The following is a 72,089-nucleotide window of genomic DNA, read 5'->3' on the forward strand; positions in this document are numbered from 1 at the left end:
AGACGCGTGTTTTGTCTTTAGAAGACAATCAGACACGTCACACAGTCTCGAGGGGAACATCCGTTGTGGCACCTGTGGACAGCATTTGTATTTTATATGATCCGTGGCAGCTAGTGCGCTAGTTATGCCCTTTCACCTCTCGTACTCAAGTGAACCTGAAATGAGATCACTTACAGCCAACGAAGACATCACCCGCAAGCACATGTATAAACATCAGTATTCTGATACTTCTCTTGCCACACAACGCTGTCTACAGCAAGCTGTCTGGAATACACAGATTTGACATCAGTGTCATACTTATTACAAGACCGACAGTAACATCGTTATAAACATTGTCATTACAAAACCACTTGCAATAACACGCACCATCATGATACGTTTTATATGACAATCCTTGCGCATCGTCGAACAGCGCATGGTAACTACTGTCTTGAATTCTAGATATGATTCTACGAATTTCCTAGTGCATGTAATTCCTGTAGCTTTTATAAGAGAATCGGCTGTGTATCGAATGAGACCCACATTCTTTTATAGGGAAAGATACGATCAGTCATCATATTTGTGGCACAAGGAAAAGTCTACAAAAGGAAACGGGTGAAAGGAAACGTGAGAAATAGAATTTAGTTCTATGAACACTGTGGATCAGTATCCACAGTGAAGCGAGTTATCAAGGTACGAATGAAGATTCTGAAGAAATCTACTCTTCATATATAGTATATATAGTATAGCAAGCAAGAGCGGTCAAATGACTGTTGAAGGGAACAGCAGCCCACATTGTTCCGCGTCAGGATGTGGCGGTACGCCGTACAACGTGATAAAAATCATACTGAATAACGTCGCAAATATACCATAACTGAATTCGTAACGAAACATAGGTAAATATTATCTCAGAAAAATAACAAAGACACTTTAATAATAAAAAAGACTCTGTAATCAATTAATATGATCTGCGAATGTAATTGCAGTCTCGTTTCTTTTTTTTCGGAAAGATCGCACGCTCGTCCCTTTTGTTTCTTCGTAGTGTAAGAAGCCATTTTGTGAGGTGGCATGAAACCGTGTAAGTTTCATGTAATACACTACTGACCATTAAAATTGCTACACCACGAAGATGACGTGCTACAGACGCGAAATTTAACCGACAGGAAGAAGATGCTGTGATATGCAAATGATTAGCTTTTCAGAGCATTCACACAAGGTTGGGCGCCATTGGCGACACCTACAACTTGCTGACATGAGGAAAGTTTCCAACCGATTTCTCATACACAAACAGCAGTTGACCGGCGATGCCTGGGGATAAAGTGTTGTGATGCCTCGTGTAAGGAAGACAAATGCGTACCACCACGTTTCCGACTTTGATAAAGGTCGGATTGTAGCCTATCGCGATTGCGTTTTATCGTATCGCGACATTGCTGCTCGCGTTGGTCGAGATCCAATGACTGTTAGCAGAATATAGAATCGGTGGGTTCAGGAGGATAAGAATGAAAAAACCTTATTTTTTCGGATGTATCCAGCATCATGATGGACGCATCCGTGTTTGGCGACATCGCGGCGAACGCACACTGGAAGCGTGTGTTCGTCATCGCCATACTGGCGTATCACCGGGCGTGATGGTATAGGGTGCCTTGGTTACACGTCTCGGTCACCTCTTGTTCGCATTGACGGCAGTACCCAGAACAGTGGACGTTACATTTCAGATGTGTTACGACCCGTGGTTCTACCCTTCATTCGATCCCTGGGAAAACCAACATTTCAGCATGATAATGCACGGCCGCATGTTGCAGGTCCTGTACGGGCCTTTCTGGATACAGAAAATGTTCGACTGCTGCCCTGGTCAGCACATTCTTCAGATCTTTCACCAATTGAGAGCGTCTGGTCAATGGTGGCCGAGCAACTGGCTCGTCACAATACGCCAATCACTACTCTTGATGAACTGTGGTATCGTGTTGAATCTGCATGGGCAGCTGTACCTATACACGCCATCCAAGCTCTGTTTGACTCAATGCCCAGGCGTATCAAGGCCATTATTATGGCCAGAGGTGGTTGTTATGGGTACTGATTTCTCAGGATCTATGCACGCAAAATGCGTGAAAATGTAATCACATATCAGTTCTAGTGTAATATGTGTCCAATGAATAACCGTTTATCATCTGCATTTCTTCTTGGTATAGCAATTTTAATGGCCAGTAGTGTATTTAGCATAAATATAATAAAATATTACTTAGAAGTATTGCTAATGTTTGTCTGTACCAGCTCGTATATTCATGAAGTGATAGATTTACATTCTTTATGCATATTTTCTAAGGGAACACTGATGCAGACGTCAGCGCCATTGTTCTCAATGATAACGGCCAGGAGTTGTAATAAATGTCATAGTATTCCCTAATATTGACAAATAAAAATGTAAATGTAGGAGATTTTTCTTGATTAGCGGTTCTTCCTTTGAAGCAATAAAACTATTCAATATTTCCAATATTGAATCATATTTGAATAAGCTCCATCTCCGGCTAACAAATCACGAGATAATCACCTTAAACTTGCATCTTCACCTAAGAAAATTCACTAACAAAAATCTGTTATAACAAGAACAAATGGAGATGTAGGGAACGTCGTTTGTTGGTGGTGTCTCTTACTATAAAAACACCATGTTGTGCAAACTAACTGCGAGAAGTACCACAAGTGAGTCGCTGACGTAAGTCATTTAGCAGTTGTTTTGCAGGCACAATAACATTCACTCCAACTTTTCATAATATATAAATACTATTGCGTAAAGAACTACCATAATGGCGTTAAAAACGTGGCGCACGAACCACCAATTTACATAACTATAGTAGTTGTGGAGGTAGATAGAGCACCAGCTAACAAGGGCTCAAAGCGTGCCGCTCGAACCTCTAACATAAATATATCCGAACAGATGTGCAAACAGATATATAGCTGTATTTAGGTTTTGGTTAAACTCGGTATCTCAAACTAAAACTTAGATGTAAATGTATACTTTGTGTATGTAGGAATTCCTGATTGTACATATTTCAACGTTGTAAAAATTAACTGTTTCATGTACCACTTCCATCAATATCCTACAAGCAACCTATCCATGTGTGAGAAGTGACTGTAGGAACTGCTCCTTGGGGTGCAGCTTTGAGAAGAATACAAATAACCGGAACAATCAGACAAAATCTACAAAAGGTAATAGTACAGATACAAGTGCTGCTCGCTGGTGGACGACAATACATAAACGAGCAGCAGGCCAGGCACTCTTCACAGTGAAAAATTTTAAATTGCCTACATATTTTAATGCATTTACGTTTGCATATTTTTGCAGTGAAATAAAAACGATTTTTTTGCTAAAAGCAATGAATGACAGTGTTCAATTTGAGTGTCTGACATAGATAATTTAGTGCTGTGCATCTTTCATACGAATTTGCTTGCCAGATTTAGTGTAAAGTAATTTAAAGTAAAGGGTGCACAGAGGTAACTTCAGAGCATAGTTCACAAGATAACTTTGCAGTGTTTTTGATAATTAACAAATTATTCACTGCAGGTAAAATCTGCACATCAGTTGCAAAAAGTTCTGTGTAGGTGTACTATCTCAATTCATGTAGAGTGTCACGTTTTGTGCCCATTTGAAAGAATTTTAGTTAATGGTAGGCTTACATAACAAAAAGAAGGTGAGTTTTAGTAGAAATTTCTAATTTTTGTGTTCTTTTTATTATATACTGACTCAGTTTCACTTAAGGTCTGTGTTATATTTCTTGCGTGTGTGTCTTGTGTATATTGTCGTTAATAAGCATGGGTAGGCCACGTAGAGAGAAACGCACAGAGAGAGAGAGGCTCTATCTGAGTCGAAAGTGGACGATAATGTCCACGAGCTCCAAATAACTGACCCATCGGAGAATACCCGTTCGCTCACTATTTTACTGAAAATACTGAACAAGTTCAAGTAAGCACAGATGTTCATGAGATAAGGCCAGAAACGAAGACTGATGTCACAGCATCAGCTGATGGTTCATCACGTGCTAGTCCTGATTTTCTTGTGACGTTGTTAGCACAATTAGATATCCGGGACAGACTTCGCAAACAAGTACTTTTACGTCAGGTAAGACACGTGTTTCAATCAGAATGTAACGAACGTGAGGAAGGGGAAAGGGTACGAAGCCAAAGCTCTTGAAGAAAGAGGCAAGGCTGAATCCCTGGCTGGGTAGAAGAGAGAGTAAGACCGTGATGCCCTTGTTGTACAGAAATTAAACGACCTTTTAGAGGAACGATATAAGGCTATCATCTCACATCTGTCGCAAAAGATGAATGTGATAAAAAACAAGTATCGGGACTTGTAGAACAAAACAAAGAACTTGATAGAATAAATAAAGTACACAATTCCCATGCCGTCCTCGAGAGTCAGGTAACGGTTATCAGCCGGACAGTTATCAATCAGACGAGCGTGTCTCTTAAGCTGTGGACCAGATGCAGATCACTCGCCCATTTATCAGCCGGACAGTTATCAATCAGACGAGCGTGTCTCTTAAGCTGTGGACCAGATGCAGATCACTCGCTCATTGTACTGCAGTTGTTCGTAGGCAACATGTAAGGCAAGTTTCCAGTAAATATACCCTTGACAAGAAATTTGTCTGCGAGAATCAGCCAAGCCAGACCCCACGGACTTTTATGGGCATTTTTGGTGTCGCAGTTTCAGACGTTTTACCAATCCTTGCCCAAGTAAAACTTGAGGAATCGTTGATAAAACATAGACAGTTTCAGATATACAGTGATGAGAAAAACGTTGTGCGTCCTGTCATCTTCATAAAAAGTTTTAAAAACGTTTTGTCTCTCTCATGGACAGAGATGTAAAAGATTCAGTTGGCAGTAGAAACGGCCGAACTGTGCCCATAGTTTTCTGATTGTGAAAACAAATGCCTTGCAAGGTTCTGGTCCCGATCTGTACGAGAACGTTTGAGAAAACAGGTCTACAACCCAGAACTGTTCAATCCGCTCCAGGGGAGTTTAAGAAAGTATTTTGAGACATATTTTTATAAGGCGAGCTATTGGGATGAACCGATGTTGGCAAGAGTTGTACTGTGAAATCTTGAGGGGAAAACTACCTATTGCCATCTGAGAAAAATTCTTGCATGTCCCAGACACGGACTTAGAACAATTTGTGCCAACACTAGATTATTAGGCTTTAAGCCAAGAATATGCACGTCAAAACGAATATGCCAATGCGGGGAGCAATCAAAACAACAGTAAATCACGACAGTCGAATATCACCAGCTCAACAAAGAAGAATAATGACATTTCAAATGGTGAAGTGTTCAATAGAAAGCTGGCGGGGCATACCCAACAACCGAATAATAGTAATTGTAATCCTAACCATGTGGAAGGAAACCAATAATCACGATCTACTTCCTCACCAACTAAAAACAGTAGTAAACAATACAATCATAGAAGGAGAGGAGAAGGAGGGGGTAACACAAAGTTCTCACAGAAAAACATGCGCACGGCCATCGACCACTGGCAACGTCCAGGGTTCGAAAACTGGCAGGCACAAAGTCAAATAATAATGTACCAGGCCATCATATAAACGTTGTACCCACGCCACCGCCACCGCTGCATCCATCTAATCCTAATGCCCAGATGTATGTACTACAGAATCAGTCTTGCGCTCAAAACGAGAGCAAGAGGAGACAGCTGTATTGCTAATGTTTGTCTGTACCAGCTCGTATATTCATGAAGTGATAGATTTACATTCTTTATGCATATTTTCTAAGGGAACACTGATGCAGACGTCAGCGCCATTGTTCTCAATGATAACGGCCAGAAGTTGTAATAAATGTCATAGTATTCCCTAATATTGACAAATAAAAATAAAAATGTAAATGTAGGAGATTTTTCTTGATTAGCGGTTCTTCCTTTGAAGCAATAAAACTATTCAATATTTCCAATATTGAATCATATTTGAATAAGCTCCATCTCCGGCTAACAAATCACGAGATAATCACCATAAACTTGCATTTTCAGCTATGAAAATTCAATAACAAAAATCTGTTATAACAACAAGAACAAATGGAGAAGTAGGGAACGTCGTTGGTTGGTGGTGTCTTTTACTATAAAAACACCATGTTGTGCAAACTAACTGCGAGAAGTACCACAAGTGAGTCGCTGACGTAAGTCATTTAGCAGTTGTTTTGCAGGCACAATAACATTCACTCCAACTTTTCATAATATATAAATACTATTGCGTAAAGAACTACCATAATGGCGTTAAAAACGTGGCGCACGAACCACCAATTTACATAACTATAGTAGTTGTGGAAGTAGATAGAGCACCAGATAACAAGGGCTCAAAGCGTGCCGCTCGAACCTCTAACATAAATATATCCGAACAGATGTGCAAACAGATATATAGCTGTATTTAGGTTTTGGTTAAACTCGGTATCTCAAACTAAAACTTAGATGTAAATGTATACTTTGTGTATGTAGGAATTCCTGATTGTACATATTTCAACGTTGTAAAAATTAACTGTTTCATGTACCACTTCCATCAATATCCTACAAGCAACCTATCCATGTGTGAGAAGTGACTGTAGGAACTGCTCCTTGGGGTGCAGCTTTGAGAAGAATACAAATAACCGGAACAATCAGACAAAATCTACAAAAGGTAATAGTACAGATACAAGTGCTGCTCGCTGGTGGACGACAATACATAAACGAGCAGCAGGCCAGGCACTCTTCACAGTGAAAAATTTTAAATTGCCTACATATTTTAATGCATTTACGTTTGCATATTTTTGCAGTGAAATAAAAACGATTTTTTTGCTAAAAGCAATGAATGACAGTGTTCAATTTGAGTGTCTGACATAGATAATTTAGTGCTGTGCATCTTTCATACGAATTTGCTTGCCAGATTTAGTGTAAAGTAATTTAAAGTAAAGGGTGCACAGAGGTAACTTCAGAGCATAGTTCACAAGATAACTTTGCAGTGTTTTTGATAATTAACAAATTATTCACTGCAGGTAAAATCTGCACATCAGTTGCAAAAAGTTCTGTGTAGGTGTACTATCTCAATTCATGTAGAGTGTCACGTTTTGTGCCCATTTGAAAGAATTTTAGTTAATGGTAGGCTTACATAACAAAAAGAAGGTGAGTTTTAGTAGAAATTTCTAATTTTTGTGTTCTTTTTATTATATACTGACTCAGTTTCACTTAAGGTCTGTGTTATATTTCTTGCGTGTGTGTCTTGTGTATATTGTCGTTAATAAGCATGGGTAGGCCACGTAGAGAGAAACGCACAGAGAGAGAGAGGCTCTATCTGAGTCGAAAGTGGACGATAATGTCCACGAGCTCCAAATAACTGACCCATCGGAGAATACCCGTTCGCTCACTATTTTACTGAAAATACTGAACAAGTTCAAGTAAGCACAGATGTTCATGAGATAAGGCCAGAAACGAAGACTGATGTCACAGCATCAGCTGATGGTTCATCACGTGCTAGTCCTGATTTTCTTGTGACGTTGTTAGCACAATTAGATATCCGGGACAGACTTCGCAAACAAGTACTTTTACGTCAGGTAAGACACGTGTTTCAATCAGAATGTAACGAACGTGAGGAAGGGGAAAGGGTACGAAGCCAAAGCTCTTGAAGAAAGAGGCAAGGCTGAATCCCTGGCTGGGTAGAAGAGAGAGTAAGACCGTGATGCCCTTGTTGTACAGAAATTAAACGACCTTTTAGAGGAACGATATAAGGCTATCATCTCACATCTGTCGCAAAAGATGAATGTGATAAAAAACAAGTATCGGGACTTGTAGAACAAAACAAAGAACTTGATAGAATAAATAAAGTACACAATTCCCATGCCGTCCTCGAGAGTCAGGTAACGGTTATCAGCCGGACAGTTATCAATCAGACGAGCGTGTCTCTTAAGCTGTGGACCAGATGCAGATCACTCGCCCATTTATCAGCCGGACAGTTATCAATCAGACGAGCGTGTCTCTTAAGCTGTGGACCAGATGCAGATCACTCGCTCATTGTACTGCAGTTGTTCGTAGGCAACATGTAAGGCAAGTTTCCAGTAAATATACCCTTGACAAGAAATTTGTCTGCGAGAATCAGCCAAGCCAGACCCCACGGACTTTTATGGGCATTTTTGGTGTCGCAGTTTCAGACGTTTTACCAATCCTTGCCCAAGTAAAACTTGAGGAATCGTTGATAAAACATAGACAGTTTCAGATATACAGTGATGAGAAAAACGTTGTGCGTCCTGTCATCTTCATAAAAAGTTTTAAAAACGTTTTGTCTCTCTCATGGACAGAGATGCAAAAGATTCAGTTGGCAGTAGAAACGGCCGAACAGTGCCCATCGTTTTCTGATTGTGAAAACAAATGTCTTGCAAGGTTCTGGTCCCGATCTGTACGAGAACGTTTGAGAAAAAAGGGCTACAACCCAGAACTGTTCAATCCGCTCCAGGGGAGTTTAAGGAAGTATTTTGAGACATATCTTTATAAGACGAGCTATTGGGATGAACCGATGTTGGCAAGAGTTGTACTGTGAAATCTTGAGGGAAAACTACCTATTGCCATCTGAGAAAAGTTCTTGCATGTCCCAGACACAGACTTAGAACAATTTGTGTCAACACTAGATTATTAGGCTTTAAGCCAAGAATATGCACGTCAAAACGAATATGCCAATGCGGGGAGCAATCAAAACAACAATAAATCACGACAGTCGAATATCAGCAGCTCAACAAAGAAGAATAATGACATTTCAAATGGTGAAGTGTTCAAAAGAAAGCTGGCGGGGCATACCCAGCAACCGAATAACAGTAATTGTAATCCTAACCATGTGGAAGGAAACCAATAATCACGATCTACTTCCTCACCAACTAAAAACAGTAGTAAACAATACAATCATAGAAAGAGAGGAGAAGGAGGGGGTAACACAAAGTTCTCACAGAAAAACATGCGCACGGCCATCGACCACTGGCAACGTCCAGGGCTCGACAACTGGCAGGCACAAAGCCAAATGTCAAATAATAATAATGTGCCAGGCCATCATATAAACGTTGTACCCACGCCACCGCCACCGCTGCATCCATCTAATCCTAATGCCCAGATGTATGTACTACAGAATCAGTCTTGCGCTCAAAACGAGAGCAAGAGGAGATAGGCCGTCAAACACAGGCCGACCGCTGTAGGCCCCTTCCAGTGGGCGGCAGTGGAGGAGTGGAGGGAGCGTGGAACGTGTGTACTGAGATACAATGATAGCCAGCATTTAAAGAACGAACTAATATCTCACCAACAACAGCGGAGTACGGATGATATAGAATTAATTCAGGCCGCCTTTCAGCCTAAAATTAATGATATTTTAATGACAGTGGTTCTGGACACCGGCCCCAGCACATCCTTAATAGATGAACGATTGTTCCGTTATGTGGACAAGATCAGAAAGCTGCCGATTTTACCAATGGAAAATTGTAGAGTGGTAGGAGCCCTACGGGGGAAGAGGCAGTTAATAAAAAAAAAGTGTAGGTGGAGCTAACACTGGAAAAAGAAGCATTTACAAGCTCATTCCTGGTGGTTAGAAATCTCGCCGTACAGTGTACCCTGGGATTAGACGCTATTCGTGAAATGAAGGCGAAAACTGACCTGGCGCGGGGCATCTGCACCTTAATATACCATGATAAGCAGATCGAATTGGTGTTAATCAGGACGCCTGATGCGAGCGCGAACTGTTGTCGGCACGTTAGAGTAGTGCTCCCTAACACTCCCACACTAATAGAGGTGAACAGTTTCTCAATAGAGCTGAAAATGATACGGAGGATGCCTAAGTGTGGGAGTCACGAAACATTAGGCAAAATATTCTCAACAGGTAGTCGAGACCCGTGGTCTAGGGGTAGCGTCTTTGATTCATAATCAAAACGTCTTCGGTCCCGGGTTCGATCCCCGCCATTGCCTAAATTTTGATAAATAATCAGCATTGGCGGCCGAAGACTTCCGGCATAAGAAGTCAGCCTCATTCTGCCTACGGCCTTGTCAAAGAGGGCGGAGGAGCGGATAGAGGTTGAGGGCACTCTCTTGTCCTAGGGGTGGGAAATTGCCCCTAAATGCGGAAGAATCAGCAATGATCAACGACATGAGGATGCAGAAGGCAATGGAAACCACTGCATTAAAGACACGTAACGTGTGTCCACAGGACATGTGGCCTGTAATTGAACAAGTGTCGTGATGATCTCTCCATTGGCAAAAGATTCCGGAATAGTCCCCCATTCGGATCTCCGGGAGGGTACTGCCTAGGGGGAGGTTACCATGAGAAAAAGATTGAATAATCAAAGAAAGGACAACGTTCTACGAGGCGGGCGTGGAATGTCAGAAGCTTGAACGTGGTAGGGAAATTAGAAAATCTGAAAAGGGAAATGCAAAGGCTCAATCTAGATATAGTAGAGGTCAGTGAAGTGAAGTGGAAGGGAGACAAGGATTTCTGGTCAGATGAGTATCGGGTAATATCAACAGCAGCAGAAAATGGTATGACAGGTGTAGGATTCGTTATGAACAGGAAGGTAGGGCAGAGGGTGTGTTACTGTGAACTGTTCAGTGACCGGGTTGTTCTAATCAGAATCGACGGCAGACTAACACCCACAACGATAGTTCAGGTATACATGCCGACGTCGCAAGCTGAAGATGAACAGATAGAGAAAGTGTATGAGGATATTGAAAATGTAATGCAGTATGTAAATGGGGACGAAAATCTAATAGTCATGGGCGAATGGAATGCAGTTGTAGAGAGGAAGTAGAAGAAAAGGTTACAGGAGAATATGGGCTTGGGACGAGGAATGAAAGAGGAGAAAGACTAATCGGATTCTGTAACAAGTTTCAGCTAGTAATAGCGAATACCCTGTTCAAGAATCACAAGAGGAGGAGGTATACTTGGAAAAGGCCGGGAGATACGGGAAGATTTCAATTGGATTACATCATGGTCAGATAGAGATTCCGAAATCAGATACTGGATTGTAAGGCGTACCCAGGAGCAGATATAGACTCAGATCACAATATAGTAGTGATGAAGAGTAGGCTGAAGTTCAAGATATTAGTCAGGAAGAATCAATACGCAAAGAAGTGGGATACGGAAGTACTAAGGAATGACGAGATACGTTTGAAGTTCTCTAACGCTATAGATACAGCAATAAGGAATAGCGCAGTAGGCAGTACAGTTGAAGAGGAATGGACATCTCTATAAAGGGCCATCACAGAAGTTGGAAAGGGAAACATAGGTACAAAGAAGGTAGCTGCGAAGAAACCATGGGTAACAGAAGAAATACTTCAGTTGATTGATGAAAGGAGGAAGTACAAACATGTTCCGGGAAAATCAGGAATACAGAAATACAAGTCGCTGAGGAACGAAATAAATAGGAAGTGCAGGGAAGCTAAGACGAAATGGCTGCAGCAAAAATGTGAAGACATTGAAAAAGATATGATTGTCGAAAGGACAGAGCATACAGGAAAGTCAAAACAACCTTTGGTGACATTAAAAGCAACGGTGGTAACATTAAGAGTGCAACGGGAATTCCATTGTTAAATGCAGAGGAGAAAGCAGATAGGTGGAAAGAATACATTGAAAGCCTCTATGAGGGTGAATATTTGTCTGATGTGAAAGAAGAAGAAACAGGACTCGATTTAGAAGAGATAGGGTATCCAGTATTAGAATCGGAATTTAAAAGAGCTTTGGAGGACTTACGGTCAAATAAGGCAGAAGGGATACATAACATTCCATCAGAATTTCTAAAGTCATTGGGGGAAATGGCAACAAAACGAGTATTCAAGTTGGTGTGTAGAATATATGAGTCTGGCGACATACCATCTGACTTTCGGAAAAGCATCATCCACACAATTCCGAAGAGCTGACAAGTGCGAGAATTATCGCACAATCAGCTTAACAGCTCATGCATCCAAGCTGCTTACAAGAATAATATACAGAAGAATGGAAAAGAAAATTGAGAATGAACTAGGTGACTATCAGTTTGGCTTTAGGAAAAGTAAAGGGACGAGAGAGGCAATTCTGAAGTTACGGCTAATAATGGAAGCAAAGCTAAAGAAAAATCAAGACACTTTCATAGGATTTGTCGACCTGGAAAAAGCGTTCGACAATATAAAATAGTGCAAGCTGTTCGAGATTCTGAAAAAAGTAGGGGTAAGCTATAGGGAGAGACGGGTCATATACAATATGTACAACAACCAAGAGGGAATAATAAGACTGGACGATCAAGAACGAAGTGCTCGTATTAAGAAGGGTGTAAGACAAGGCTGTAGCCTTTCGCCCCTACTCTACAGTCTGTACATCAAGGAAGCAATGATGGAAATAAAAGAAAGGTTCAGGAACGGAATTAAAATACAATGTGAAAGGATATCAATGATACGAATCGCTGATGACATTGCTATCCTGAGTGGAAGTGAAGAAGAATAAATGATCTGCTGAACGGAATGAACAGTCTAATGAGTACACAGTATGGTTTGAGAGTAAATCGGAGAAAGACGAAGGTAATGAGAAGTAGTAGAAATGAGAACAGCGAGAAACTTAACATCAGGATTGATGGTCACGAAGTCAATGAAGTTAAGGAATTCTGCTACCTAGGCAGTAAAATAACCAATGACGGACGGAGCAAGGAGGACATCAAAAGCAGACTCGCTATGGCAAAAAAGGAATTTCTGGCCAAGAGAAGTCTACTAATATCAAATACCGGCCTTAATTTGAGGAAGAAATTTCTGATGATGTACCTCTGGAGTACAGCATTGTATTGTAGTGAAACATGGACTGTGGGAAAACCGGAACAGAAGAGAATCGAAACATTTGAGATGTGGTGCTATAGACGAATGTTGAAAATTAGGTGGACTGATAAGGTAAGGAATGAGGAGGTTCTACGCAGAATCGGAGAGGAAAGGAATATGTGGAAAACACTGATGAGGAGAAGGGACAGGATGATAGGACATCTGATAAGACATGAGGGAATGACTTCCATTGTACTAGAGGGAGCTGTAGAGGGCAAAAACTGTAGAAGCAAATAACTGAGGACGTAGGTTGCAAGTGCTGCTCTGAGATGAAGAGGTTAGCACAGGAAAGGAATTCGTGGCGGGCCGCATCAAACCAGTCAGTAGACTGATGACCAAAAAAAAGTCGAATCCACAAGTTTGAATGAGAGGGAAAAAGTGAACTGACACAGTTGCTTAACCAATCTGCCGATGTGTTTACTAAAAAACCCGGTATAATCACAGGGTATGAGTGCAATATGCAAGTCCGAGCACACGATACATTCTGCAGCGCACCCTATTCTATCCCCTTGTCAGTGAAAATTGTAAATAGACCCGTACTTGACAAGCTAGCATGCTTTGAACAAATTTAGGTTAGTTAACACACGTATTTTTGTTATTCATGTGTGCTTTGTTCATTTTTGTGGATAAATTTTCTTGTCTTGTTTAGTGTGTAGGTATGTGTATTCTTAAACAAGTTGAATTGAATGTGTGCATCATTTATGTACACGAACTAACATATTAGAAAATGAATCGGACGTACGTGTCCATAAAGGACCTACTGAAACTGAGCACAGTGGGTGTACCCGAAAATTTGTCCCATTAAAATTTTGATAATGACCATTCTCTGGACGGGATCGTTCGTATTTCTCATTTCAACGACAGTAAAAATTAATAGATTTAGCGCGACTACCAGCCAGAAGTACTTCTGGCTGAATTCTCACGAGCAAGGCAGCTGCAAGAGTGCAATCTATGTTAAGCGAACGATTCTGTGTTGCATGATAATATTATGTACAAAATTTATTTAACTCCCGATATCAGAGTAGATAAGTAAACGGATTTGGCAAAGAACTTCATAATTTTGTAGTAAACAAAGCTTATTACTGATCAAAAAACTATCGGTAAAGACGACGATAAATGTAGTATCGATTCTAAATGTATTTATGTTCATACTTTTAATGAAAAGGAGAAAAATGTGCTCAATTAGCCTTTGATGTAAAAAACTTTTCCGGACACTCAGATAGTTACACGAGGAAAGAAGCTACTCACATGGTACACACTTTGAACAAAGTAAGATTGAAACAGACTGTACGTGTTATAGCTATTCAAAACATTGATAAACTGTATCAAAGTGCATCAGTAATAAAATAAACGTAAATGCCCGTCACATACGGCTGTACTGTTATAAGTTAAGTGCCATATGATTCTTATAGTTTCACTGAATTATGCATAGCAAGAAACAGTGGTGTTTATTGCAAGACAGTGAACCTATACATCTCAGTCACATCTGAGTGGTTAAGAAACAGCCAACCGCGAGCTAAAATGGCAAGTGAACATTTTCAATGGCACAAGTATTAGCGGACAGTGTGAAGTGTCACAACGTTAAACATTGTACAGACGTCCACCTGAGTCACGTACAGGAAAATCATAGTGAACACGTGTGTTACGAATTACTACTTTATGGAAAACTATAAGAGTTATCTGAAAAAGACGGAATCCCAAGCGAAATACTGTTATTGTCTATACTTGGCCAACATACTACAGACGCTTACAAATGCACAAGTGGGTGTCGAGCGTATGGCCTAATGACGTTTCCGTTACAGCTAGTTTATTTTGTAGTACTACTGTTGAGAAATCTAATGCGAAGTGGGTTACTTTTCATGTTGCACGAGTGGCGAGCGGGCGCGTAGCAGTTGTGGACCGCTCAGCTCATCGGCGCCGGGCGACGCTCACTTGTCCGCTGATGTCATCTAGTCATCGTTCCTGCTTTCGGCGCGCCTTGATCCCTCTTCTGCCGTTGCCCTGCCCTGAATATTCGCCGGCACCATCGTCAATTGCCGTCGCGTTGATCGACGAATTTTCTTCAACTAAAATTAGTGTGTAAAAAAAAAAAAAAAAAAAAAAACTGGCAACAGTAATGTGAACGCTGACATCTATTTTCTCAATACCAAACTATATGAACACTTCACGAAAATAATTGAGAAAACATGGAACATTTTCCTCATGATTGTAAAGTGAAATGAACTTGATTTGCTAAAATATCATAAACGTCAATCCTTCCGCCAATATTTATTAACTGACAAAGACCTTTGCCTTATATGTGAAACTAGTATAACTTGTTACAGACTTGAACCTTAAGTGACAAAACTATGTGCATCTGCTACATGAACTATTTTTCTTTTGTGTTAATGTAAGTACTGTTTTGTCACAATTATTGTATACACGTATGTTTAAATGTCTATCATTCGAAAAAGTCATTAAATATCACATTAAAGTAAAAAGTTCGAAGACTTTGGGCGGCGTTATTTTCGACCAGTTTTTTCCCATACGCCCGTAACCCGAATGGGAGACTATAAGCCTTTTGTTATCGAGCCATAGGTTATTCCTAACTTTTCGCCTTTACGTGCAGGCACAGGGCAAATGGTAAGTTAAACACAAGCCTTGACAAAAATAATTGTAAAGCTGAAAACACAATGTCAACAATTACTGAAGGTGTAAGTTAAAGCTCGACTTGCTTAATAATGTGAAACTATACTTGTTCGAGTCGCAGTGACAAGTGTGAGTGAAGACTTTAAATATCATTTGAAGTAATCGGGTCTGGTAGTAAGTGAGACTCAACATTAGAAATATTTGGGTACACCCTCACTAGGAGGCCCATGTGGCAGTACGCCACATAACGTGATAAAAATGATATTGAATAACTTCGCAAACATACCAAAACTGATGTCTTATGGAAACATAAATATTATCTCAGAAAAGTAAAAAGACTCTGTAATCAATTAATATGATCTGCGAATGTAATTTCGATCTCTGTTTTTTTGCAAATAGATCGCTCGCTCTTCTCTTTGCTTTCTTCGTAGTGTAAGAAGCCGTTTTGTGATGAAGCACGAAAACGTGTAAGTTTTATGTAATATTTAGCCTAATATAATGGAATATTACTTAAAGTGTTGCTAATGTTTATTTGTAACAGGTCCTATGTTCATGAAGTGGTAGATTTAAATTCTTTATGCAAATTTTATAGAGGAACATTGGTGCAGAAGTCAGCGCCGTTACTCTAAATAATAACGCCTGGAGTCTTAATAAATATCTTAGTATTCGCTAATTTTGACAAGTAAAAATAAATGCAAATGTAAGAGATTTCTCTTGATTAGCGGTTCTTCCTTTGAAACAATAAAAGTAATAAATATTTACAATACTGAATCATATTTGAGTTAACTGAGTTCAGTAAATGTTTTCGAGCCCCACTTAACAAAATTGCGAGTCTTTATTAGCCTTGCATTTTCACAAAAAATAATATAATTAACAAAAATCAATTTTTACAACGATTATAGTTATTTATCTGCAACGTTGTCGTTGGTGGTGTCTTTTAATACAAAAACAACGTGTCGTGCAAACTAACTGCGAGAAGTAACACAACTGAGTCACTGACATAAGTAATTTTCCAGTTGTGAAGAAGGCACAATATCATTAACTCCAACTTTTCATGATATATAAAGTCCAATACATAAAGAACTACTAAATGGATTTAAGATGATCAAAGCTAAATGCTAACAAAGTAATTAAATAAAATGTTAACGAAAATGGAGACCTCCAAAATAACACAGGTGGTAAATGCACAGTGAAAGGAATGAAAGAATTCCGTTGTAAAGAAGTAATACTGTACAAGCAACGAAACAGGCCTTCAGCAAAAATGCACACTTTTGTCAGTGTGTCAAAGCAGAACTCTGCAAAAATGTTCAGTTAGAGAACAGTGCTGTATATGTTTCGAAGTTAGGTTGTGTAGGTACTAGTGAAAGTTAAGGTGGATGTTTCGAAAGGCAATTTAACAGAGGTTTGTTTAAAATGAAATAAACGTATAATACACCTGACTAAGAGATGCTTCAGGTCTTCAACAAAAATCTAGGTTTTGAAAAGCTGTCAGTGTGTTAAAGTAGAGCTCTGCGAAAATGTCCAGTTAGAGAACAGTGTTGTATGGGTTCGAAAGTTAGGTTGTGCAGTAACTAGGGAAATGGAAGGTCGATGTCTTCGAAAGGTAATTGAACACAGGCTGGTTTAAAATGAAATAAACGTATAATACATCTGCGGAAAAAATACTTCAAAAAACAAAGACATACGTGTATGAAAGAATTATCAGATAAAGAGGCAAGTTAGTGGGACAAGAGCTGAGAAGAGAAAGTAGAGGAATAGGGAATACTGTTGATATAAATAAAATTAAGGAGGCAGTAGGTTGTAGGATCGATGGCAAATTATGGGAAGAGATGGAGGCTTGCATCTAACTGGACCTAAGATGACGAGGTAAAAATTAAAAATGTAAAAAATATCTCCAGCTTCAGTTGTGCTTGAGTATTAGACTCAGTACTGCATTTGCTCAGCTAGATTTCCAGGCTACACTTACAGGAGCTTAAGATAAACCTAATACTATCGTTTGACTAATTCATAAACCATTATTTTCAAGATCATATCGGGCTTCCTTTAAGCTACTACGAAGCAATCGATTTGGGAGAGATAATAGGGAAATCATTGACTTATCTCACTAAATCGGACTGACACACCTTAACGTTTATTTTGTAACGTGTTCGCTCCTTTAACAAGAAAGATAAAGAGAGCAAACATGAGTAAAAGCAAAGAAGCACAGAAATCCCAAAAATTCCTATCCAGTCGGAGCTACCAGTTAATTAATCGCGTTGACTGACGGCTCTGAATTTCTAGGCTCTGCATTCAAGCCACGTCAGAATGCAATTTTAACTGGCAGAAAATCCATTAACACCGCGCTGTGTTCAGTTGGAGAGAAATTTCTGCGCTGACCGCAAAAGTCTCATCGAATAGACATACCCGTCTTATAGAAATAAAAATTCGAGGAACAGTTTATTTTGTTTCAGTTTTTCCGAATGTGATGGGGCACTGAGAGAGTAATTGTAATTCATCGTCAATCGCACTTGCACCATGTGTTATTGGTTCGACTGTAATAAAGACTTGAATAATTTTTATTTCCATGAAATTTATGGAAACGATGTATTGCTTTAGGTGCAAAAAAGATATTCAGGCGATGTGAATTAGTGCCATTTATCAGCATATAGTATCAGTTACCATCACTACCAGTATGATATCTCAAGACTTATATATACTAGTAAATTTTATTACCAGTTGTTGTGATATTACCAGTTGAAGTGTTAACATTCAACTAATCCCAATGGTCTCTAATTTACATTATGGTAGCTGCAGTCAAAGCTGAAAACGTAGTTTTATCTACTCGACATCTAACGATTTATGTATCTGCTTTCTCTATAGGCTGTCCTTTCCTATGCTCTCTAACATAATGTTGCGTGGTGTTACAAAAAGTTAGCGTGTATTATCCAAGCAGTGTGTTCCTTGCTACAGAATACTCGAAGGAAGATAGTATAGAACCCAATTCACTTTTCACTGACTTCAAATCATTACAGACGAAACACGTGATTATATAAAAAATGATTTATGAAGGAAGGGTTAAGCGACCATTCACTACTAAACTGGTGATTCAGGGCAGCTACAAGGATGTTTCGAGTGTCAGTCTAGTCTTTCTGCATTTCACGACTTTGATTGATATTGCTCCCTCTATGGTCATTATAGCTGCAAAGAGTTGACGTATGCTTTTATTAGAAATAATATTAAATTTGGACGCGATTTAAGTAACCTAAGCTGTGTGGCTCACGAGCAAGACTGCAGTTGTAAAGAAGGAGGCCATTCTCACTGACAGTCACTCGCAGGCATCTGTCACAACAGATACACAATAGGGAAGCGAACGCTTGGGTGAGGGTTGGTGATCCTCATGAGAAGTGAGGCTCGTATGTAGCTAGTGCCAAGACAGCGAGACACACCTGTATTTCAGAGTCAGAAAACAATTTTTTCGTAACACATATGGACCAAAGAATACATCTCTTTATTGATATCCTGTATTAATTCTGATTTTAATTTACTGAAAAGTAAACGTTTTATAATACTACTCTTATCATGTTGTCGTTCCAAAAATAATCTATTGGTACGAATTTTGTAAAATTTGTAATGCTAAAATACAGCACGGCAGAAAGCCTGTCTATTTTCTTTGTTTTTTTTTTTTTTTTTGGGGGGGGGGGCATACGTTGCTTGCTGTGAAGCTGTCATCACACTTCGGTTTTATGCACCGTTACAGTAATTGGCACTTAGAATATAGGGGCTTCTGAACAATGCCATGTGAGGAATGATCATTGTGTGACAAACGTAGCTGGGGTAGAGGTCGATGAAGTAGTGACAATTTGTATGCTCTGTTCATTTCAAGAAGACGGTGGATTTAGATTACACGAATACATTACAGTTAATGGTAATCTCTATGACGTTCCACATCATTACGAAGTGTCGTATTCATGATCTATGGAACAAGTATTAATCTAATCTAATCTAATCTTACCGACACATATTACACATATTCCTATGTGATATTAGTTCATTTTGCGCCTTTTGGCGGTTATTTCAGTGAATATACTGCAGCGGTGTGCTTGTAAATCACCACTTGCGCTCACCTTGGTGGTTTGGTGTGTCACCTGAAAGGCCTCAATGGTAAATTTCTTGTCGGTGGAAGTGAAAAGCTACGTGACCTCTCTAGTAAAGGCTGATAGAAACCTAAAGCAAGAGGAAGAGGTGAACAACTCGCTTTCTCTGTAGCAATATACGGAGTGTGAAATCACAAGATGCATGCAGTTCTCGGAAACAGAGAAATTGCCTCAAGTAAATGAGGTACTGAGAACCTCGAAAAGAAAATTGAGCGGCCGCGACTTGTAGAGCCATTATTGCCTCTGGCAGAGAGTAGGACAAGAGCGAATAACTGGCGGTAAATTTGTGACAGTTTTACACTGACGTGAAAAAATCGCAACACCAAAAAGTAGTAAATGTAGAGTAATAAAATTTCAGGAATAAATTAGTCTAGGTAACATATGTAAGTGATTAACATTGCAAGTTAACATCGCAAGATGACAGGTTAATGTAAGTGCGAGATAATGTCCTGAAGAATTCCTACGGTATCTATCGAACTGAGTTTTAGGATCTGATGGATGTCAGTTTTCGTCAATAGGGCGCTGAGCGACCTCGGTGATGTATCTTGTTTAGTCTTGCTGGCCTTTAATAGCTCGAAATTTAAGTGGGTGCTGAGCCCGTCGGAGAAATGACGACCCGGTCGGGAAAAGACGCCACTGTCCTTTCTGTTTGCTTGCCAGGGAAGGAGGGTGGGGTGGGCGTGGGGGTGGGGGTGGAAGCGTTCTTGCCCGAGATGTGGAGAGAATCTGCCAGCAGCGATTGAGCTTACTGGATGCACTCACCTGAAAACTGAGGCTCATATCGTCATGAATGAAGCCTACTGTTATATCCTAGCCAGTAATGCCAACCGAGCCCGCTGCCAAAAAGGTTGGCAGCATCAAAGTCCGGACGCCGTCCGCATAAGCAGCGCAAGCGATACAGGAAATCGCCGCAAGTCTGCGCGCGCCACCGCTGGCTTCTGGCTTCTCAAGCGCTGGAGTCGCGAGCGCTAGGACAGTTCTGGATTCGCCGCTCAGTTGTATACTCGCCACCGAATTGTGTACCTGCTAGTCAGTTGTGTGTTCATCGCAGCAGAGTTGTTGTTTGTCGTCAGCCGACGCTGACCTAGCCGCTCCGACTCGAACTAGACAGATTTCTGTAGACCATGTTCACCACTGTGTTCTGTATCGTCGTTAATAAAGATAAGTACCGACTTTCATTTAATCCGAGTGTTTGGGTTTTCATCTTTCTGTTCACTGTTCCAGCGGACCGGTCGGCCCGCTATTAAAAGTGTGGCGGTGACTTCGTAGGCCGTTTCTACAGCGAAGTGTTGTCGCTACGAAGGCCGCCACAAAACTGGCGACGAGGACTTCCGAACTCGTGTGCAGGGCTGGTTCAACTTGTTTCTTGAGATAGAATTTTGGGGGCTGGTTTAATTTGTGTTCACTATGTCTGCCGAATTACAACAGTTGATCTTGTTACAGAGTCAACAAATACAAAATCTGGTGGAAGCAATCGCCAAACAAGCGGCTAATCCACCACCACACAAGGAACAAGCACAGGCAGCACCGCCTTTTCGTGCTTTTGAGGCATCACGAGAAGAATGGCAAGAATATTTCGCGCAGTTGCAGGCGCACATGTCAGTCTACAAAATCACAGGTAATGAGCGGCAGCTTTATTTAATTTCCACTGCAGGCGTGGAAGTCTATCGACTAGTTTGTAAGTTGTTCCCGGAATCCAAGCCAGAAGCTTTACACTATGACGTTGTTGTTACCAAGCTTGCTGAGTATTTCGAGTCGCGAGTTCATGTGGCAGCGGCCAGGTTCAAGTTCTTCAGATTAAAGAAACTGCCACATCAATCTAATAAACAGTGGTTAACAGATTTACGGGGCCTCACCCGTCAGTGCCGATTTAATTGTGTGTGTGGAGCTTCCTACAGTGATGTCATGTTACGAGACGCTATTACTCAAAACATTGCAGATTCTCGTATTCGTGCTGCTATCTTAAAGTTGCCTGACCCGTCATTAGAGACTGTGATGAACATTATTGAAGCCCAAGATACTTTTGACTATGCTGAGTGTGAGTTAGATCAGCCATGTATTTCTCAAATTGCCTGTGCTAAGCAAGTTATGTCACGCCCGCGGCCCCACCGGCAGAGTCAGACTGTAAACACTAGCCGGCCGCGTCATGTTAACCACATTCGTCAGCCGCGTGTGCAAAATAATAGACTTAAGTCTTGCCCTAAGTATGTTCTTGCTCATCCTCGTGAACGTTACCCGTTACGAAACGCGGTTTGTCACTTTTGACAAAGGAAAGGACACATCCAGACTGTTTGTTTGCGTAAACGCAAGAACAATTCTAGTGCTGCCCAGCCCATGGATATTCATGTTCTTCAAAGCCAGCCCGCCCAGGAGGTCGCGTTTAAAGACTCTTCCACGGTTCGTGTGGGTAATAAACTTGTTCGCAATCAGCCACCCACCCAGCCCTCTGCTATGCGACCCAAGCGTAATTCAAACGCTGTAAAAAGTAATGTACAGACTGCAAGTGAAGCGGGAGTTGTTGTTCCACCCGCCCAAGCCACGAGTTGTCGTAAGCAGCGAACACGCGCTAAACGCGCTGATTTTGTGTCTTCCGTCTCCGCTGCACCGATCCAGAGACAGTGTAATAAACTATTTGTGAAGCTACGCATCCAGGATAAGACCTTCAATTTTCAATTAGACACTGGTGCGTCTGTGACTCTCATAAATAGTGCTACGTATGCGGCTATCGGCTGCCCTAAACTTTCAGCGGCAAAACATTCTTTGGCTACTTATAGTGGAGAACGAATTCCTGTGTTAGGTGTATGTAGCGTGCCAGCCACATTCCGTGGCATTACAAAAACAGTTTCATTCACAGTGCTCCGCGCTACAGACAGTGTAAACATTTTCGGATTAGACTGTTTTGACTTGTTTGGCCTGTCTATCCAAGACAATGTGTTGCAAATTAATTCTGTTGTTGTTCCTCAAGACAGCATAACCGGTTGTGCTGCGAACTTTGCCGCTCATATTACGTTAAAAGATAATGCTCAGCCTCGATTTTTTCGTGCTCGTCCAGTGACTCACGCCCTCCGGGCACCTGTAGAAGATGAACTTCGTCGTTGGCAAAACGACGGTGTTATTCAACCCGTTTCAGCGAGCCAGTGGGCTTCTCCCTTAGTTATTATAAAGAAACCGTCTGGCAAGTTACGTTTGTGTGCTGATTTTAAGTCGACAGTTAATCCTCAGACTGTCATTGATTCTTTTCCTTTACCTAGACCGGACGAGCTGATGGATAAGTTAGGGGAAGCTCGTTTCTTTTGCAAAATTGATCTCCGTGAAGCATATTTGCAATTGCCCCTCGACGAGCAATCACAACAGTATTTTGTCATAAACACGTCGTTGGGGTTGTTCCGTTTTCTGCGTTTGCCTCTTGGTTGTGCGTCAGCTCCAGCTGTTTTTCAGCGTTTTTTGTCACAACTTATGGCTAATGTGCCATCGTGTTGCAACTATTTAGACGATATTGTTGTGTCCGGTCGGACGCCTGCTGAACATTTCCGTAATTTGGAGTGTTTGTTTACAGTGTTGTCTCAGGCAGGCCTACGTTGCAACATCGATAAATGTTCATTTTTCCTTACGGAGTTGGAGTATCTGGGACATGTTATTAATGCTCAAGGCATTCATCCCTCCCAGTCACATTTAGCAGCTATTCGTGATTTGCCCGCCCCTCGCAATCTGCATGAATTGCAAGCAGTTCTTGGCAAATTGACGTATTATATTAGGTTTATACCTAATGCATCACAGATTGCTGCACCGTTGCATCGTCTCCGCCGTAAGAATGTTCAGTTTGTGTGGTCAGCTGATTGCCAATCAGCCTTTCAGCAGCTAAAAGAGGCTTTATTGAATGATCGTTGTGTGGTCCATTACGACCCTAACAAGCCTCTGGTGTTAGCTTGTGATGCTTCTTATTTCTGTCTCGGTGCTGTGTTGTCTCACCGAGTCGGTAACACCGAACGTCCTATTGCGTTCGCATCTAAATTGTTAAACAAAGCTCAGTGTAATTATAGCCAATTGGACAAGGAAGCGTTGGCTATTGTGTTCGGTGTCACAAAATTCCATCACTACCTCTATGGTAGACCATTCTATTTAGTCACAGATCACAAGCCCCTGACGTCGCTGTTTCATCCGTCTAAACCAGTTCCTCAGCGGACAGCTCAGAGACTACAACGTTGGGCTCTTTTGTTATCACAATACCAGTATGAGATACTGTATCGCCCTACAGCTCAGCATGCAAACGCTGACGCGCTTTCTCGATTGCCGATTGCTGCGGATGAGGTCTTCGATTCCTCTGACGACTCTTGCCATCAGATTGACGCCGATGAGCATCAATCCCTCCGGGATTTTCCGATTGATTATCGTCAGGTGGCACGTGAGACAGCTACGGATCCTCATCTGAGTATACTATTAAGTTTTGTTCAACGTGGTTGGCCGTCCAAGGCAAAGGACATATCGGATCCTGTGGTTCGTCGCTATTATCCGCAACGTCATCTGTTGCCTGTTTCGCACGGAGTTTTGCTGTTACGCACCGAGAATGACCAGTTTCGTGTAGTGGTTCCCCAAGTGCTCCAATCCAAGGTCCTCGACTTGTTGCATCAAGGTCATTGGGGAGTGGTCCGCACCAAGCAGCTTGCCTGCCGTCATTGTACATGGATCGGCATTGATAAGCAGATTACGCAGATGTCTACAGATTGTTCGACGTGTGCCGAACACCAAGCTGCTCCGCCTCAACGCTATTTTGAGTGGGCACGCCCTGCCGGTCCCTGGCAGCGAGTACATATTGATTTCGCTGGCCCATATTGGCATTCTCGTTGGCTCATCGTGATAGATGCATTTAGTAAATTTCCGTTTGTTGTGCCCATGCAGTCTACAACGGTTGCACAAACTATACAGGCGTTGACTTCAATTTTTTGTATTGAGGGTCTTCCAGAAGTTTTAGTGTCTGACAATGGTCCACAATTTACCTCTGCTGAATTTGAAGGTTTTTGTTCTGCCGCATTCGCCATGTTCTTACTCCGCCGTTCCACCCTCAATCGAATGGTGCAGCGGAACGTTTTGTACGCACATTCAAGGATCATATGGACCGCCTTCGTGCTACGCACTCTCGTCAGCAGGCCCTCATCACGTTCCTGTCGTCGTACCGGACCACGCCACGAGACGGCCCTTCGCCTGCGGAGCTTCTCCACGGCCGTCGTCATCGCACTCTACTACGGTTGTTGCACCCCCCGGATCGACCCGCCGCTTCTGAGCATCGCACGCGTTTTCAGCGCAACGACGCCGTTTTTTCAGAGTTTATCACGGTCGCCGTCGTTGGGAACGTGGTACCGTGATAAGTGTCCAGGGTCGCGGTTTTTATACTGTTCACGGTGCTACTGGGGTGCACAGGAGGCATCAGAACCAGTTGCGCCGCGCTGGCCGCCCGGATTCTGCCGCTCGTTCTTTGTCCACAGCCCGTCCCGTTGATGCCTCCCGCGCAGCTTCATGCGGGAGCGCCCCGGGTGGTCGCTCCGGCGCCTGCGGTCCCTCTTCAGTCGCCACCGCCTTCGGAGCTGATGGACGTCGACCCCTCAGCCGGGCCGCCTTCCCAAGCGGTGGCTGTGCAGCCTGTACTGCAGCCGCTTTCCTTGGGCACCCCCAAGGAGTCTGACACTGCAGCGCCTTATCCGGCGCCCACTCAGCAGCCGTCGCCGCAGCGTCAGGAGACGCTGCCTCTCTTCGTGGGTCCCGACGCCCCGTCGCGTCCAGTACCAGAAGCTGCGCCCGTGGTCACAGGCGTGCACCCTGACCTCGGTTTTCAGTCGGTGTTTCCCGAGGCCCCGCGCAGCCAATGCTGGGGTGCGGACCGGGGACTGCCACCGACAACGGTCCCGCCCCAGTCTCTTCTGCTACGTCTGCGGCCAGACCCCTCCCCCGCCGTCGACGCTCGCCACGTCATTATTCAACGACGGTGCGGCGATTTGGGGGGGGGGGAGGAGTGTTATATCCTAGCCAGTAATGCCAACCGAGCCCGCTGCCAATAAGGTTGGCAGCATCAAAGTCCGGACGCCGTCCGCGTAAGCAGCGCCAGCGATACAGGAAATCGCCGCAAGTCTGCGCGCGCCACCGCTGGCTTCTGGCTTCTTAAGCGCTGGAGTCGCGAGCGCTAGGACAGTTCTGGATTCGCCGCTCAGTTGTATACTCGCCACCGAATTGTGTACCTGCTAGTCAGTTGTGTGTTCATCGCAGCAGAGTTGTTGTTTGTCGTCAGCCGACGCTGACCAAGCCGCTCCGACTCGAACTAGACAGATTTCTGTAGACCATGTTCACCACTGTGTTCTGTATCGTCGTTAATAAAGATAAGTACCGACTTTCATTTAATCCGAGTGTTTGGGTTTTCATCTTTCTGTTCACTGTTCCAGCGGACCGGTCGGCCCGCTATTAAAAGTGTGGCGGTGACTTCGTAGGCCGTTTCTACAGCGAAGTGTTGTCGCTACGAAGGCCGCCACAAAACCTACCACCTGGGTTGAGCGGCTGTCCTCCGCTCTTACACGTGGCTGCCTGATTTGCTCAAGACAGCTAGCCTCTCAAGAGAGTGATAGTAGAGCTATGTAACATTGTCCCCAAAACCGATCGCTGTCCTCTGGAGGCTCAGAGATTCTGTGACGATCTTGGATGCGGATTTCTCGACCTCTGCTATCGAGTAGTGAAATTTAGGGCCCTCTTAATTGCTCTGGCGTGGTCTGAACACAGGAAGTGGGTTGTAGGATCGTGGAGTATGTGTGGTGTGCACATGAGGGTCTTTTAGGATATAGAAATCACAGGTTCGGAAAGACTCGTTCTGCGTTCAAACAGGGTATCATTCAAGAAAGCAGATCAGAGGAAGAAAATGTCTATGGAAGGATCCCGGAAATAGTCTTGCTTACAGACAGTAACTATGTCCGTATAGTACAGGGGATAGAAAGCTGGCTGAAACCAGTTATCAATGCCAATGAAATTCTAAACTCTGACTATAATTTATATCGTTAAGACGGGTTGAACGCTGGTGGTGGAGACGTGTTTGCAGGATTAAGATAAACAAATTCAGAATGCGAAATAATGTATTATAGGTGAATAAGACGTGTCGGTCGGATGCTTTTATAGGCATATTATAGTATTAGGCAGAGATATAACGTACCAGTTATAGAATGGAGAGAGTATGGGACAGAGTATCGATTGCAATTGTTCTAGGTGATTTAGCCGATCTCTGTCTTGAACAGTTAGAAAGCGACTCGTGGAAACAACACCTTTGAGCTGTTGATGACAGATCCAAACTATTTGAACATATCAAAATAGAACAGGTAATCAGTTATCAAAGCGTTGTTACAGCATCACTGAAGACGTCTGTAAATAGAAACACAAAGGAAGGTAGGAAGATTTTACTGTTAACAAGAACGACAGGAAACAGTTTCAGATGAACTGACAGATTAACACTGAAATTAAATCTCCAGCACTTTCATTGTTGAGCATCAGTGGTCCTATTTGAAGAGTATCGTGCAAAATTGTGAGGGATAACCGGGGTTGGGCAATCGTGTTAGATACCTTTTAAGAAAACAAAGAGAGCTTCACTACAAATCTAAATGAAGGCAAAGCGTCACCATAGAGAAAAACTAAACAAAACAAAAAACTGGGTAACGAGGTCTATGCGTGAATCGTTCAGCTAATTCAGAAGTACCTGAGCAATTTCGATCATATGTTGCATGAGTTACCGGGCCGAAGCAGTCTATCCAGACAATCTCTGCCCATAACGGCACTGAAACAGAGGATGATAAAGAAAAGACGAAAATGCAGAACGTCATTTACCGAAACAGATGTATGAAGGAAACTCACACTGTAGGTGTTCCTTTAAACTGTGGAACGAATGGCAAAATTACAGGTATCGAAACAAGTAATCAACGGAAAGAAAAGCAAGTGAAGTCGCCCAAAAGAGGTCACTAGACGTGACGGGACGCCGGATCGATTCCACAGAGACTATGTTTATCAACATTCTCTTTTTGTAGAAGCAGGTCTGTAGATTAGCGAAGAGTTAGTGATGGTTGGAAAAAAATTCCGGATTATTCAAGTGTTCTAGAAGAATGCTCGAACACACGAACGAAACTACAGGTCTGTATCTCTGACGCCGGTATATGATAGCATTCTGGAACATGTTTTGTGGTCGCGAATTGAGAGATTTCTGGAGACCGAAAATCTCCTCTGCAGAAATCAACGTGGATTCCGAAAACAACGATTGTTTGAAATCCAGTTGTCTCTGTTCGTCCGCGAAAGGCAGAAAGACGTAGAAAAAGGCGCCCAAGTAGATCCCGCGTTCCTTGACTTCCGAAAGGTTATGTATACACTTCCGCACTGCCGCGTAGTGAACAATATATGAGCGTACAAAATATCAGACTAGCTGTGTGACTGGAGGGAAAAGTTCCTGCCAAGCAGAACACAGAATGTCATTCTGAACGGAGAAGTCTGCAGACGTGAAAGAAACTCCGAGCGTGCCCCGAGGAACTGTTATAACACCGTTACTTTTCACAATATGCGTAAACGACCTAGTAGATGTTCCATGACCTCCTTAGCGCATGATGCTGTATAGAAAGACATCACTAAGCAAGAAAGAAAATTGTAGCGAAATGCTGAAAGACCTGCAGAGTATCGACTGGTGGTGTAGGGGGTGACAGTGAATCCTCAACGTAGACAAATGTAACAGACTGCGAGTTCATACACAGAAGGCCCCTTTATTGTGTGACAGCACGATTGCATAACAATCAGTGGAAGCAATTACTACCATAAAATATTTAGGGGTATGGGTGCGGAAAGATTTTAAATGGAACAGTGAATTAAAATTAATCGCGGGTAAGGCAGATGCCACGCTGAGATTCATTTGAAGAGTCGTCAGGAAATGTACCAACAAAGGGATTAGCTTACAAGACATTCATTCGACCTATACTTTAATATTGCTCGTCATCCTGGGATCTGCACCAGATGAAATATAGACGATTCAAATAAGAGCAGCACGTTTCGTTACATGTTCATTTCGTAAGCGCGCAAGCTTCACGGAAATACTTAGTCAACTCGAGTTGCACACGCTGCGAGAGAGACGTTCTGCATCAGAGTATCGTCTACTGTCCGAGGCCGCACGTTCCTAGAAATTTTAACAAAAATTGCTTCCTCATACGTATATCTCTCGAAAAGACCATGAAGATATAACTAGTGAGTTTCTAACCCGCGCGGAGACTTAACAGCAACTTTTGTTGCAATGGGCTGTATACGACTGGGACAGGAAAACGGAGAAGTACAGCAGTGCACAGTGACCGTCCGCCACTCACAATAAAGTGGCCTGTGGAATGTGGATGTACATCTAGAAATAACAACAAAAAACGGCAAAATGAATTAATATTGCATTGCGATATGTGACAGTGTCACATTATGACACTAACGTCACATTTCTTTTCATTATTCATTACAACGTAACAACATCCCACTAGTCATATCCATCAAATGAAAGTAAAATTAATTTCAGCGAATAAACAGTAAATCCGCGAGGCACAAGACATACAAGACATACAAGACCTACATCAGCTCAGGATTTATACACGTAATTACTTAATTGAAACAACCCTCCCTTTGTGTGACGTATCTGCGAGAGCAGTTCAACAGTGGCGTCAATACAGTGTACGGATAATTTAGTGGGGTATTTATGACTGAGCATGTAGGTAGCTCGCACCTAGAAACGCGAAAGTTTCCATTAATTTGCTTATCGAGGTCAGTTTCATTTGCTCATCTGACAGTTATTTTAACTTCTCCCCTTTCTCCTTGTTTTGATGATCACCAACTTAGTGCTTTGTTTTACTGTCAAAATTTAAAAAAAAATCTGAGATAACAACTGCGACGCGGATGTCTGTTGTACGTGTCTCCCCGTGTGGGATTAGGTGCCTGCAGCACCTGTTTACGGTGTCCCTTACACACACGTTAGAAGCATGTGTGTCTTTGCACCAGTGTATGTGCGTCCTTGCCTGTTTGTTCCATGGTCGCATGCATCTTGCGCATACAGAAACCTGCACACTGTAATTGATCCTTAAGCTCACACAGGCATGCAACGCTCTGTAATTTTCGAAGCGCAAGTGAAATGAATGACTACTGTGCACGGTAACTTCAATTCTCGGTTGGCGTAGCTGCGACTAAGCAGTAATGAAAAGAGCATACATGCGGAAACACAAGATGTACCAGAAACAAACAGTGCCACGACACACCTTACGCTAGACAGTATCGATTGTGAAATATTAATATATACTGGGTTATTCGGTCCCTCAGTTGCTTGACAAGGAGAACTGCTTGACTCACGAAGTCATGAATCGCTGTCTACAGGACCGTTGGCTGTTTTAACTTCACCAACTTCCTCAACAACAGTACCTCAGTATCTGGTATGTAACTTTTTGAGTTATCAGTCTTTTGCTGGATTTCACGCGGTCAGCCACCAATTCCTCTCCTGTGCTAAACTCTTCATCTTAGTGTAGCACATGCAGCCTGCGTCCTCAATTATTTGTTCGATATTTCCAATCTCTCTCTCTCGCCTCCTCAGCTTTCACAGTCTACAGATACCTTCACTTCTACGGAGATTACATACTGATGTCTTAACAATAGTCCCATCATCCTGTCGCTTCTTCCTGTTAGTGTTTTCCATATGTTCATTTCTTAACCAGTTGTGCAGCGAAAGCCCTCATTCGTGATCTTTTCAGTCCACATTCCTCTATACCACCACATATCAAACGCGTCGATTCTCTTCTGTTCCATTCTTCCCATTCACCATGATTGACTACCATACAATGCTGCACTCCAAATGTCCAGTCTCAGAAATTTCTTCCTAATATATAGCCTATCTCTGCTATCAATAGATTTATTTAGGCCAAGAATGCCCTTTTTGCCTGTGCTAGTCCGCTTTTCATAACCTCATTTTTCCGTCAGTCATGGGTTACTTTTTTTCAAGAGACCAGAATACCATACCTTCGTCTACATCTTAATACCAAATGTTTCTCGCTAACCTTATTTTTGCTATTCCTCATAAATTTTGTCTTTTTCCTGTGTATTCCCAGTCTATATTCTGTACTCATGAGACTGATCATTTCATTCAACGGATCCTGTAATTCATCTTCACTTTCACTGAGAGTACCAATTTCTTTTACATTTTGAATCTAATACTGAATCCCCTATCTCTTCCCTGCCGACTACTGTTTCTTCTTCCATCACGTTATCGAACAAGACCCACTCTCATAGGGATCTTCAGTGTACTATTTACACCTTGCCGCTCTCCCCTTAGCATTTAACAGTGGAATTACCATTCCACTCTAGAAGTTACCGCTGTTGATTTTAATTTCACCGAAGGTTGTTTCGATATAATGTATATTTATATAACACATTTGTCGCCAACCATTTCTCTTGCATGCTCTGCACTTCTTGTTGTGGTCTTCAGTCCTGAGAATGGTTTGATGCAGCTCTCCATGCTACTCTATCCTGTGCAAGCTTCTTCATCTCCCAATACTTACTGCAACCTACATCCTTCTGAAGCTGTTTAGTGTATTCATCTCTCGGTCTCCCTCTACGATTGTTACCCTCCACGCTGCCCTCCAATACTAATACTTGATGCCTCAGAATATGCCCTACCAATCCACCCCTTCTTCTAGTCAAGATGCGCCACAAATTTCTCTTCTCTCCAATTCTATTCAATACCTCCTCATTTGTTAAGTGATCTATCCATCTAATCTTCAGCATTCTTCTGTAGCACCACATTTCGGAAGCTTCTATTCTCTTCTGGTCTAAACTATTTATCGCCCACGCCATAAACGGCTACACTCCTTTCAAATACTTTCAGAAACCACTTCCTGACACTGAAATCTATACTCGATGTTCACAAACTTCTATTCTTCAGAAACGCTTTCCTTTCCATTGCCAGTCTACATTTTATGTCCTCTCTACTTCGACCATCATAGTTATTTTGCTCCCCAAATAGCAAAACTCGATTACTACTTTAAGTGTCTCTTTTTATTATCTAATTCCCGAGTTCATTCGACTACAGTCCATCATCCAGGTTTTGCTTTTGTTGATGTTCATCTTATACCCTCCTTTTAAGACCCTGTCCATTCCGTTCAGCTACTCTTCCAGGTCCTTTGCTGTCTCTGACAGAATTACAATGTCATCGGCGAACCTCAAAGTTTTAATTTCTTCTCCATGGATTTTAATTCCTACTCTGAATTTTTCTTTTGTATCCTTTACTGCTTGCTCAATACACAGATTGAATGACATCGGGGATAGGCTGCAACCCTGTCTCACGTCCTTCCCAACCACTGCTTCCCTTTCATGCCCCTCGACTCTTATAATTGCCATCTGGTTTCTGTACAAATTGTAAGTAGACTTTAGCTCCCTCTATTTTACCCCTGCCACCTTCAGAATTTGAAAGAAGGTATTCCAGTCAACATTGTCAAAAGCTTTCTCTAAGTCTACAAATGCGAGAAGCTTAGGTTTGCCTTTCATTAATCTATTTTCTAAGATAAGCCGTTGAGTCAGTATTGCCTCACGTGTTCCAACATTTCTACGGAATCCTAACTGATCTTCCTCGAGGTCGGCTTCTAACAGTCTTTCCATTCGTCTCCAAAGAATTCGTGTTAGTATTTGGCAGCCGTGACTTATTAAACTGATAGTTTGGTAATTTTCACATCTGTCAACACCTGCTTTCTTTGGGATTGGAATCATTATATTCTTCTTGAAGTCTGAGGGTATTTCGCATGTCTCATACATCTTGCTCACCAGATGGTAGAGTTTTGTTAGGCCTGGCTCTCCCAAGGCTGTCAGTAGTTCTAATTATTTATTTCGTTTCCAAGGAATTTATATGGTTGCGTGCCGCTACCTGAACGTTTGAGCATTTCCTTCTTTCGTCGATTCACTGAAGTATTTCCTAATCATAACGAATCCTACTCCCGTTACACTATTTCTGCTGCTCTCGATATGACTTTATATCCGTATGACCAGAAGTCCTTACCTTCTTTACATTTCACTTTATTGACTCTCTCTATATCTGGATGGAGCTTTGCGTTACCCTTCCCAGATTTCCTTTTCCACGTTTAAGATTCTGACATTCCACGTCCCGATTTGAACAACTTTATCCTTTGATTGGTTATTCCATCTTTCTCTCATGGTCCCCTTACCATTGGCAGCCCGCTCCTGGATATCAGAATGGGCTACTAAACCGCAATCTTTTGCAAATGGAAGGATCATCATGAATCTTTCTGAATGACAGGCAGCCCGACCTTTGGATACACATTACGTGTCTTCAATGCAGTTGTTTCCATTGCTTTCTGCTTACTCATGCTGCTAATTATTGCTGAATCTTCCCCCTTTCGGGAACAATTTCCTATCTGTGGTGTGCGTACTGTAAGACCTTCGGTACACACACCTTCAGATTATTTGACTAGTCGCTCTAACGAAGTAGGCGAGTATCAGCAATATGTCTCGTGGTCTTATCGTGGCGTGTTTATCTTCTGCCGTTAGGTCAGACGATAGAAATGCCACTTGCACGCTTAGAGTAGCAGATTGACGGTGACACATTTATTAAAATAATAACAACATAAAATTACTTAACTTGATTCTGGATGCTATTTACAATTGACAATCTGAAGTTCCTTTGGTATTGGAACGTTAATCTTATTCTCACATATCTCTGATGCTTGACAAAGTGTCTATACATTTATCTTCATGGCTATGTACAGGAATATGATAATCTTACTAGGCGCAGACTGAAACTTGACTATAGACTAATGCAGACTAATGTAGACTAATGCAGACTGACTAATCGGAGGTCTGTACACTCGTTATAATACCTCGCGCGTTCAGGTATCACTGCGCGAGTGTGATCCGCGAGGAGGAAAGGTTCTACGTTAGCAGCAATCTCATTCGCTGCGTTACATATTAATACGCGGGTCGGTGGAAGCCGAATTCGGTCCGTCTCTAAGACAGTGCCATCTCGTAGAGCGGAGACGGACGAGCGCTGCGCCTGCGCTCTTGTGCTTAGCGGGGCGCGCTCTATTGTGAAAGTTGTGTACGCGCTGACTACGCGGAACTATGTACACAACACTATCCCACGGGCAAGATATTGCGATGAACCTCTGGTCGCTCTTCCACCCTCTTTGACAAAACTGTTAGCAGAAGAGAATAACTTCTTATGTCCGATGTCTTCGGCGTCCAATGCTGCAGTGTCTTCTTTCACTTTTGGGAACGAAGACGATATGATTACTGGTCAAAGATACTAACCTTAGACCCTTCTGTGAACCTCTGTCCTCTCCTCCGCCGCTTTCACAAGACCGTTGGCAGAACGAGGGTGACTTCTTATGCCAGATGTTTTCAGACGCCGTTGCTGATGAATTGTATTGAGAATATAAGCAGTGGCTGGTCTCATATTGGGGCCATTAGACGTTTTGATCACTAATCAAAGACGCTCTGGTTAGACCTGTGGTTATGTACTAACTTGTAATTGCAGATTACAAACAGTACTGCCTCTGGTTGTCCTTACCGGTGGTCGACGGGGTGATGGACTGCGCAGCTACGGCGCGTCCGTTCTGTATTCAGCAGGGCGGCCACTGTGAGAGCGGAGGCGAGGCGAACGTGTTTGGCGCGTGGCCTAACTGCCGGGGGCGCTGCCAGCGCGCTGCACGCCTGCCCGCTAGCTGGCGGACTGTCTGTCGCGCCGCCACCAGCCCCCGTGTTGCCTCCCCTTTTCCTCACCCTCCCAACCCACCCCCTTCAAGCACCACTGTCTGTGCATCACGAAACCGGTAGCAACGCTGGTCGACCATTCCCATTTGCCTTATCTGTAGAGGATATTTAAAGACTTTTAGGGAACGTCACCTGTCTGATGAAGAGAGAGAAGAATAAAGTGGAATCGATGTGGAAGAATTTAACACACGCCACCAAATTAGAAGGAAGGCGTAGACAACATTTCTTCCTAATTTCTGAGGTAGTCGGGTGAAGACTCAAGCAGCAGACTATTAAAGTTGGTGTGCAGTGACTATGAGACTGGAGATTGTAATGGTTCTTTATTCAAGTGACCATTACGGCACTCCAACCCCAGTTCTCGATACCAGTAATATCGTACTACTTTTCTGCGAAGTAACAGACATATTTTTGTGTCAATATTCACATTTGGTTTTATTAATGAATAGGTACTCCGATGTATCGATATATTACAGTGATATGGTTCTTGTGCGTATACATTTCTGTGAGCCTGTCATAATCTTTGACTTAATTGTAACCGTTTTGGTGCGACTGCGCACAGAGCAGTCTTTGTTTCACTTTGCAGAAGTTAAGTTGTTTTTCGCTATGTAAAAGAACAGTCAAGTCTTGTGTTTGGTTAAAGTGGAAATTAAATATATGAAGATTGATACAAAACTGTTTTCTTGATGATGAAGAAGTATATGTGAATTTACAAGAAGTTGAATAAAAATGTGGATCCTGAACACCAAGTCAAAAATTATTTCTACCATAACATTATTCTGATCTGGGATTGTTTGATCATTAAGAATTTCCTGAAAAACGCATTTGTTAGATCTTCAAATATTGCTAAAATGCAGATCAGGACCTTCTAGCAGTGGAAGTGGAATCACACTAGAAGCAACAAGATGAGCCATAACAACTTCGACGAAACATACGTGGGAATCCATTCAAGATAAATGACAAAATTAATGACTTTTTACAGTGGCTTCATTATTTCCATTCTGACAAAACCATCCACAGTCAATAACTTTGTTGTTGCCCGATAAAGCGAACGTATGCCGCGTGAGCACCATTATTAATCTGATTTCTAAATTGCTTTGCAAGTGGTGGTATTGTTAGAAGATACACCAACCAGATTTTCGGAACAATATTATCAACACTATCCCGAAGAGAGAAGGAGCTAATAGGAGCGAAACTCATCATACAATCAGCTTAACGACATGTACATCTAAGTGGCTTACAAGAACAATATACAGAAGAATGGAAAAGAAAACTGGGGACAACCAGTTTGGCTTTAGGAAAGATAGAGGCGCCAGGAATCCAGTAATTACATTAAGCTCGATAGGTAATGGAAGTAATTAAAAGTCAAGACACGTTCATAGGATCTGTGTCTCTAGAAAGAACGTACGACAATGTAAGACGATGCTGAATGTTCGAAATTCTGGGAAAAATTGGTGTAAGCTAAGGTGAAGCGAGGGTATTATGCAGTATGTGTCACAACGATGAAGAGACAATAAGAATAGACGGCCAAGAACGAAAAGAGTGTAAGACAAAGATGCAATCTTTGTGGCCTACTCTTCCTACAGTACATCGAAAAAGCAATTAGAGAAATAAAAGCAGTTTCAGGAGTAGGTTTAAAATTCGGATGAAAAATATCAACAATAATATTAGCTGATAACAGTGAAAACTAGATCCAATTATGGGACATTCAGACTATTAGCTGTCTACTGCGCACCGTACGAGGATGGAGACTAAACAGAACAAGGATGAAAGTAAAAAGGAGTAAGGGTAATGAGGTTAGTGATAAACTTAACATTCTGGGGCCACGAATTAGAAGAATTAAAGGAACTGTGCTACCTAGGAAGCAAATCAACAAATAACGGACGAAGCAAGGAGGGCATCGAAAGCAGAGTAGTACAGGCAAAGGGGCCTTTCCTGGAAAAATAAGTCTATTAGTATCAATCATCGGCTTTAATTTAGAGAAAGAGTGTCTGAGAATGTATTTTCGGAACAGACCTTAGTATGCAAGTTAATCATAGACGGTAGGTAAACAAGAAGAGAATCGAAATGCGTAAGAAGTAATACTATAGAAACGTGATGAAAGTTAGGTGGACTGATATAACAGTAAGTGCACCAACGAGGAGATAGAATTTAGGAAACATTGTCAAGAAAAGAGGTCAGGACGATAGGTCGCTTGTTAAGATATGACGCATAGCTCCCATCATAGAAGAAAGATCTGTAGACGGTAATAACTATAGGGGAAGACGGGTATTGGAATATGTCCAGCAAATTCCTGTGTAAATTGGCATAGGAGAGGAATTTATGGCGGTACGCATCAAACCAGTCAGAAGACTGACGAAAACGAAACGTTAATATGTAGTCTGGCTGGCTACCGACGGTAGATACTTGATAGCAGAACAAATAATATGAATCTCATGAAAGAAAGAGAAAAATACGCAAAGAACGGGAAACATGGAGCCAGCGTTTGCATTGCAGCTCTTCGATGTGAGTCGCAATGGCTGTTAGCCGCGGAAAAATTTTGTTATGATGATTTGATTAATATTCGTTTCGAGCATAGGGGAAGGTGACTGTAAGGAGAAAGAGGCGCGTCCACTTCAAAATCGGACTCGATCTACTATTTCAGTGATGGAAGTTTACGTGGTTCCCCTTAGCGCAAGCGCATTGTGCTTTTGTGAAAGTTGGTTGGGCGCTGGATGGTATACAAACAAAATACCGTTTGGAATCCTACTTATCAACATATACTAGAACCTTAATTATTCCATGCGCATGCAGCCGTCATTTACGGATGACGTCTAGCACGTAGAAGTGTAATTTATAACATTAGGAGCCAAATAGTTTAATATGAAGTAGTTTACTTCACATCAAGCGACCTTGGTGTCTAATATTTTAAATTACAACATTAGATGGTAACAGAAACATGTCTAAACTACCACGCAAGAGCCACAAACGTCGTTACCGGTACCAATTTCGATTTACTTTATGATTTTCGACACAACTACACCAGTAATAATAATTTTGTCGATAGGATATTCGTATCAACCGTATGAAGGACTGAAGTGGTATTTATGTCGAACTCTCACTGCATGCCAATGAAATGCTCTCGGGTTTCCAGTGTCCTGCAATGGTTAAAATGCTTCGAGCCTCCCATCAAGTGTTCCGTGGCTATTGCCAAGTGGAATGACTGCTTGTAGCTAGCTGGTAATCCCTAATATGGTCTATTTGCGGGCTATTGAGTCACTGGTGCGCATATATGGCCATGAATGGGGGGTATCGAACGCAGAGTCAACTTATCCTCAAAGAGGAGTACAATGTCGAAGTATCCCCTGAAGAGGCTGGAAACACGAGAACATTTTATTCAATACTACTGCCGGCCACGGTGGTCTAGCGGTTCTAGGCGCTTCAGTCCGGAACCGCGGGACTGCTACGGTCGCAGGTTCGAATCCTGCCTCGGGCATGGATGTGTGTGGTGTCGTTAGGTTAGTTAGGTTTAAGTAGTTCTAAGTTCTAGGGGACTGATGACCTCAGATGTTAAATCCCTTAGTGCTCAGAGCCATTTGAACCATTTCAATACTACTGCCGTAAAACTGTGCGTTATTACTCTCGTTTGGAGACACTTTTTACCTTATAATATGACATACATCCAGTGAAATCGAGAACATATTTCAAGTGTAGAGTATTTAACACTTAAAGTAATCTTCAAAAGGCAATGTCTTAAAGGCCAAATATATAAAGATAAAATTACTATCCCGAATGCCGTGCGGGATTAGCCGTGCGGTCTAGGGCGCTGCAGTCACAGACTGTGCGGCTGGTCCCGGTGGAGGTTCGAGTCCTCCCTCGGGCATGGGTGTGTGTGTTTGTCCTTAGGATAATTTAGGTTAAGTAGTGTGTAAGCTTAGGAACTGATGACCCTAGCAGTTAAGTCCAATAAGATTTTACACACATTTGAACATTTCAACTGTCCCAAATGAAATCCGAGTGCGACAGTGCCTCCTCCGAAGATATGCACCTCCAAGGTAGGAAATGAAACCTGTACTAAATACGTTGATGTCAAGACTTTCCCCAATAGGAGCACCACTGGAGACGTGTATGTTTCACCCATCCTTTAATAGTAAATCCGAAAACAGACTGGTAACACATTTCAAGTCTTCATGGCTTTCAGTGTTCTTTATTATTGTATAGGAGGTACAGCTGATATCTGATACAATTTGGTCCCTTGTGTTCAGTCACGATTTTCTCTTGTACTTTTTACATTGACCTATCGCTTTATATATATATATATATATATATATATATATATATATATATATATATATGTTGTGGTCTTCAGTCCTGAGACTGGTTTGATGCAGCTCTCCATGCTACTCTATCCTGTGCAAGCTTCTTCATCTCCCAGTACCTACGGCAACCTACATCCTTCTGAATCTGCTTAGTGTATTCATCTCTTGGTCTCCCTCTACGATTTTTATCCTCCACGCTGCCCTCCACTACTAAATTGGTGATCCCTTGATGCCTCAGAACATGTCCTACCAACCGATCCCTTCTTCTGGTCAAGTTGTGCCACAAACTCCTCTTCTCCCCAGTTCTATTTAATACCTCCTCATTAGTTATGTGATCTACCCATCTAATCATCAGCATTCTTCTGTAGCACCACATTTCGAAAGCTTCTATTCTCTTCTTGTCTAAACTATTTATCGTCCATGTTTCCATTCCATACATAGCTACACTCCATACAAATACTTTCAGAAACGACTTCCTCACACTTAAATCTATACTCGATTTTAACAAATTTCTCTTCTTCAGAAACGCTTTCCTTGCCATTGCCAGTCTACATTTTATATCCTCTCTACTTCGACCATCATCAGTTATTTTGCTCCCCAAATAGCAAAACTAGTTTACTACTTTAAGTGTCTCATTTCCTAATCTAATACCCTCAGCATCAAACTACTTAATTCGACTACATTCCATTATCCTCGTTTTGCTTTTGTTGATGTTCATCTTATACCCTCCTTTCAAGACACTGTCCATTCCGTTCAACTGCTCTTCCAAGTCCTTTGCTGTCTCTGACAGAATTACAATGTCATCGGCGAACCTCAAAGTTTTTATTTCTTCTCCATGGATTTTAATACCTACTCCAAACTTTTCTGTTGTTTCCTTTACTGCTTGCTCAATATGCAGATTGAATAGCATCAGGGAGAGACTACAATCCTGTCTCACTAGCTTCCCAACCACTGCTTCCCTTTCATGTCCCTCGACTCTTATAACTGCCATCTGGTTTCTGTACAAATTGTAAAAAGCCTTTCGCTCCCTGTATTTTACCCCTGCCACTTTCAGAATTTGAAAGAGAGTATTCCAGTCAACATCGTCAAAAGCTTTCTCTGAGTCGACAATTGCTAGAAACGTAGGTTTTCCTTTCCTTAATCTTTCATCTAAGATAAGTCGTACGGTCAGTATTGCCTCACGTGTTCCAACATTTCTACGGAATCCAAACTGATCTTCCTCGAGGTCGGCTTCTACTAGTTTTTCCATTCGTCTGTAAGGAATTCACGTTAGTATTTTGCAGCTGTGACTTGTTAAACTGATACTTCGATAATTTTCACATCTGTCAACACCTGCTTTCTTTGGGATTGGAGTTATTATATTCTTCTTGAAGTCTGATGGAATTTCGCCTGTCTCATACATCTTGCTCACCAGATGGTAGAGTTTTGTCAGGACTGGCTCTCCCACGGCTATCAGTAGTTCTAATGGAATGTTGTCTACTCCCGGGGCCTTGTTTCGACTCAGGTCTTTCAGTGCTCTGCCAAACTCTTCACGCAGTATCGTATCTCCCATTTCATCTTCATCTACATCCTCGTCCATTTCCATACAATTATCCTCAAGTACATCGCCCTTGTATAGAACCTCTATATACTACTTCCACCATTCTGCTTTCCCTTCTTTGCTTAGAACTGGGTTTCCATCTGAGCTCTTGATATTCATACAAGTGGTTCTCTTTTCTCCAAAGGTCTCTTTAATTTTCCTATAGACAGTATCTATCTTATCCCTCGTGCGATAAGCCTCCACATCCTTACTTTTGTCCTCTAGCCATTCCTGCTTAGCCGTTTTGTACTTTCTATCTATCACATTTTTGAGACGTTTGTATTCCTTTTTGCCTGCTTCATTTACTGCATTTTTGTATTTTCCCCTTTCATCAATTAAATTCAGTATCTCTTCTGTTACCCATGGATTTCTACTAGCCCTCGTCTTTTTACCTACTTCATCCTCTGCTGCCTTCACTACTTCATCCCTCAAAGCTACCCATTCTTCTTCAACTGTATTTCTTTCTCACATTCCTGTCAATTGTTCCCTTATGCTCTCCCTGAAACTCTGTAGAACCTCTGGTTCTTTCAGTTAATCCAGGTCCCATCTCCTTAATTTACCACCTTTTTGCAGTTTCTTCAGTTTTAATCTACAGTTCATAACCAATAGATTGTGGTCAGAGTCCACATCTGCCCATGGAAATGTCTTACAATTTAAAACCTGGTTCCTAAATATCTGTCTTACCATTATATAATCTATCTGAAACCTGCTAGTGTCTCCAGGGTTCTTCGATGCATACAACCTTCTTTCATGATTCTTGAACCAAGTGTTAGCTATGATTAAGTTATGCTCTGTTCAAAATTCTACCAGGCGGCTTCCTCTTTCATTTCTTAGCCCCAATCCATATTCACGTACTACATTTCCGTCTCTTCCTTTCCCTACTGTCGAATTCCAGTCACCCATGACTATTAAATTTTCGTCTCCCTTCACTACCTGAATAATTTCTTTTATCTTATCATACATTTCATCAATGTCTTCATCATCTGCAGAGCTAGTTTGCATATAAACTTGTACTACTGTAGTAGGCGTGGGCTTCGTGTCTATCTTGGCCACAATAATGCGACTATGCTGTTTGTAGTAGCTTACCCGCACTCCTATTTTCCTATTCATTATTAAAGCTAGTCCTGCATTACCCATATTTGATTTTGTATTTATAACACTGTATTCACCTGACCAGAAGTCTTGTTCCTCCTGCCACCGAACTTCACTAATTCCCACTATTCTATCTTTAACCTATCCATTCCCTTTTCAAATTTTCTAACCTACCTGCCCGATTAAGGGATCTGACATTCCACGTTCTGATCCGTAGAACGCCAGTTTTCTTTGTCCTCTCCCCTGCTATGGGGGAACGCGGCTCACACGCCCGTCGTCGAGAGCACAGCTGCCAACCTCGTACCGCTAGACACTCCGCGCGCGCCACGATTTTCCAAGATAGGCACCACCTGCCTCCTCGACGGGATGTCAACGAGACAGCAAGCTCAACCGAAACACCTCAAAAGCCGTTCGTGGACGCGAACAGGATAGCATGGCGCGGTAGGTCGGTTGGCGACACGACTCAGGTAAGACAGCTGCAAAAGTCAGTGCAGAATTGAATGTCGCTCTCGTGAACCCTGTCAGCACAGAGTAAGGGACTGCAGGGCGAGCTAGATTTTGAAAATCAGTCACGTATGCAAATACCCGTAACAGGAGAACATGCTGCGTATGACATAAAAACTTGAGTATGGAGCAATGGGAGGAAGACATTTGTGGGGATGGGTCTTGTTTTACACTGTTTCCCAATTCTGGCAGAGATTAGGTCTGAAGAGGGAAAAATCGTGAGGGTTTGGTGACGATTTGGCAGCCGCATCGTGATATACCGCGGGCCTTACGGTTACTCTGCGAGGGCTCATTACTGCCAAGGGCTATGTGACCATTTTCGCTGATCATCTCCATCCCATGGTACAATGTTTGTTCCCCAACTGTGATGCTGTGTTTGAAGAAGACAGAACCCCTGTTCTTACATCTTGCATCATCCAGGACTGGTTTTATGAGCACGAGGATGAATCGTCCGATCTCTCTGGCTATTACACTCACCAGAAAACAATTGGAGCCTTTGTGGTCTACTTTGAAAGAAGTGTGCGTCATCCCCATCCACCTTTATAACCGTTACCTGAACTGCTGATGTATAGCAGAAAGTATAAGATCACGTGAAAACCGCATAGTACCTATATACGTCCATTCCGAGGCGAATGGATCCTCTTTACATTTCACACGTGTTTTCTACATTGTGTAACACATGGTCATGTGTTTTTGGTTGTACCATATTTTCATCCACTCCCAGTACTCGGGCTTAGCCTTAGCCTCCTTTGTCAAAAACCATCATCTTTGATTTAGATTCTGTTATTATGACGGTATATCATTTTCCCATTACCTTTTTTTGGGACCCTGCTGACCATAATATGTGATGATGAATGAGGGACAAAGATACATAATGTGCAACAATCATTGGGAGCTTCTTCTGTTGTTTAATTCCACCTTTCAGGCAGCGCTGATAGTGTGTTTTTCATAGGTCACTGTATCAAGGTTGGGTTGTACCGTATGTCAGTTTGGAGGAAAACCACTGCCTAAAAAAATTAAAAAAAAGAAAAAAATGGTTCATATGGCTCTGAGCACTATGGGACTTAATTTCTGAGGTCATCACTCCCCTATAACTACTTAAACCTAACTAACCCAAGGACAACACACACATCCATGCCCGAGGCAGCATTCGACCATGCGACCGTAGCGGTCGCGCGATTCCAGACTGTAGCGCCCAGAACCGCTCGGCCACGACGGCCGGCTCCCCGTCTAGAGTATACTGCCACAGGCAACGATATGTTGGTAACATATGTCTCTTTCGACTAACGCAAATACGAATAAATAAGTTAACGTGTTTTTGCGTGGTAGCTATGGGAGCTTGTTCTTCCTATATTGTATTTTATAGTTGAATAACCACGAGGAAAAGTTGTATGGTATGGAAACCAATCACGCGCAGGCTAACCAGACGCAACAATATTGAAATATTATGCAGGAAAGTGAACCCTTTAATTTTTATAAACTCCTGGAAGTATGATTTCTACCGATAACCATGAGAGGGAGTCACAATGTTTATTCTATCCCACTGCTAAGCATTTCAAGCCAGGCCTGTGCGGATATGTTGCATACAGTGTCACATGATGGAATGTATTCGATTTGAACGTTTCAAGCAGCATGGATCAGGAGAAGCATCTACTGACATACACTTGCCCAGTCAAACTTAAGTAACCGAAATGTCTACTTGACGATAATTTCTCATGACGCCCTTTTACCATCGCAATATCCATCACCGCCTCTGTCGTTGGGATTACCGAAACAGGGTTCTGGTGATACTGTATTTTTGTGCTATATTCTAAAAGTCTAAACACTGATTTGGGTAGCATGTTAGCTGCATAACTTGTGTACGATCTGTTTTATTCCGAAACAGTGTGGTAATCTGTGCCTTGTGGTGAACTGGATATCGCGCTCCGCTGGCAAACATAACGGAAGCAAAGTAATTTGTCCCCATCAGCTATGAGGTATGTAATGTCAGACAATGAACTAGAGGGCCATTTATACTAAAGATTTGTTCAACAGCAACACATTTAGGAAGACGAAAATCAGATTTCATATTCCTTTCCCAAGTAAGTATATATATATATATATATATATATATATATATATATATATATATATATATATATATTACTAATTCCATTTAAGAGGTAAGCTCAATTTCTTTTTCACATTCCACATTATATGGGTTGGTTAATCTTCTATGGCGTAACGTTTTAACCTGTAGCAAAGTTGCTTACTGCTCCGAAAATTAATGTCACTAAACAAATTATTAGTAATCCCCTTAAAAGAACTCAATGATCACTTTGGCGTATTGTAGATGGTATTCAGCCTTGGGCCTCTCCCTAAATGACAAACTAACGGCAATGAAGTGGAGTGCATGTGCCAGTCGAATGTGCTAAGAAATGACAAAATGGTATAAATGAATTTTCATGTTTGGGCTACCCCATAACCAGACCACCGATGGCGTTGTCCAGTTTGTTGGTGTATCAATGTGGACTGTTGAACGTTTCCACAACTAAGGCCGGCCGGGGTGGCCGAGCGGTCTAGGCGCTTCAGTCTGGTACCGCGCCACCGCTACGGTCGCATGCTCGAATGCTGCCTCGGGCATGGATTTGTGTGTTGTCCTTAGGTTAGTTAGGTTTAAGTAGTTCTAAGTTCTAGGGTAGTAATAACCTCAGATGTTAAGTCCCTTAGTGCTTACAGCCATTTGAACCATTTTGAACCACAAGTAGTGGTGTATCAGTCGTAGCCAGGTAGCACGACGGAAGAACAGTGATCGTAAGAGAATCCTAACCGTCAGATGGGAGTAACACCTTGTCCGTGATAATCACTTTGATGTCCGATAGGAGTTGCTGCGTCCAATGAATTAATGTTAACTTCGACTAGTTTCCGAGTGAACATTGTGAAGAAAAATGCGGGCGATTGTACAAAATAGTTTTGCTTTTTGCGACTATGCATTGACGTTAGCTGTTTACGACACACGAAAATTTGTGCTGAAGCGAAACTCGATTTCCCATATATCGCGAGAGGTCTCCTTAGCCACTTAGGCTATCCAAGCACGGTTTCGCAACAGATTCAAACTTCAATATATCACCTAGTCACAATCCTTATGCCAGCACAGTTCGTGATTGTTGTACAGGGAGATAAATATTATACTGCAATTTTAGCCCATCGAGGCATGGATACATAATTGATGGATACAACGTCAGTGTTTATACAGTGCGTTTATCTTCATATCTTCAAAGTACAAAAGGAACAGACACTGTCACTAATGGCTCAAGGACATTGTGCTGTGAAGATACACTATATAAAAAGAGACATTGTAACCATCAATCAGATATCCATGAGCCGACGGATTAAAATGACGATGTAATGTTTGTCTCCCTGTGCGGGAACAACGAATTGTGCGATCTGAATGGTTGTAACTACTTAACGTATGGTAGTTTAGATCGGTCCTTGAGGCGTGCTAGGATAACCAAAGCGATTAGGTCGACCTCTCACGATATGCAGGAAATCAGGGTTCGAATATCGCTGAGGCACAAATTTTTGTGTCACAACAGCTGACTTCAATGCATAGTCGGAGAATGCGAAACTATTTCCTAATGTCTAACACAGCTGTAATCGTCTGTGACACTGACTGTTCCTTCAGACATGCATGAATGTTTGAGGGACTGTGCATTGTGAAGATACAGCTACAAACAATGAAACCATCAACGCCGCATTCAATGGACGTTAGGAGTCGCGTAATTGGCAAACGTTCGTTGTCCACAGCGGTACACGACGCTGTACGTCTTCATTGGGCCGAACAAAACAGAAACTGGGAAGTACTTGACTGGAAGTGCGTACTAGGGTCCAGTGAGCCACGAGTTTGCATCTTTTCAAAAGCTGTGTGAGGTCGAATGCCTCGAAGGGCCTATGAAGTGTCTAACTTGCAGCGATCTGTGAAGTTTTGGGGGCGTTCCTCGTACCATGACTTGAGCTCTTTCATGTCACCACAAAAAGCATTCTCAGTTGCCAGAACATCTACATCTCATTGATTAAAAAGCTGCGCACTCTCTCTTCTTCCAAGATGAGAATAGCGATGGACACAGGACTACACGCAGTCAACCATGGCTTGATAAACACTCAAGCATCTTATTGCCTCTCGAATGCACAGCTATGAAAGCGGTACTGATAACCAATAAAAACGGTTTAAAGGCTGTGAGCTATGTGGGGAAGTTAACCTTCCATTACTGCGCAACTGTTTCACCAGGTATCCAGTCTAGCTTACCAAATTCCCAACCACACTAACATTAATTATAATCTTTTAATAGTCATACGACAATCGGTGATATATACATAAAAAAGAGAATTTAAATAAAAAGAAATAAATCAGTTTATATTTGGAAATTTATTTTAACATTGATAATTGAAATTTCAGCATAAAAACTTGATTCATAACTAAACTGGTGCCTTATTTAGGATTGTGGAAATGTGAGATTGTAATCTTACGGAACACATCAAATATGGAGCCAAGATTGGGAGACTGCATACAACACTGCATTCATAAAATAACACACGTTGAAATATATGCAAGAAGAAATTAACCACAACCAACCGATTCAATTTTCACCCAAAGAAGTTATGTTCGTAGCGCAATCCTGTCCGTCATGTAATTACCACACACTGGTATACTAAATTCATACTAACTCTCTGTGAAATCTTTCCGAAAAGAATATCTGAGGGCTACTTTGATGATTACACCACATGCTTCACGTGGTCAACTTGGTTTACACAAAGAGTGTAACTCCACAATAATTTTGATAATTAAAATAAATTACATCGAAACGCAATTTACTAAAGAAAAACCTCGAACTGGTTACTATCGTCTTACTATCAACCTGATTGGTCAAGCAGTTGTATAAGCACGTGGTACTGGTCTCATAAAGTACACCCCACGTGGGTTGAACATAAACAAAAGTTGCTATATTGAAAAATATTGTCAAGACGAGACGTTATAATCACACAAGCATTCGCATTTAAGATTGATGATCTTAGTTAGAGTTACTGATCAACACGTGGTTCCACTTTACTCACAAAGTAGTGACAAAGCAACTACCGGAATATTCTGAACTGTACACTCGAATCACACTGCGTTGCAATTTAAGGTAAAATTAGATATTTTATAGCTAAACCTGAAATAAAGGTGATTAAATTTTCAGTTAGGCTGAACTTAAGAAATCCATTGTCCTACGGACTTAGCAGACACACGCTTAGTCGGAGATCTTACCACTTGAGACGCTCGCCGCGGACAGACTGACCTGGTCCCTCCCTGAGGGTGCCTCACAAATACAAACGGAAGTGGCCAGAGAGGCAGCTTCCTATACCAACATGACAAGGGACGGACAGGACCATGCTAAGAATAGAAACCTCTCTGCTTTTAGAAAGCGTAGCTACCTGTTCCGACGTTGGTCCTACTGTTCTCTAGCAGACGGGCTTGTCTGCTACCCCCAAGCATGCAACTAGAAATACATTTGCTCATTCATCCTCTCACACATAAGGGAAGGGGGATGACAGTATTTTATCATATACAGTATATAAAAGAAAGCGGATGTAGGTTCCGTATGAGACTGTGTGACATGAATTACATATAAACTGTGTTTTAAAGTGTAGTAGTGTGACAGATCGTTCTTGTTTATGTGTAAAAGTAACACGTTCCGCTACTCAGTCTCCTCCCAGATAGTCAGAAACGCCACAGTAAATTTAGAAGAGGAATTTAAGCCGTAAATGACAACAGATTTAAGAAATTAACGTGAAAGGAATCCAACAGAGACCTTTCACCCATCTGTCGTCATACCACCGATACTGTCTGGTACTATCTGTAACAACAGCTGAAACGTAGTAATTAATTTCGACACATGACATAAAAGTTTTCTCCGCATCCTGCCGCGTCATAATATAAAAAATGTGTGCTGGTTTATCCAACACAGTCTTTTTTATATTATGATGCGGTGTGTATCACAGGAAACTCTTATGTCAACTGACTCTGGCCGCGAAAGCCTACGCGTTATAAATTTCGCCATAATTTAGCATGTATATCATCACTGATTTGCTTGATTTGTGCATGGAATTTCAGAAGTTTCACTTCTTGGTCAGACAACGTGTACAAACCTTGTCAGTGGTTACGCCGCCGCTGTCAGCAACAGTAGCCTCGATAACAATAATTTAGGTTCTCTTTCTAGGCGTGAAGAGGCCATTATGAAGTCTACAGGGGTTTTTAGAAAATATTAGCGTGACGTCGTCTTGAGATCGTCATCTTGTATTTACGAGCCGCACAAAGCATGCTGCCACTCAATGAGTGTACGTCAAGACAGCTGTCATAAAATATTTACGTGTAGCTGATATGAATGTGGGATACTCAATATTTCTGTAAGCGAAATTTTCGCAATATAGTGGAGTTTTTATCGGTTGAAAGAAAGCGCAAGTATTCTTGAAAATTCAAGCGATTCGCACAAAATCGTCCGATTATCGACCCACTTCGGAGACGGAAATTCGCTATGGAATGTCATAGACATATGAAAAGAAGACTTTCGACATCCCTGAGTGAACTCTCAATAGTCACCCGTAACTATAAAACTGCCAATAGACGCGTACGAGTAGTTGAGGCTGGCAGCTGGAGATGAGTCGCCTTCAGGAAAAAACCGGCAGCCGCGGCACTAGCGCCTCGGTGCTAGGCAGCCCGCCACACGTGGGCCAGCAGATGTTTGCGGGACGGAGCGGCACAGCGGTGGGCGCTGGAAGGCGGGCGGGCATTGATTTTCCAACGCGCATGCGCCCTGCGGGTTCTGGCGGCGCACGAGAGGGCGAGGGGCTGGGGGAGGGGGGAAGAGAGGGGAGAAGGCTGCCAGGCAATACCGCCCCCGGCCGGCTTCCGCGCCGACAACGATGTTTCTTCAAGAAACGCGCGCTCCGTGGCAGCAACGGACCACGTCCGCTGAGCAGCGAAGGAACCACACGAGACCCACTCTCAGTTTCGCTTCTCGTTCAGACAACGTGGACAAACCTTGACAGTGATTAAGCCGTCGCTGTCAGCAACAGCAGCGTCGATAACAATATTGTCACGCAAACTTGCCACAACGATAGTGTCAGTGAAATAATATTTTGTGAAGTTTTGAGCGGCTAGTCTTTTGGTCCTTTACAGGCGTTACTCAAATATAATTCATTAGATTAATTGCACTGCAACCAAATTTGTTCACATTACACGAGTGTGCGGTCGCAATACTCCTGACGTTGCTCTTTGTATCTGTTGACACAGATCATAATTTCTTGTTACGTGCAAATTGTTTGTCACGTAGGTGAGATTTAAATTATCGCGACAAGCAGAGTTCCGATGTGCTAGGTCGGGACTGCACAGCGGTTTCGCAGCACTGACCATACAGCAGATGAATTTTGTGGCCATTCAAGTGACTTTTCGTTAAGTCCCTCGTATGTTAGTCTTATGCCATTATTCATAAGACACGTTGCAGCTCGTCCAACTAAAAAGATAAAAGAAGGGATTTTCTATGGTAGGTTCGTTCATGTCATGTAATCCTTTGTGTTTCTTCAGACAATTACACCACCACTTTGTTGTATGAGATATTTTTTAATTTTTTTATGCATCTGCTTCAGTTAATTCCAAATTGAGGTGCAAATGTCCATGATCATGGAACGAGACACTACATGAAGTTAATATCAGATAAGCTGTTAACAGATAAACTAAAATTTACACGAATCGTATGTAAACGACAAGCTGGAAGGTACAAACCTGCCTAACCAACACTGTAACACAGAAGTTTGCTTATTTTTTTTCCAGGAATTCACCAACAGTGTAGAAAGGGTGAGCCATGAGGAATTTCTTTATCTTGAACTTCAAAGTGTGTGGATTAATTGTAAAGGCAGTTTATTCAAAATGCATACAGCAGACTCTTGCACGTCTTTCTCCTTAAGAGTCAAGAAGCTACGATCAAATTGTAGATTGCATTTTTGCCTAGTATTAATTGTTAAGTCTTGGGAATAGGCTTATATCGTTAACAACAACATTAAAGGAAATTTATGTTGAGAAGCGAATGCCAGGATCCCCAGATTCCCTGACAAAGGTCGACCAGAGATTGGAGAACTTGAAGAATTACCCCAGAATATTACGCCATATGTTTACAAGGGGAAAAAATTAAGCAAAGCAGACTTATTTATTTGACTACCAATTATTGCGAATACCACTGTAATGGTAATCATACAAGAATGCAGTTTTTGAAAGTATGAGTGTTTGAAACCACTAATCAATTGCCCATTCTGTGCAATCAAAATGTCATTTTTAAATGAAGTTTATCTGTGCCAACACGTGTTAGCCGTTTTTCCGGTAACTCTTCAGCAAGCAAGATATTAGTGTGCCAGTTACCTGTTGTTATATTCCTTCCTCGAAATCCCTCAGTATGTCTCAAAACGACCTCTTTATCTGACTAGAAAACTTGGAAGGCCCTTCAGACTGTTTTCCCGCAAAAACTTCGATTTGAGACGTATACTAAGTCCTTGCATCACATAATGTTTGTTTTCTGATGTGTTTTTGGCAGGTTTGCTAGGAATATACACCGAAAATGGACATTTAGCTCCGAAGAGAACCAGTTGTTCATCAGTTGTGGTATAACTTCCAAGGCTGTATGCATTTCTGCAGTTTTCGTTGAACAAAGCGAATACTTCCCGTATTGCAGCCTTTTATCCAGTTCCTTACGTTGCCCCCTATCAGGAATGTTATCAAATCTCAAACACCTCATAAGGAACAAAAATCTGTCCAGTGACATAGTAATGTGAAATACGAGGGGCGTTCAGAAAGTAAGCTCCGATCGGTCGCGAAATGGAAACGACTATGAAAATCCGGCAAAGCTTTGCACAGATGTGTTGGGTAGTGTCTCTAGTATAACCCCAGTTAGCATCACGTCGCTCTTCTCATTTCTGAGCTCGCAGTGAGTGCGTAAAGATGTCTAGAAAATAGTGTCTGCTGCCAACTACGAGGGCCTGGTGAGAAATTTCGCCTGAAGCTATGCAGCTAACATTACATAACTGTCGTGCTGTTTCTTCTTCGAGACAATTCTCAGCCGCATTCTGCAGGGGCAATGAAGATGCTCCTGCATCGTTTTCAAATGGAAATGTGAGATTACCCACAATACAGTCCGCAATTGTCTCCCCCTGAGTTTCATCTCTGGTCACATGAACCGCTGTCTTTGAAGATAACATTTTGACACAGACAACGAGGTGTAGGCCAGCGTGGAGAATTGGCGGAAAGCACTGGCGGCTGCCTTCTATGATGAGGCTATTGAAAAGTTGGTACAACGCTATGACAAAAGTCTTAGTCAGAACGGCGACTACGTAGAGAAGTAGCTGAAAGGTGTAGCTAATTGTTACAAGTAAAACATTTCTGATGTTCACTGTGGTTTCAATTTGTCAATCAATCGGAGCTTACTTTCTGAACAGGCCTCGTATTTCCACTCCTAGACCCTGTGAAGATAACAGATCTTGTAAATTCATTTTAGCTGCTCTATAAGAACCAGCAATTATAAGTAGTCCAATGGAAGATCGTATTTCTATTACAACTGTTTTCCTGCATCTATTTTTGTTCTTGTACAGGGTCTCGATGTGATCAGTATAAAGGTTGGTGCACTCTACTAATGAGCGAATTATTTGCTCATTTATGAACACATAAAAGCATTCTACAGCAGTTTTGCAGTCTTTAGGAATTATTTTGGTACCAGGAAGCTGAGTTACTATATTTTGCTTCCTTGTTCCGATGTTATTACGCTAAGGTGTAGTAATCCATTTAGTTACTTTATCCTTATGAAGCATAAACCTCTCCGGTGTTGTTGGAAAGGAGGAAGCCGTATCTTCACTAGCATCGTCAACATATTGATCACTTGCAGTTGCATGATCGCTTTCTTTGCACTGTTCTTCTTCATTGACATCCGAATCTTCAAACTCTGGAATTTCATACGCTTCATCTTCTTTAAAAACTTTCTCCAACTGCCTTCTAAGACGTTATTGCTCCTCGTCATATGACATCATGATGTGCACTGCTCAACACAGAAATTCGCACTACTAGGAAGGTGGGGTGTTGTCACCACCCCAGCTTTTAAAACTTGTATTCGCACTACTAGGAAGGTGGGGTGTTGTCACCACCCCAGCTTTTAAAACTTGTTGTGTACATTGTTGGGTATTTTTAAGAACACGAACAATGGTTCCGCAACAATGAACAAAGGTGAAAAGGCGCTCAACAGTGTGACCAACATGCTTCACTAAATACCAGTAAACTTTTACGGCCGTGCAGGATGAGCCGAGCGGTCTAAGGCGCTGCAGTCATGGACTGTGCCGCCGGTCCTGGCGAAGGTTCGAGTCCTCCCTCGGGCATGGATGTGTCCGTTTGTCCTTAGGATGATTTAGGTTAAGTAGTGTGTAAGCTTAGGGACTGATGACATGTGGTGTGCATACCGTAAGACCTTCAGTACACACACCATCAGATTGTTTGACTTGTCGCTCTAACGAAGTAGGCGAGTGTCAGCAATATGTCTCGTGGTGTTATCGTGGCGTGTTTATCTTCTGCCGTTAGATCAGACGATAGAAATGCCACTTGCAGGCTTAGACTAGCAGATTGACAATGACCAACTTTAAACAGAACTTGATTGATTTTCACACACATTTATTAAAATAGTAACAAGCATAAAATTACTTAACTTGGTTCTGGATGCTATTTACAATTGACAATCTGAAGTTCCTTTGTTATCGGTACATTAATCTTATTCTCACATATATCTCTGATACTTGACAAAAGTGTCTATACATTTATCTTCATGGCTATGTACAGGAATATGGTAATCTTATTAGGCGCAGACAGGAATTTGACTATAGACTGGTACAGACCAATGTAAAACTCTTACAGACTGGTACAGACTAAGGCAGACTGGTACAGACTGGTGCAGACAAATGCAGACTGACTAATCAGAGGTCTGTACACTTGTTATAATACCTCGAGCGTTCATGTATCGCTGCCTGAGTGTGATCCGTGAACAGAAAAGGTTCTACATTAGCAGCAAATCATTGGCTGCATTACATATTAATACGTGGATCGCCGGAAGCAGAATTAGGTCCGTCTCTATGGCAGCGCCATCTCGTTGTGCGGAGACGGACGAGAGCTGCACCTGCACTGTTGTGCTTAGCGGGACGCGCTCTAGTGGGAAAGTTGTGCACGCGCTGACTACGCGGAACTATGTACAAAACACCTTAGCATTTAAGTCCCATAAGATTTCACACACATTTGAACATTTTTTAAACTTTTACACCTGGGGTGCTGTGAACACCCCACATCCCTAGTTAAAGGTTTTAAGCATCCGCTGTAACGGTCGTAGGACGGTAATTACCTTTGAAACTGGATGTAGTGACTTATATCTGTAAAGAATGTCTTTGAGCCGTCGAAGACGCCATTACCAACAGCCCACTGACTTTGAACGACTTTTCAATGTCGATAAACTCCACCAACAGCCGTATACTGTAAGATACTTTATTTTATTCTGATAGCAACCAGTTTCGGCAATTCATTTTGCCAGCTTCAGGCCCATACACTTTTATCCAAATAAACGAACTTATCGTATGGCACCATAACCACTGGAAGTCGTGAATTCCTGTAGTTATACAAATGCTTCATAAGAAAGACGTGACAGCGAATACTCTGTTCTAGAAGCACAAGATGAGGAGATATACTTGCAAAATGCCAGGAAGATTTCAGTTAGATTACATCACGATCAGACAGAGATACCGGAATTAGATACTGGATTGTAAGGCAACCCATAAGCAGCTATATAATAGATGACAAGGTGATGGAGAATACCCTGAGGTTTAAGAAATTAGACAGGAGGAATCAAGAGGCAAAGAAATAGAATACGAAGGTATGAAGGAATGCGGAGGTACGCTGGAAGATCTCTAAGGCTATCGTTACTGAATAGCTCAGTATACAGCACAGTAGAAGAGGAATGAACATCTCTGAAAAGGGCAACCACAGAAGCTGGAAGGAAAAACGTAGGTACAAACAAGGTAACTGCGAAGAAACCACAGGTAACAGAAAAATACTTCAGTTCGTCGATCATAGAAGGAAATTGGTTTGGTTGATATTAGTGAAGGGACAAAACAGCGAGGTCATCGGTACCATCGGATTGCGAAAGGATAGGAAGGAAGTCGGCTGTGCCCTTTCAAAGGAACCTCCCTGGCATTTGCCTGAATTGATTTAGGGAAATCACGAAAAACAAAAATTAGGATGGCCGGACGCGGCTTCGAACAGTCGTACTTCCGAGTGCGAGTGCAATGTGCTAACCACTGCACCATCTAGCTCGGTAATAAGGCAGTACAAAATTATGCAGGGAAATTCATCAATGCACATAATTCGCTGAGGAATGAAATAAATAGGAAACGAAGGGAAGCTAAGGCGAAGTCGCTGAATGAAATAGTGAAGAAATCGAAAAATAAGTGATTATAGGAAAGCCTTACTCAGCGTATAGGAAAATCAAAATATCCTATGGCGAAATTAATATGCAAGGGAGGTTTTATTAAGACTGCCTGGTAATTTCAATGTTAAATACAGAGGAGAGAGCAGATAGGTGGAAAGAGTACACTGAACGCCTCTATAAATGTGGAGACATGTCTTACGTGATCGAATAAGAGATAGGACTGAACTTAGATGAGATAGAGCATCCAGAATTATAATCAGAATTTAGAGGAGCTTTAGAAGACTCAAGAATATGTTGGTCAGAAGGGGTGGATAACATTCTATCAGAATATATAAAATCAATGGGAGAAATAACAAAAGGACTATTCACGTTGGTGTGTAGAATGTAAGAATCTGGCGATAAACCATTTGACTTTCGGAAAAATATCATCTACAGAATTTCGAAGACTGCGAGAGCTGACAAGTGTCGAACCATTGCGCATTCTGCGTAACATCTAATGCATCCTAGTTGCTAACAATAACAAGAGACAGAAGATTGTAAAAGCAAATAGAGGATGTTTCACATGACGATCAGTTCGGCTTCAGCAAAGGTATAGGCACCAGGGAGGAGATTCTGGAGTTACGATAGATAATGGAAGCAAGACACATTCACGGGATTTGTAGACTGCAAGAAGGCCTTCGACAATGTCAAATGGTGCAAGATGCAAATTCTGAGGAAAATAGAGGTACGCTATAGGGAGAAACGGATAATACACATGAACGAAGTCCAACAGGGAACATTAAGACTGGATGTCCAAGAAGGAAGTGCTCAGATTAAAAACTGTGTAAGAGAGGTATATAGTCTTTCGCCCCTGCTGTTCAAATGTTCAGCAGTGGAATTAAAATTCAAGGTGAAAGGATATCAATAGTACGAATTGCTGATCTCACAACTTTTCTCGGTGAAAGTGAAGAATATTTATATTATGTGCTGAATGGGATGAACATCTAATAAGCACAGGGTATTGACTTAGAGTAAATTAATGGAAGACGAAAGTAATGAGAAGAAGCAGAAGTGAAAATATGGAGATACTCAACATCAGGATTGATGTTCACGAAGCAGATGAAGTTAAGGAATTCTGCTACCTGGGCAGAAAAATAACCAATGAAGAACGGAGTAAGGGGGACATGAAAAGCCTACTAGGATTTGGAAAAAGGGCATTCCTGGCGCAGAGAAGTCGACTAGGATCAAACATAGGGCTGAATTTGGCGAAGAAGTTTCTTAGAATGTACGTTTGGAACACAGCATTGCACGGTAATGAAACATGGGCTCTGGGAAAAAGGGAACAGAAGAGAATCGAAGCATTTGAGATGTGATGTTACAAAAGAATTTGGAAAATTGGGTGGACTGATAAGGTAAGGAATGTGTAGCTAGTGGACAGAATCGGAGAGAAAAGGAATATGCAGAAAACACTGAAAAGGAAAAGGGACTCGATGGTAGGTCATCCATTAAGCCATCAGGGAATAAATTCTGTGGTACTAGAAGATGCTGTAGAGGGTAAAAACTGTAGAGGTAGACAGAGACTGGGATATGTGCAACAAGTAATTGAGGACGTGGGCTGCCATTACTATTCTGAGGTGAAGAGTGTGGCACAGGAAATGAATCCGTGACAGGCTGCATCAAACCTGTCAGAATACTGGTGACTCTAAATAAATAAATCAATCAACGGAGCAGGGCCACAATTTCAGGCATCAGTAGATTATGCAACCTTGACTGTTAGCAGTCTTCCGTTTGTTATAGAATACCTGTCGAATGTTTTGTGTTGTTATTGGGATATTGAGTTCTGTATGTGGGATGTTGTTGATTGTTGGCTTTGCTTATGTAGCTGAGGAGAGGAAGATGTAGGAGGTACTGAGTTGTTGCCAGCAAGACGGTGAAATGCCTCTCGTTGCCTGGAAGAGTTTATGGGCATTCGGGCCTTTAGGTCTGTTAATGTTTGGGGCGAAGTAAGTGTGCCTTGGTCACGGGTCTGCAGGGAAGATCGCACCAAATCAGCGGCCCTTTATTTACTCGAATTACATCACCTGTGCGTAGACATCTAATGCCACATACCCCGACAAATCTACCAACAAACTGTCGAATATCTGAGTGCAGAATTTCGTTGCAAAGATGGACAAACAAGTTATTAAGCAGGTGGTCATAATGGTTTGGTTCATCAGTGTATCTACGTCCTTAAGACGGCTTCCTACTCCTGGAGATTAGTTTGTGTGCCGAGCGTGCGCAACGTCCTTGCTGGCCAGTTACCTGTGGTATCCGCCCTGTGTTTAACTCTGCACCATTCTTTTGAAACTGGAGGACTCCGGCTCGTAAGATAGCACGTAAGCAGCAGTGGCCAGAGATATATGGACGTGAGCGGAAGCAGGAGTCTAGGGGCTTGGGGCAGTAGTGTGGAGAGTTGGAGGTCGGGGTTTACCCAGGACGTGTGAGTGCTTCGTTGGACCGAAGATGGCTGGAATGCGGCGGCCTAGCCTGTGGTGTTACTGGAGCCATCGAGCGATGCCGTAGGCTACTCGGTCATTGGAGGAAACTAACCCGCTCACGAAACTGTTGTAAACCTGTATTGTGGTCTCAGCTGTGAGCCCTTTTCTGTAATGTGCAGCAATTTCATTCTTAAGAGACGTGTGACCCACTAAATCCTGGTTCCTATCTATCTGGTATTTGTAGTCATTTTCCGATATTCTGTTGTGAGCGAATGTGCTCGTTTGTATTTTTCTACGAAAACATGTTTAGCTGTTTTCTGGGAATACGCGACCTATGACGAATGGTAATTGTGATTTCTACTTACCTTATTACCGCAGAGCGTGGCCTTGTTGCTTGTGTACGCAGGACCGCGCTTACTGTTACAATTTCTGTGAAAGCCACATGTATGCAGTATTATCTATTCAGTGGATGCCAGTCTTGTTTAACTAACCTGTGTTTTGTATTTTGTTAGCACATGGTTTAATTATGATTATGTCTGTGTGTTAGATGAGATATTTGCCATTATTTATTAACTTGTTTATTGAATTCAAGAGCGAACCCGGAAAGGGACCTCACTGTAGGCTCTAGTTGGTGATGTGGCTATCATCAAATCATTTTTCGTGATAAACGCATGAGATTTTTTTCTGTTTTCCTTCCTTTGGCGTTCTACATTTCAATTGTACGCGATACTACTGGAGACCTTTATATTTGTAATTAGCTTATCTTTTGATTTACTACAAGTGATTCCTTCTAAATCCCGCTTAAGTAAATCTAACCAACACCGTCTAGAGACGGCTGTTAGACTAACTTTGCTTCGGCCGTTGGCGGCACCCAATATATTTTAGGCAGTTTGCCGTGGAAGGTCTCAGGCACTTTACGCCATGTGCTTGGTGACTTTGGTTGGCTATTGCGGCGTAAGTCTCACTGTCTTTACAAGCCTGATAGCCTACTTGCTCGCAGAGGCGTGTTTGGACGTGACCTTAACGTCCCTTAAAGTAATTACTTATGTGCATCTTGTGTTCTTTAACAAATTTGGTCTAAATTCTACAGCACCTTCAACCAATGTAAAGCTGGTTCCACTGCCGCCGGTCATTGATCCCGTTATCTTGTATCTCTCAAAAATGTTATTAAAGTATTCTGAGTAGTAAAAATTTGTTCACGTGTGACTGGTCAGTGTTGCCGTAAGCTGGCCTTACGGGGGAGGCATTTTGTTCCTTAATGAAATTCGCATGTAACATTTAATTGCTTGAAAGGCGTTTATCATCAGGCTTTTAGCCGTTTGTGCAGTTCCTGAGAGCAGTTATTTGTTTTATCAGCTGGAGTTCCTCGCTTGTAATTGTCTGTTACCGAACAACACCGTGTGCCAATTAATAAGTCTTACTGCAACTGCTTAGTTCTTTACTAAGGGAAGAAAGAACACTATATTTTGGGTCCGCCAAATTGCGGCGATTTTTGTGGTATTTCTTTATATATTTTTTCAATTATCACCTCGTAACCGTGCATTTAAGAGTTGTATTTATTGACGTGATGAGTCTTTAACTGCCAGCCGGTTCTAGGCGCTACAGTCTGGACACGCGTGACCGCTGCGGTCGCAGGTTCGAATCCTGCCTCGGGCATGGATGTGTGTGATGTCCTTAGGTTAGTTAGGTTTAAGTAGTTCTACTGATGACCTCAGAAGTTAAGTCCCATAGTGCTCAGAGCCATTTTTTTGAGTCTTTAACTGCCTTCTTTACGTGTAGTATAATTTTCGGTTGTTACTTGACAATAAACTACTGTTTAAACAATTTTGTTAACCCAACCCCATATCACTCCCCAAGTAGCTACCTACCGCCTCACTTTGAAATTAACGTAACAGTAGTGGTTACTTAAGGAGAATAACAGTGATATTGCTCGAACAGTCCACGGGTATACTGCCGGTTCATAGTGACTATCGGGCACAATATTTCGGCTATCAGACATGTCGCCATCGTCAGGTGCGCTGACGAACTGAGCTCCTGAGGGCAAATATTATACCTGCAATCGGTCGCAGGTGTCTGATGTGTATATGGCGGCTGTGTATGCGGCGGTCGCTGACTTTCGCAGCCTCTCCGTCAGTCTGAGATGAAAGACTCTTCCATCACACGTCTTACGGTACAATTCCCAAAATGTTACTTGCATTTCCATTTAAGAACTTCGCTTCCCTTCCGTTCCACACGTTGCATCAACGCTATTGGCTGGTTTCATAATCTCTGCTCACCAATGCCCGCCATTCGAACAGGAATTCGCTCTCCCTTTCCTTTTTCCCTCTTTTTAACTTCTTCCCTGTTGGTTTTCGTAGCCTGTTTGAACTGATAGGTGACATTTTATTGTTCTCTGCATGTCGTACAGTGCTGTAGGCTTAAAACCGCATGAGAAAACATTAAAGCGTGACATGGGGTTGCCGGTGTAACGAATAGAGGTTGATGAACTTCCTGGAATTACGGCCTCCATTATGTTTAATTTCTATCGTATTTCTTGATTTTATAGACAGGATTAGCGTATTTTCTTGGCTTTCAAATGGTCTATTGAAATGTCCATAGAAATTAAACTCGCCATGTGCGTGAGTTTTGTCGTGTGGTAATATGTTGGTAAAGAGCTGTGGCATATTTCTTGTTACGTGCTCCTGAGTCCGTTGAAATTCGCCGTGTTTATTTGCAGGTTCGTTCGCCAATCTTCCCAGCGTGTCTCCAAATCCAGGTCGCCGTAGTGTAGCTGAAACTTTCTATAGTAATTAGAATGACTAGGAAAAGTAATATTTACGTTCAACTCTCACGTAAATACTTACCAGAAATGAGCACTCGTTTATTTCTCCCTTGAATACAACTTTTACTCTCGAGTTGTAATACATAATATTCAAGTTATAAGTTCTCTTCGCCTTTATGAGCGCAAGAACAAAACCAGAGTCAATAAAATTATGTTCAACATCAGAAATAATGAAAATCAGAGGTAATGCAATGATAGTGTTCGCAAGGAATAACGTCTTAGATTCCTACACACAGCACAGTACCTGGTAGTGCTACTTCCGTAATAAAATGTGATATTACATAACAACTTGCTTCAAATTTTTCACGTAGCTTCATGATAATAAAAAGTCCCTATAGGCTTCACCTAAAATTATACCGGAACTTGTAGCATTGTAACTTAATTAGTTTCAATTCGTTCCTAGGTGGGCGAATGAAGCAGGCATGTCTGAAATCTAAACGCTGGACTCTATTTGGCGGAACGTTAGGTATCCGGTGCGCGTAAAACTGTATTTTTCCAGAACGTTGTAGAAACTTCGCGACTTTTACGCAGACACAGTTATCTTCCGGGTATTACTCTGAACACTAAATCTAGCTATTACTCTGAGTATCGATAGGTATTAGATGCCCATCAGCGTAGTGTGACGATTATACCGTGTACTTACATTACCAATTAGTATAATTTTACCAGTGCAGATTTTCTTATAGAAGGTAGTTTGCAACTGCAGTATGTACGTGTGATTTCAGCACACATTTTTCCATTTCCTGTTCTTACGATGTGTATCGTTCGTACACGTTGATAGCTTGTTGGCTGCGTGATTTTGTTCTTTATTGTGATAGTACTTCGAGAAAGGGGAGGCGAGTCAAAGTTTGAACTCATATGTGTGTGTTCCGCCCTGTTAAAATGGTAGAAATTCAATCCTCTTAGGTTCAATTGCAGCTAAATAACAGTGATGTGCAATACTTAAGGGGGGTAGGACGTCACATGGGTCGACTTGGAGCAGGAGAGGCACCACAGGTCATTTTAATTTCCACTGTCTATATTTTTACAAATAAATTCATAAAACTTTGTCAGCATGACCAAGAAGGATTCAGAATTCACACTCATAGCAGTGGAAGTTCTAAAACATAACGAAATGATTTTTGTTACGTGTGAAATTTCATCATTTTTTTTCACTTACTAATGTCAGTATTCGTTGCTATAGGTACACTTATCTTCATAAGTAACAGAGATTCTTCGATGAGTTTTGCAAGACCTACAAACCATACTGAAAGTGTATGAAATTCTAGAATTTTCCAAATCTATTAAAAACTGTGGTAAAAATTGAGGTAATTAACTACAAAATTTGTGTTTTTTCTAAACATGAAGTTTAAAATACAACAGCTCATTCGTTTCATCACAAATTAAATAAATTCTAGAGTTTCCTACACCTGTAAGTATGGTATGTATGCTGTGCAAAATTCATCGAAGAATATCTCTAACTTATGAATTAAAGTGTACCTGAAGCAACAAATGCAGCCATTAGAAAGTGAAAAAAAATGATGAAATTTCGCACGTAAAAAAAATTATAATTTTGTTATGTTTTCGAACCTCCACTGCAATGAGTGTGAATCCTGAATCCTTCCTGGTGATGCTGACAAAGTTTTATGAACTTATTTGTAAAACTATAGACACTGGAAATTAAAATGTCGTGTGATGCCTTTCCTGCTCCAAGTCGGCCCGTTTGACGTCCTACCCCCCTTAAGGACTATGTGTGTGTGTCACTGGCAAGTAACACAGCTAGACGAATCCTGGACCACAGATAGAAGGAAATGCTACAGTGTAGATAAGAAGGTAACTTAAGAAATACGCAATAAGCTAACAGAAAATATTCAAAGACACGCCTAAAAAGCCGCACAGGGAGGAGTACGTGCTCACGAGAACGTGCTGTCGCCGGACTGAAGGCTTTGGAAGTTAGTACGAAGTAGGAGTAAGCTATAGGGAGAGACGGGTCATATACAATATGTACAACAACCAAGAGGGAATAATAAGAGTGGACGATCAAGAACGAAGTGCTCGTATTAAGAAGGGTGAAAGACAAGGCTGTAGCCTTTCGCCCCTACTCCTCAATCTGTACATCGTGGAAGCAATGATAGAAATAAAAGAAAGGTTCAGGAGTGGAATTAAAATACAAGGTGAAAGGATATCAATGATACGATTCGCTGATGACATTGCTATCCTGAGTGAAAGTGAAGAAGAATTAAATGTTCTGCTGAACGGAATGAACAGTCTAATGAGTACACAGTATGGTTTGAGAGTAAATCGGAGAAAGACGAAGGTGATGAGAAGTAGTAGAAATGAGAACAGCGAGAAACTTAACATCAGGTTTGATGGTCACGAAGTCAATGAAGTTAAGGAATTCTGCTACCTAGGCAGTAAAATAACCAATGACGGACGGAGCAAGGAGGACATCAAAAGCAGACTCGCTATGGCAAAAAAGGCATTTCTGGCCAAGAGAAGTCTACTAATATCAAATACCGGCCTTAATTTGAGGAAGAAATTTCTGAGGATGTACGTCTGGAGTACAGCATTGTATGGTAGTGAAACATGGACTGTGGGAAAACCGGAACAGAAGAGAATCGAAGCATTTGAGATGTGGTGCTATAGACGAATGTTGAAAATTAGGTGGACTGATAAGGTAAGGAATGAGGAGGTTCTACACAGAATCGGAGAGGAAAGGAATATGTGGAAAACACTGATAAGGAGAAGGGACAGGATGATAGGACATCTGCTAAGACATGAGGGAATGACTTCCATGGTACTAGAGGGAGCTGTAGAGGGCAAAAACTGTAGAGGAAGACAGAGATTGGGATACCTCAAGCAAAAAATTGAGGACGTAGGTTGCAAGTGCTAGTCTGAGATGAAGAGGTTAGCACAGGAATGGAATTCGTGGCGGGCCGCATCAAACCAGTCTGTAGACTGATGACAAAAAAAAAAAAAAAACGACCATGCAGCATTATGCCTCCCGACACTGTAACACCCGGACTACCAAAACAATCATCTTGGATAATGTTCTCAGGTGTATTACATGTTCCCACATCTCGTCATACGGGACCTCACACACACATTTTCCAGTCACTGAGCTGTTGGCAGCTTCCCCAAAGGTGCCGCCGATATACGGGTATCAAAAGAAAGCAACATCCTGGTCGTCGGACAAAGAGACAACCACTATGCACCCGCCGTATCACTGTGGATCGTGAGACTGCGTGCCATCCAGTTCTGATATACAGGGTGGTCCATTGATCGTGACCCGGCCAAATCTCTCACGAAATAAGCGTCAAACGAAAAAACTACAAAGAACGAAACTTGTCTAGCTTTAGGAGGAAAACAGATGGCGCTGTGGTTGGCCCGCTAGATGGCGCTGCCATAGGTCAAACGGATATCTACTGCGTTTTATAAAAATAGGAACCCCCATTTTTTATTGCATATTCGTGTACTACGTAAAGAAATATGAATGTTTTAGTTGGACCACTTGTTTCACTTTGTGATAGATGGCTCTGTGATAGTGACAAACATATGGCTCACAAGTTTAGACGAACAGTTGGTAACAGGTAGGTTTTTTAAATTAAAATATAGAACGTAGGTACGTTTGAACATTTTATTTCGGTTGTTCCAATGTGATACATGTACCTTTGTGAACTTATCATTTCTGAGAACGCATGCTGTTACAGCGTGATTACCTGTAAATGCCACATTAATACAATAAATTCTCAAAATGATGTGAGTCAACCTCAACGCACTTGGCAGTACTTGTAACGACATCCCTCTCAACAGCGAGTAGTTCGCCTTCCGTAATGTTCGCACATGCATTGACAATGTGCTGGCGCATGTTGTCAGGCGTTGTCGGTGGACCACGATAGCAAATATCCTTCATACATTGACCCGCCAAGGTCGCTGATGTTCCACTTGTCGCAGCCATCGTGGATTTTCCGTTGCCCAACAGTGGATATTATGCCGGTTTACGTTACCGCTGTTGGTGAATGACGCTTCGTCGCTAAATAGAACGCGTGCAAAAAATCAGTCATGGTCCCTAATTTCTCTTGTGCCCAGTGGCAGAACAGTACACGACGTTCAAAGTCGTCGCCGTGCAATTCCTGGTGCATAGAAATATGATACGGGTCCAGTCGATGTTGTTGTAGCATTCTCAACACCGACGTTTTTAAGATCTCCCATTCTCGTACAATTTGTCTGCTACTGATGTGCGTATTAGCCGCGACAGTAGCTAAGACACCTATATGGGCATCATCTTTTGTTGCAGGTCGTGGTTGACATTTCACATGTGGCTGAGCACTTCCTGTTTCCTTAAATAACGTAACTATCCGGCGAAAGGTCCAGACACTTGGATGATGTCATCCCGGATATCGAGCAGCATACATAGCACACGCCCGTTGGGCACTTTGATCACAGTATCCACACATCAACACGATATCGACCTTTCCCGCAATTGGTAAACGTCCATTTTAATACGGGAAATGTATCAGGAAGCAAATACCGTCCGCACTGGAGGAATGTACGTCATACGACGTACTTATACGTTTGTGACTATTACAGCGCCATCTATCACAAAGCGAAAAAAGTGGTCCATCTAAACGTTTATGTTTCTTTACGTACTACACGAATATATATATATATATATATATATATATATATATATATATATATATATATATATACCGCTGGATATATTTCGTAAACCACATCAAATACTGACGAACCGATTCCACAGACCTAACGTGAGGAGAGGGGCTAGTGTAACTGTTTAATACATACCATACAAAAATGCAAGGAAGTATGTTTTTTAACAAAAACCTACGTTTTTTTAAAAATGGAACCACGTTAGTTTTGTTAGCAGATCTGAACATCTAAACAAATACGTAATCAGTGCTGTTTGTTGCATTGTAAAATGTTAATTACATCCGGAGATATTGGAACCTAAAGTCGACGCTTGAAACCTCCGACGTTCAGTTGCGTGTTGTAACAGACACGGGCCACGGTCGGCGAGCAGCATCTGCAGGAACATGTTTAAGATGAGGACCGTGTTTACGAGTGTGGCTGTAGTGTACTGTTGTGGTTTGGTCTAGCTGTCGCAGTGTCCGCATGTAGCGCTTGCTGTTATTGTTATTCTGCATTCGTCTCCGCACGCAGACCAACTGTAGCACACCGTGTTACCAGGCGTCTGTGATAGTGTAGTGTTGTAGGAACTGTGACCATGGTGTATTCGAACTCTGAAAAGGCGGAGATGATACTCATCTATGGCGAGTGTCGACGAAACGCAGCTGAAGCCTGCAGGGTGTATGCAGAACGGTACCGGTACAGAGCATCCAACGTGCCGCACATTGCAAAACATCTACCGCCAACTGTATGCAACAGGTATGGTCGTAGCACGCAAACGGGTCCGTAACAGGCCCGTCACAGGAGAAGCGGGTGCAGTTGGTGTGTTAGCTGCTGTTGCCATGAACCCACACATGAGTACACGGGACATTGCGAGAGCCGGTGGACTGAGTCAAAGTAGTGTCATGCGCATACTGCATCGTCACCGCTTTCACCCGTTTCATGTGTCGCTACATCAGCAATTACACGGTGATGACTTTAATCATCGAGTGCAATTCTCTCAATGGGCATTAACAGAGAATGCGTTGCAATTCTACCTGTTTACCGATGAAGCGGGTTTCACAAACCACGTGGCACTAAATCTACGGAAAATGCATTACTGGTCCGTGGACAATCCTCGCTGGCTCAGACAGGTAGAGCGACAGCGACCGTGGACTGTAAATGTATGGTGCGGAATCATTGGCGACCACCTCATTGGTCCTCACTTCATTTCAGGGGCCCAAACAGCTGCAACTTACATCGCGTTTCTACAGAATGATCTTCCAACGTTGCTCGAAAATGTCCCACTGGAAACGCGTCGACGTATGTGGTATCAGCATGATGGTGCACCTGCACATTCCGCAATTAACACTAGGTTACCCTTGACAGGATGTTCGACGGGCGTTTCATAGGACGTGGAGGACGCATAAATTGGCCAGCCCGTTCTCCTGATCTTACACCTCTGGACTTCCTTCTGTGGGGTACGTTAAAGGGGAATGTGTACAGTGATGTGCCTACAACCCCAGAGGATATGAAACAACGTATTGTGGCAGCCTGCGGCGACATTACACCAGATGTACTGCGGCGTGTGCGACATTCATTACGCCAGAGATTGCAATTGCGTGCAGCAAATGATGGCCACCACATTGAACATCTATTGGCCTGACGTGTCGGGACACACTCTATTCCACTCCGTAATTGAAAATGGAAACCACGTGTCTACGTGTACCTCACCCCTCATGGTAATGTACATGTGCGTCAGTGAAAAAGACCAATAAAAAGGTGTTAGCATGTGGACGTAATGTGCTGTTCCAGTCTCTTCTGTACCTAAGGTCCATCACCGTTCCCTTTGGATCCCTAAGTAATTCGGTGCTCTCCGATATACACGATCGAACAGCGGAGGAATGGTACTCAAGCATCAACTTTAGGTTACAATATCTCCGGATGTAATTAACATTTTACAATGCAACAAACGGCACTGATTACGTATTTGTTTATATGTTCAGATGTGCTGACAAAACTAACGGGGTTCCATTTAAAAAAAGTAGGATTGTGTTAAAAAACTTACTTCCGTGTATTTTTTATGGTTTGTATTAACCAATTACACTAGCCCCTCTCCTCACGTTCGGTCTGTGGAATCGATTCGTCAGTATTTGATGTGGTTTACGAAATATATCCAGCGGTAATGTTAGGTGACTCGTGCACCCGCTGGTTAACGTGGATCCCTTCCTGCATATGCTCACGTAGTTGACCGTGGCCAACTACTTACTCTCCTTGTATGTGGCAGCAGCGCCCGTACTTCGGAACGCTCCCCATCCACTAAAGCAGTCTTGTGAACAAGGCCAAACTGATAGGCCACACTCATCACACTTAGTTCTGCTTCCAGTTTGCCGATGATTCTTCCCAGTGTGTAGTCATTCAGCTATTAATTCTGGACAGTTGAAATAAATAACACAGAAGTGCTCCGTAACTGCTCTCTGATAATCACTCTCTTTTCCCGTTCCTTCAACCACCTGTTTTTGTGGGGTCAATTCATTTGGCGCTCTAGTGACACTTACCTCACGCCATGTGAAGTCCAACAGATTTCCGCCGCGTCATTAACAACTTACGCAACATCGTCTGTCTTGGCTGTAAGTTTTGCGCAGCAGTGTAATTTAAGGGATTGCACTCTCGTGTTTTTCTGTTAGAAGTTCAACTCCAGCTAACGTCAACCGATCGTCTGCTCGTAAGTAATATGGCATATTTGTTTGACAAAGGAGGTTAGCAGCTGCCTCATTAAGGCGTGCCCAGAAAGCGGATGCCTGAGATCAATGCCTTCCGTGTGCTCTCTCATCTCAGGTGCCAAACAATTTTACAATTAAAAGATTGTTGTACAAACAGGTTGTCGATTTCAAGAGGACTGCGCGCTCTTTCAGTGAAAAAACCTTTCTTATCGGCTAATTTTGGCTACAACATTTAGCAGCTAATAACTTGCATCTTCTGTCCAACCCTTTGCAGCATTTGTTTATTGGTATTTACAGCAAACATAATCGAGAGTGGATGTGCTGGGCTTCATTCGTTCCAATATTAACGGTAACTGCAACTCTTTCGCTGTTACGCAGGCACATTCATGAAGATGAGATAAAATGTCAATTTTTAATTTATATTTTATCTATGAAGGGAGCTCATTGACAACAATTCCCGAAGGTTGAATGATGAAATCGCTTCCGAAGTTCCTTAAAAATAATTAAGCGTGTGACGCAATATTGCTGTCTTTTTGAAGCAACACTTCAGTACAATTCTGTGGATTACTTTCAAGCAAACACGCACGGGATACATCTAGAGAACTATGATATACATTCGTTGGATTTATAGATCATCCGTGACTCTGTTTCGAATATTAGATAAAAATAACAAATCAACTGATTTGTTTATGAAGAAGGAATTCTTGTTTTTCCTTGTGCTGCTGACCGACATTTAAACAAGTTTTCATGTTTAATGATAGGATCCTCGGAAGGATGAAGCGATCAGTGAGAAAGGGCTTTTAAAGTAGGAAAGACATCTTGAGAAAAACTTTGCACCTGAAAAGACATTTGGAGATCCGTTAAAGGAAAGAAGGCACAAAACAAGATGCCAGAAGAGAAGCCTCGAAGTAAAGAGGACCTTGAGTCCGAGTCTGGGACTTTCTGAAGAGGTGACATAAGGAATGGCGTTATGTTGATCTTAACATTGCACGTCCAGAAAATTATATTTTTTGAAAGTTTATGTACCTTTTTCTCAGAATCTGCGAAGGCTAGAGTTATGACATTTTGCGCTGTTATTTACATAAACAGTAAATGTAGCATCGAGAGTAAATTTTGAAATTCTGCGAGGAAGCTGAGATATGGGGAAAACCGCTCGGAATTTTGCATAAATTTTGTATTTTAGTTACTGAATTATAATTAAAATTATTAAAATTCACCTATTCGATATTATCAATAAAACCTTACGAGAGAAGCTTACTATATGCAAAGAGATAAAAAGTAGAAAATTTTGTAGGAATCCCTTGAACTGTTTCTGAGAAAAGGGTACATATATTATTTTTTTAATATAGTTTTTTAAACGTCATAGGAAAGATCAAATATCTATATTTCAAGGAACTTAATAGTAAGTGCGTTAATGTCATGTTAAGCATAGCACAAGATTTCATTCTCATTTCTTCAAAATTGCCGATCTGGTGCATCTTTCAAATAGGGTGTCTTTAACTCGAATGTCCCTACATAAGACATTCGCAGAACTTTGGCCGCAATTATGAGTCTGTTAGTAGAAAATTACAGCCGGTGGTTGACAATGATCGACCAACTCCTATCTTTTTGGGCACTAAAAATGACCAAAGAGTGCAGAATCACATTTGCCATCAGTAACTGAGGTACTCATTGCAAATACCGTTACGTTGCAACCAGTCTCTCATAACTTATCTTAAAAGTAGTACAGATATTGCTTTCAGCACGAAGAAATGGCGCTACTAAAGTTAGGCGGAGTCGTATCGACTGAGAAAAAGAAATAACTAAGAGCCCATCAGAAGGGATATCACTGCAGTTGCGACTGTAAAGGCGGAGGGAGCCGGCTGCAGTTGTGGGGGGGAACGACCCCCGCGACTCCTTCAGGGCGTCTTCGTGCCGACACTGGGCCGTGCAGTTGGGCTGCGATAAACCTGTATCCAGGGGTGGCGCCCGCCGGCCCCCGTAATGGGCCAATAAAGAGGCTCACGGCAAAAACGCTGCCCCGCCGGGGACGCCGCCCAAAGCCTGCCTCCTGCTGCGTTCTGAACTTCGTAACCTTTTCCCCCAGACACCTTCGAAATAGCCTGCACGCAAGTCGGGAATTTCATTAGAATTTTGTATAATTACTTCGGAAGTTAATGTGTCGAACTAACGGTTACAAAGTACTGTGATAAAGGTCACCACCAACTCCGTAGCTTCTTAACGATACGTCATCCGCAGAATGTTCCGGAGATTAACTGTCACTCACGGGAAAACTGAAAATAGCATCTGATATTACGCTGGAGTGTTAAAAATTGTAATGTCAGTACGTTTTGGATCAAATGGCTCCAAGCACTATGGGACTTAACTTCTGTGGTTATCAGTCCCCTAGAACTTAGAACTACTTAAACCTAACTAACCTAATGACAACACACACATCCATGCCCGAGGCAGGATTCGAACCTGCGACCGTAGTGGTCGCGCGGTTCCAAACCAGTAAGTTTTACTTACTGTTACTAACGTGATGCGTAAATACACCACTGGCCATTAAAATTGCTACACCACGAAGATGACTTGCTACAGACGCGAAATTTAAAAGACAGGAAGAAGATGCTGTGATTTCCAAATGATTAGCTCTTCAGAGCATTCACACAAGGCTGGCGCCGGTAGCGACACCTACAATGTGCTGTCGTGAGGAAAGTTTCCAACCGATTTCTCATACACAAACAGGAGTTGACCGGCGTTGCCTGGTGAAACGTTGTTGTGATGCCTCGTGTAAGGACGAGAAATGCGTACCATAACGTTTCCGACTTTGACAAAGGTCGGATTGTAGCCTATCACGATTGCGGTTTATCGTATCACGACATTTCTGCTCGCTTTGGCCGAGATCCAATGACTGTTAGCAGAATATGGAATCGGTGGGTTCAGAAGGGTAATACGGAACGCCGTGCAAGATCCCAACGGCCTCGTATCACTAGCAGTCAACATGACAGGCATCTTATCCGCATGGCTGTAACGGATCGAGCAGCCACGTCTCGATCCCTGAGTCAACAGATGGGGACGTTTGCAAGACAACAACCATGTGCACGAACAGTTCGACGACGTTTGCAGCAGCATGGACTATGAGCTTGGAGACCATGGCTGCGGTTAACCTTGACGCAGCATCGCAGACAGGAGCGCCTGCGATGGTGTACTCAACGACGAACCTGGATGCACGAACGGCAAAACGTCATTTTTTCGGATGAATCGAGGTTCTGTTTACAGCATAATGATGGTCGCATACGTGTTTGGCGACATCGCGTGAACACACATTGGAAGCGTATATTCGTCATTGCCACACTGGCGTATCACCCGGCGTGATGGTATGGGGTGCCATTGCTTACACGTCTCGGTCACCTCTTGTTGGCATTGACGGCACTTTGAACAGTGGACGGTACATTTCAGATGTGTTACGAACCTTGGCTCAGCCCTTCATTCGATCCCTGTGAAAACCTACATTTGAGGAGGATAATGCACGGCCGCATGTTACAGGCCCTGTACGGGCCTTTGTGGATACAGAAAATGTTCGACTGCTGCCCTGGCCAGCACATTCTCCAGATCTCTCACCAACTGAAAACGTCTGGTCAATGGTGGCCGAGCAATAGGCTCGTCACAATACGCCAGTCACTACTCTTGATGAACTGTGGTATCGTGTTGGAGCTGCATGGGCAGCTGTACCTGTACACGCCATCCAAGCTCTGTTTGACTCAATGCCCAGGCGTATCAAGGCCGTTGTTACGGCGAGAAGTGATTGTTCTGGGTACTGATTTCTCAGGATCTGTGCACCCAAATTGCGTGAAAATGTAATCACAAGTCAGTTCTAGTATAATATATTTGTCCACTGAATACCCATTAATCATCTGCATTTCTTCTTGTTGTAGCAATTTTAATGGCCAGTAGTGTAATTGAAATGAATGAAATGTGAAATGAAGGGACAATGGGGTTGAAAGCAATGATAAATATGCAGGACATGATATCAGTTGACACTCTACAGATGGCAATGCAACCTGGCCAGATTGCCTAATGGTGAAAGTGATTGCTCGGGATCAGCATGTAATCGAGTAGTAGTCTGGTCCAGATTTGCAGCTGAATATCCTACCATGTCATAGCAACTCAAATAATTTCACTGCCAGTGATACATTTATTTCATTTCAGTTACTTTAATTAATTGTATACTACCATTTACTGGAGGGTACACCGTGGTTGTCTACCATCAGCGTTCTCTCAATCGTGCTGTTCTCTCATACTCCGTGGCTCTACGAAAGTAGCATCCGCAAAACATAGGTGGCAACATCAGTAACAATAAACACCTGAAGATGTGCTGATTTCGCGTACTGCTCAAAACGACTGCATACAATGTGCAGGAAATCAGAGTTCGTGTCTCACTGTGACACTGTATATAACATGTAAATTTATGTTCACCGGTAAGACTTCTCCGGTCATAACGCGTAATGTTCCTTCCTATACAGCAAAAACATTTGCCGTCTGTATTCCGCACAGTGTGCGATGGATGTCACACAGTTTATTTGATACAACTTCTATTGTTTTGTGGAATCTCCGCCTTGCTAACAAACTGCAGCTCAAAGTAATTAGATATGGAACTAAGAAAGGTCGAAACAGCTAATCAGAATAACCAGAAAATATAGTCCAGACGGTCTTCTTTCATTATAATTAAAGTGGTGACGGTGCCCTCAGACGTCATTTCTTCAATTATGAAGTTCAGTAACCGCCGGCCGTCTCGTGCACTTGTCGGACTGGAGCACCTGGCAAAAATAATGGGTGCACACTTGCCTTCGGCTTCGAAGGGCTGTTGTTTCCCTGATAGTCTCTATTATCCAACTAACTTTTGAGCTCCCAATGAACAACAAAACCACTCTGTTGTTCTTCGGACTTGGCTGGAAAAGCAGCCCCTGGCCCAAAATATTAGGCATTCCATAACCTCTGAGATCTGTTATCAACACAGAACTCAGGACTGTGACCAGTGCCTATTGCTGAAGCATAAAGGGACACCCGTGTGGGCAGTTCCCACAGTTGACATGCGCCTACAGAGCGTTGATCCCACCGCTTGATGCACTAATTGAAAATTTTCAGCAGCGTGATTGGTA

The 72,089-nt window shown here is 42.2% G+C and overlaps 1 protein-coding gene across 1 annotated transcript; it reads left to right on the forward strand.

The window, feature by feature from the left end:
• Nucleotides 1-25,060: 25,060 nt before the first annotated feature.
• LOC126234835 (uncharacterized) lies at nt 25,061-34,421 on the forward strand. The gene is made up of 2 exons (XM_049943576.1): nt 25,061-25,433; nt 34,123-34,421. Exons 1-2 carry the CDS (start codon nt 25,061-25,063, stop codon nt 34,419-34,421), a joined length of 672 nt encoding a protein of 223 aa, XP_049799533.1.
• The last annotated feature ends 37,668 nt before the right edge of the window (nt 34,422-72,089 follow it).

Source organism: Schistocerca nitens, chromosome 2 (genome assembly GCF_023898315.1).
Source record: "Schistocerca nitens isolate TAMUIC-IGC-003100 chromosome 2, iqSchNite1.1, whole genome shotgun sequence".
Taxonomy (NCBI): Eukaryota; Metazoa; Arthropoda; class Insecta; order Orthoptera; family Acrididae; genus Schistocerca; species Schistocerca nitens.

Coding starts and splice junctions, on each gene's coding strand:
- LOC126234835 (XM_049943576.1), top strand. CDS start 25,061: ATGCCTCCCGCGCAGCTTCATGCGGGAGCGCCCCGGGTGGTCGCTCCG. Junction 25,434..34,122: donor CCCGCGCAGCCAATGCTGGG/GTGCGGACCGGG, acceptor TTGTAATTGCAG/ATTACAAACAGTACTGCCTC.